This window comes from Xiphias gladius, chromosome 3 (genome assembly GCF_016859285.1).
Source record: "Xiphias gladius isolate SHS-SW01 ecotype Sanya breed wild chromosome 3, ASM1685928v1, whole genome shotgun sequence".
Lineage (NCBI taxonomy): Eukaryota > Metazoa > Chordata > Actinopteri > Istiophoriformes > Xiphiidae > Xiphias > Xiphias gladius.
The window spans coordinates 14970544-15042632 of NC_053402.1; the positions used below are offsets into that span (position 1 = coordinate 14970544).

At 42.5% G+C, this 72089-nt stretch overlaps 1 long non-coding RNA gene across 1 annotated transcript; it reads left to right on the forward strand.

The window, feature by feature from the left end:
- The first annotated feature begins 2321 nt into the window (after positions 1 to 2321).
- On the forward strand, positions 2322 to 53765 carry LOC120787827. The gene is made up of 4 exons (XR_005707096.1): positions 2322 to 2950; positions 36680 to 36743; positions 50153 to 50217; positions 52259 to 53765. It is a non-coding gene; the product is annotated as an uncharacterized LOC120787827 (long non-coding RNA).
- Positions 53766 to 72089: the final 18324 nt, after the last annotated feature.

Below are 72089 nucleotides of genomic sequence, written 5' to 3' on the forward strand. Positions count from 1 at the left end.
AGTAAATATTAGATTTGTTTCGCCACTACCAGGTGATCACTGTGCCACTTATATGGGTTCTTTGCACGGAGAAGATTTCCATGTATCGCAAATTTTACAGTTGCGTGGTGATGCGGATGTACTCTAGACAATTTGTTTATGCTGCTTGAAAATATCTGAAGCTTCTCTTCAGTCAGTCAGCCTTGTTTCCCCTGGATTCTCTGATGCATTCCTCCTTTTCCTTCCCATCTGTGTGAGCAGCGTTCAGAATGGTTTTGTGCTCTCTGGATATGATTATCCCTGTCACACCAATCTGGAAAACATTTGTGTGCACATTAGCACATACCTACATACACACACTCAACCATGTCTCCACTCACACGCACTGGCGTAGGTGGAGACATGCTGGAGGAGGATGCACATAAGGGGGGGGGGCACGCTCGCACACACACACACACACACAAACACACACACACTTGCAGGCACTTGCATACACACTTAGGCAAGCCTGCAGACACACTTGAATTATGCACACACACACACACACACAAGGAAAAATAATGCAGTTTAATTTCCTTTGGCTCTTTTGTGAGGCTGACTCATTGCTGAGATAAAAGGAGGAACTGCTGGCTCTATTGTTCAAATTCATCACACAGTTTTAGATAAGTGATAATAACCTCTTAATTACCTCCACGATATAATTCCCACTATTAATACTTTAATTCAGCCTTGATTACTGAATAATGAGCTATGTGAGAACTTTTTTGTGAGAAGAGGTCAGCACAGTGAACCAGAATAAAAATGTGTAACCTTCCTTTACTTTCTTTCTTTTTTTCTTAAAAGGAAAAAAAAAAACCCTTCACACAGCAGCGGTGGCTTAGGAATGTGAGACAGGAATGCTGTTGAGTTACTATAAAGGGGGTTTGATCACTGAAAACAATGTCTTTGTGTTTTCATCCCCAGCGCTAGTCACGCAATGCTGTGTGCACAAATCTCCAGCAACTTTTCAACCCCGCCACACAAGAAAGCCATCAAGTACCTGCAATTGACAGAATCGCGTGCAATTCAGGTACTCCTGGATTGTACTGGAGCACGGCCAAATGGGGGGTAGAGGAAAAGGTGGAGTGGAGCCTCACCTGCCTAAACGCACTGTGTCTTGTGTTGAGAGACCAGTCATAGCCGTGTGGTTGAGGGTAAAACCAGTTTAATTCAGTTGATCCAACATTGTATGCTGACATGCATCGGATTATCCAAATTCCTACATAGATGTAACATATAAGATGATAAACTATAGTTTTATGTAAATTCTTTGAGGGAAATAGGTTTTCTGAATAGACTAGATTACTTATTTTTTGTCAATGACTTGTTTAGGAGTTTACCCACATTATCTCAGCTTTGTGATCACTTAAATACCATATTGCATATAGCACATACAATGGTTTTATTATAGAGAAATTAATAATGATTTACGGAATCAGTATACTTGTTCTAAATTATAATTAAATGCAGATATTCTCCTAGAGTCAAATCCATAAATTATGGCAAACATTAAGAGGGTTTTTTTGTTGTTGTCCTGATTTACATTTAATGATCAAAACCCCAATTTAACTTCACTTTCATCCAGCCATCTTCATATATACTGAAGTTCAGTTATGTTCTAATTCTAGTCCTCACTTCTAGTCTGCGCTCCGTTCCGTGGGGTCCGGTCCTTGTTTTGCGGTTTAAGGGACGCTATGATCCCTGAAATACAAGCAAGCCTGGAGGTGGTTAGGACATGAAAGTGAGGTAAGAAAGACAAGAGATTCATTCATGGGAAGGTGATTCAAGGCACCGACATCCCTGTATCTCTGCGCAGCGACAGATGATCATTATTACTCACTCACGCTGCTCACACAGGGCTCACACGCAACCTGGGATCAAGCTGACAGATGATGAGTGAGGGAAACAAGATTAGGACAGCCCGAATTCATTACACAATAACAACGATAATAGTAGCATAACAACAACAATATGATGATGAAAATAAGAATAATAAATGCAGTTTTTCAGATTAACATTGCCTTAATCTAAGTAGGCAAAATGAATTATACAGTACTTTCAGTTTTACTGTAATGCCATTGTATTATGTTAAAATATCATTCCATATAATGCTCAGCTTTTCGTTTTCTTCTCTGTTTGTGATTTCTAAAGTGTGCAGCCTCATGTCCTCCCACGGCTCTAAAATGTTGAGCCGCGACTTGGCCATAAACTCCATGTACCGTCATGCCCCGCGCGTCTACGTCGACGGAGCCGCAGCAATGAGCTGCACTGCTCCGCTCCAACTATGGCTCAGTGCTGCTCGGGCTCTCCGCGGGAGCGCGTCGTGTCCGCGACGGAGGAGCCGCTTGGAGCCTGAGGCAGGGGCCATCACTCCGCCGGACCACGAAGCTGAACCCGTTGCTGTTAAATCCTCAAGGGAAATAACCACGCTGATCGATCTGCTGGATTGGCCAGACCACGGATCGTTGTCCGGACGCATTAACGGGATTTAATGCTAACACTACAGCACTGACACGCGTGTGGAGCTATTATTATTATTAGTATTATTATTAGTATTGGTAAAACCTGAGCACGATGGCAGCAGCTGGTGAATTCAAGAGTCCAGCTGCAGATCGCCCGGTGGCACATAAGGAAATACTGTCTCTTTCCCGGGATGGACCGGTTTCTATTACTCCTGCTGCCAGAGTCCTGCTGCTGGACAAGCTGTTCGTCGGACAGACGCGTCCCTCGGGATACTCCACGCGTGTTCAAGGGCAGCCGGTGCTCTAGGTGGCCGGTATCGTGATATGCTTTTGGAAAATTTGTTGTGGTGGATTTTTTTTTTTTTTTTTGGAGCAGGGGAAGCAATATCCTGGAATATATTTTTGTTAGCGATGCTCGGCAGACGTCCAGCAATTTGGATAACGAGAGCACGCCTCAGCTCATCCAGCAGGTATGTGAGAAAAGCAAAAGTGCCTACCTCTACTTCTTGGCAGAAAGGTTAAGGGCTAGACTCAGGTTGTGTTAGAAATGCATGTTGTCATTCCTTTTCTTTTGGCGGCGTGTGTGTGTGTGTGTGTGTGTTTGTGTGTGTGTGTGTGTGTGTGTGAGTGAGATTGGGGGGGGGGGGGTTACCAAGATGTGCAGTTTAGTCAAGTGCGTCTAGGAACCAGCAGTTTTTCAAAGGGGTCCCAACGAGGAATAACTTAATTTCACCAGCTGTTATTTAACAAAAATACAATAAAATGTTTACCAGTGGCTGTTTGGACCAAAGGTTCTGTCATTATCTCCCTACACACCCATTTGGCCTCTAACTTCACCACCAAAATGCATGGAACACTCAAACTTCTCCCATGGGATTCCTTGGGAAAACTCTTATCAAGCTGTGGTCTATTTCTAATTTGTGTCTGTGGAGATGTGTGTGTGTGTGTGTGTGTGTGTGTTTTGATATGAAACGGCTCGTCAGATTCCCGCTCTGCTCCACGCATTTAGGTCCACCTGTTCATTCCTCTGTTATTGTCTGGGTTCATTAGGTGCACATCTCTCACCCTCCAAACCGACTCCGACCGACTTAGCTTGTATTTCACGAGACGTGACTCGAACACTGTCACTGTCGAAATCCACCCATTTTGACATTTCCCTCAGTATAACCTGTCCATACACCTGCAGCGCCAGGTGTCCACAGACCATCCCCGGAGCCGCGAACTGTCATAAGATGCGAAAGACCAGGTGCAGCAAAATAAATGAACAGTGTGGATGCAGGGTCCATAGAAAGCAACAGGTAGTCCTCCCACCTCTGCTACAGTGAATCCATTCAGGTGAGGGTAAATCTGTTGGAGCTCCATACCTTTTCCCACAGGGAGGCCCGTCTTTAGAGCAAGCTGCTGTTACCTGACGTATGGCACATAGAAGCGATCTAAATCTGTGCTGCGGTGGATACAACAGAAGACCTGGATTTTGGCTTAGACGCTTCACTTGAGTGCAACCTACAGGTGCATGTGACCACATTCATTGGCGAACCATACGTGGTCAGGGTCATGTCAGAGAAGCGTTTGTACCTGTTCTCCAACTTGCCATTTTAATAAGCTCACTGTGACATCATGGAATTTTATTCATAGTGTGTGTGTGTGTGTGTGTTCACGCTAGGGAAGCTTCCACCTTTTCCGAGCACCTTCCTCTTCCTTCAGTCAACCCCATCCACTTCCTTAACAAATAAAGAATTCCACCTATTGTCCGGGCAGGGGACAGAGCCCCACTATATGTCTGTATACAGCGCAGAGCACAAACCAAGCACCCCCCCCCACCCCCCCCATTAAAAATCTTCTCCAAACAAGCCCCTCTTTCTCCACTGAAGAGGGACCCTCTGTCTAATGCCAAGTGACTCTCATGGCCAGCATTGACGGTGGGACACTTGCTTCACAAAAGGAGCTGAAGTGTCAAATAAACTCGGTCAGAGCCCCCGACACACAAGAATTCCTTTATCTGGCACCCTGGGAGGCAGACAAAGACAGACTTTGTGTCAGTGAGCAGGCCTTGACTAAACACTGAGGCTTTTTTTTTTTTTTTTTTTTTAAACTCCTCTTCTCACAACTTCTGCCTCTTCTTCCTCCTCCTCCTTTTGTCATTTGAACGGCAGAGCGGGAGCATGTCTGTTGACGTGACCCCACTCACCCAGCATCTGTCCTGCACATGGCCAACATCACCCCTGTGTTGTGTCAGCTCCACACAAACGCAGATCCACCCTTGAACGCCCACTTGCATACACCCACGACTGTCTGTTAGACATCAAAGGAGCCATAACATTTCGGTAGACGCAATTTCTTTCCGATACTTTTGTTTATGTCTTTCTGTCAATAGCTGAGAATAGTAAAGCAGGAATTTGCTTTCTCACAGGGCTGAATGTGCTGGCTGTGCTGTCATACGATATGCTTGCGGTGAACCGCAGTAGAGAGCCATATACACACCAGGTCAGACCCACTTAAAAACCCTGTATTTACTCCACTCAACATTTCCGAGGAACTTTCGGAAATTTTTTGAGCCCAGAATTAGCTGTATTATTATGCGTTTAATACTGATGCTAAATTCAGACCTTAAGTTTTGTCAGTCACAAGTTGCAGATGTTTAGTAGTTAATTAAATCCAGATTCCATTGCCTTATAATGTCACCTGGACAAATAAGGTAACACACACACACACACTTCAGATTAAACAGACTCACACTTGTTCCACACTAGAGGTGCAATTCAGTGATTCTATAGAGCTTTATAGTCTGGCCCTCGAACTTAAAATCTAATCTGTATGAAATGGACCCACAACAGTGTTGAGACAGCGTTGAAGCAGCACCACGGAGACAGTTTTGTGGCCCAGAGCTTGGAGCGGGCCAGCCCCAGTGATAGACGTGTGCATCAGGCCCCCAGGCATGCTAACACTGGCTTGCCCAGAAAGCAATAGTCCCCAGCATAGTGGTTAAGGTAAACAGATCAAGTTGCTGTGGTCGAGCGTGTTAATGGTGTGTTTATGAGCTTAAGTTGAGTGGTGATTTATCATGTCTAAACTCAGGGCTCACCTCTGGTCCTTGGCCTTGCCTCTGGTGTGTGTGTGTGTGTATGTGTGTGTGTGTGTGTGTGTGTGTGTGTGTGTGTGTGTGTGTGTGTGTGTGTGTGTGACATTGCACACAGGTGACAACACTGACTGAGCAGCGTTGACCTCCTGGTGAACTGTGTCTCAATGTCATGACTGTTTCCGGCCACTGAAGGGAAATGAAAAAGCAATAGAAACATTTATTACACATTACATATTACACCCTGTTTCTTTAGCAAATGTGCCCTCAGCATTACCTCATCAGGTCTGCAGGGCACAAAGCTCAAATCACAGCAAAATATCCTTCCATCATTAGTGTCAGATAACCTTTTAATGAGCTCCATGAGAAAAATCAGGTTGTGTGAAAAGCTGTTGTGTATCTTTTCATATAGAGCACTGTTTACACTCAGCTTGTGTGTGTGTGTGTGTGTGTGTGTGTGTGTGTGTGTGTGTGTGTGTGTGTGTGTGTGTGTTTAGAATGGGCTCTAAAGTTTGTCTGAACAGGAGAACTGTCATTTATTAGTAGTGTAGGAACAATGGGGAGCTTGTCTCCAGGGTGGTGGGGGCCAGAGGGGGGCCAGAGGGGGCCGGTGGAGCCAGGGGAGGGTGGCCTGAGATTGGGCAGCAGCCTCTGACCAAGAACAAGCCCCTGTCTGATGGAGAGAACTGCTGACCCTTCCTGAGTAAAATGGCACCTTTGTTTCGAGGTGTATGTGTTTGTGCCTATGTGTTTATGTGTGTGAGAGGGAGAAGGAGAGAGGTTTTGAAAAGCTGTGTAAAGTGTTTTTTTTTTTTTCTTTTCTCAGCACTTTGGTGATTTTCCCTTCATTTGTGATTTTCTCTTAGCTACAAGTTTTCTCATAGATTCTCACAGTATTCAGCTGTGAGGAAAATATGCAAGACGTGGGGCCAAATTTAGTTGTTCCCTGTCACAAAAGCTAGTTAATGACATATCATTTCCAGAGTGGTCATCCCCTCGAGCATCTGCCCAAAATTGGAAATGTTACAGATAAAATGCCCAGTGTTTTGACGGTCAGTTTTCATGCAGTCATTTCTACATCATTCACTCACAAAACGTCTTTGCCCAGAGGTGTACATCTCCCATCAAAGTATGAGCAAGTGCTTTTGTTAATATAAACACATTAGCGTGTTTGTGACACTACACAACACTATAGTCTTCAGTGATGCCTTGACACTGGGCCACCTCTTCAGACTAATTAGCTATTTTGTGTTTTCCTCTGGCCTGTTGCCACAGTCTGTGTGGTGCTTTCTTTCTATAGGCCCATGAACAACTGTCCCCCTCTCGTATGATGCTCACGAGGGAGAGAAATTGAATGGAGGAGAGAGGAGGAATGAAAGCTGGTGGGTAATGGCAGCAGATTGCTGATTTCCGACAGGGAAACCGCAGCTTAGGGGCTGGTGTGTGGAGGTGGGGGGTAGGGGGTGGGCTGGTGTTAGCCTGCTTTGGGAGTTATCAGGAAGTGGGAGGTTGAGGGAGACAGACAGCCAGTGCTTGAGTGAGAGTGTGGCATGGTGCTTTAGAGGAAGTGCTGAACATGAGTGGGGATTCTTCAGAGTGATGCCTCTTTGGTCCGACACTCAAAGTTTATCGTCTTTGATAAACCTCCCTCTGCACCTGGTGCTCAGACCTTTTCAACTTACCTGAACTGCCACGGGGTCCCCCACTCCTGATGGGGTGATAAAATTACGCCACACTTCCTCTGACTTTCGTTTAAATCCTGCTATCCTTTCTGTCCTTGACCTCCTGCGTGAGCACAGCCACGCTGAACTATCAGAGAATGGTGAAAGCATGATGGGTGGAGGACCGGCTCTTTCCCTCAACATGCCCCCGACACAGAGAGAGTAAACAGCGAAGACACACAGTGTAGCACAGGGGCATCTCTGTCGGCCCGGACACAGATAGACAGCACTCTATTCAGGCCCCGCCACAGGAAGGCTGCATGCACCACCCACTTCACTACAAGGACACTATGGATCTGCGCTACAGTAGTGAATAAGAGATGCTAAGTATAGTCGGAAACTCCGCTGGTTAGACTGGAACACATGCAGGCGAGGAAGCTGCTGTGAGGGTTTGCAGGGTAGAAGTGTACTCTGTAGAGCAGGGTTGTCGTCACATGCACAAGACAGAGAGAGTGCACGAGATGTGTGTTAATTTTAACAGTCCCTCCCTGTTTTGAGAGTGTAATTTTACCTGCTGAAAAATTTTAAGTTCATATGCAGTTTGTGTGCATATGAAGTAGACAGGTGTCTAGTCTGGGGTCTTTAGGTGCCCTCTTGACCTTTCCTGCACACACAGAAATCAAAATCATCTGCAGTACTTCAAATACCAGACATTCCTCCCTCTGTTTTCTCTCCAACTGGCCTCACTTGTTCTTTTCATGCTTTCGTTTTGGAGGGAAAATTCCTCCCTTTGTGTTCCGCTCTCACAAATGTCACATTCCTCCGAACCTGTGACCTCATTGGGCTTTTACTCTGCTGGGTGTGGGTCACCATGGCAGCGTCACTGTGTTTCAGCCAGTGACACCTACACAAGTAAGCTGTCCTCATTCAGGAGTTGGATCTTTATTTTTTTTTTTTCACTCGATCCACTCTTTCAGTCCTCTTCTCTTTTATTTCATCCTCAGTGGGGAGGATAAAGGAGACATTTTCAGTGTGAAGAGGAGCGTGAAATTTCCTGTGTGACCTGCCCGGGACACGGCAGACCACCAGGCTCCTCAGTCGCCCGTGTATGTGTGTGTTCAATCCTGCGCTTGTGTCAGGAATCCTTGTGACGCTGACTACTTTTAGTGCATGTCTATTTTTATTTGGTCTGTTTAAAGGAGATATAATGAGGCCGAGTTACACTCTTTTCCACGTAAAAAGTCCAATTAAGGTGAATTGTCAAGAGTCCTGACATTTAGAAGGTGCACACAAAATATCATGTCACATGAAAGCTAAAGGCTGGGCGATTGGGAGGCAGATACTCCTATGTCTAAGGCTGTCCCAGTAGGCCTGTGTGCTTGGAGGTCAAGCTACCACAGTGAGCCCTAAGCTTCTGACAGACATGCTGTGGAAGTGGAAGAAGGGGCTGTCAGTGTCCCCGGCCAGAAGCTCAGATAAGCATACGGTGCCAAAGTGCTGTAATGACAGCTAAAACAACTGGAGGCTGTCCAGACGTGAGGCTGTCATCACGGGGCATCACTCATTTAACAGGCTGTGGAAAAGAGACAGACATCATTGTTTCTTAATGGGCTGTTGTTGATTGGATTTTTTTTTTTTGTCACCTTTGAGAGGATTAAAATATCTGTCGGGCTGATGGGCTGCAAAAAAGGAGATTTTATGACAAAAAAAAAATACTTTGTCATACTTTGTCTCTATAAAATCAAAACTTTGCTTAAAATGATATTGCAAAACCATGGCAATGATGTAGTGCAATCTGAGGTTGATTTTGAAAATGCCTAAGCGCATTTCTTAAACTCTGCTGCACCCTTGTGGACAGTGTACACAACAACAGGATGTTGGTTTACTGGGTTGTAGTTCCTTCTTTAGCCACATAAGATTTTTTTCAGTGTGCGTCCCTGTGGTTAAAAAAAGAAAAGAAAAAAAGACAAAATTACTGGTGATAAAGTCTGGTATGCTCCTATACCTGATCATCCATCCAGAAAATAAAAGCTGTTCAAAAATATTCTACTCTTAAAGAAAATTTACATTATGATTTTCCTATAATATTGAATATTAAATTCAATGTACAAACAGAAATAACTGTATCTAAGCTGCTACTCCAGGTGTTTGGTATGTTTTTTACATTTCTGTACAGTCAAATCAATTACACCATATTCAGATTCAGAACACAGGCCACAACATTAAAATCTGAATTTTCAATTTGCATGTGAAAAAAACTGCTACTATAACTACTACTATAATAACTATAATCTTTATTTATATTCACCAATGTGTCATTTGCCATTTCTATATAAACATTTACCAACTAACACAAATTTTAAGATAAATCAGAATACTACTGTATGTTTCTCCAATGTGTATGAATCCTCCAGCCATCGTGAGGATCTCTGGAAACAGTGTACACTTCTCGGTTACACATGTAACTCGTACTGTGTATCCAAATTCCAAGAATCCAACCTTGAATATAAATATGAACTACAAATTTTAATCTGAAAAAAAATGATACAGTTAAGTCTGACAAATGTCTTGCAAAAGGTTACAAAAAATATTTCGGCTCTAAACAGGTTTCACAGTTTATGAGGAACAGGATGAATCAGGCTGACGAATGTATTTAATGCATTTCCAATTATACTGAAAATGGAAAGTAAGCAACTTGACTAAAACACAAGCAGGAGGTTAAAACAGGTTCAGAAATACAAATGATATTTATACCCCTGCAGTAAATCTTCTGGCTAGATTTATGTATTGGGTTTTAAAGTGGATTTTTAACTTAAAAACCAGTGGGTCATTAGATTAGTTTAAACAATACCCTTAACATTGTTTTTGATTGATTGATTGATTGATTGATTGATTGATTGATAGATAGTACCTTCAAGCAACAAAAGCATGTCCTTTCTTCCTGTCACCACTAGAGGTCAGAGTTTGACCCTTGTCCTGAGACATACTGGAAAACTCCACTGTTTGCTCACTTACTGCAGCCCTCAAACTAACCCAATACAATATAGGGGGTCTGGTAGTCATATCTTACGTCATTTCCTCAGTTGCATGAAAGGTAAGTTGTGTTATTTCACCAGCATTACAGTGGACAAAGTGAGAGCTCTGCATTTTGTGGAAAACCTTCTGAGATCAGACCATTTTAATGTAGAATATTAATATAATTAATATATAATATTAATATATTCACCCTCCGGCTTTTTTTCTGTTCTTAGCCTGACTACATATTACATAAGAGCTTCATTCTTTTCTTGTGCGCAATATTGCAATTGGCTATGTAAACCACTAGGTGTCTCTCTTGCATAAGCCTACGTGAATGGGTGAATGGGTGAACGTCCTCTACAGTTTAGCACAGAGCTTTTGAGTTTTACACTTTTGTTTTCTCAGATTTCCACAGTGATGGTATTTGCAAATGTTTAACTGTTAAGATCCATTAGTGAAAGAAGTTTGTAGAATCTGCTACAAGAGAAATCTCTGCTTTGCTAAAATCTGCCTCACAAATTAAATCATAGACTTGTTTGTGAGTGTGTTTTATATTTAAATTAGTACGTAAAATCAAACTGCTATAACACTTAAAGTGCATACAATACATTTCTAGTAGATTCTTTGCTGGAGAAAATATTAGTCTCAAGTTACACCACTAGATGGCAATGTGGTAACGTGAAAAACAGCTTTCCTGACTAAAGTAAAAGCTACTTTGCATGTCAGTAACCCTGTGATCTGTGGAGTAATGGATGTAGACTGGCATTATTATCTTCTTATTGCCCCTTCTAACTCATCTCCCTTTGAAGATCAAAGTAGCCGTGTCCCTCTGTGTGTACCGACAGTGATAAACCCGGAGTGAACTTCAATAAAGCCAACTGTTCACTTTGTACATCTGTCGCTCCTAACCCTTTGCTGGCCTTACAGGTTGGATTGCCGTTGAACCAAGAGAGTCAACTGTTGTGCAGCATTTCATATGGATTGCTCAAAGTAAGCCTGCACAAGAGCTTTCAGAATAATTTCAGCAAAGTTGGGGATATAATTCTAAATGCATGGTGGTGTAGTTGAGCAAGGAAAAAAAACAAAAAAAAAAACGCCTACAGAAGAGCTAAATAGCGATGTGGAAACGACCATCAGCAACCAGTCGGTTTTTTGGTTGTTTGAATCATGATACAGAAACTTGGCAAGTACTTTAGCATTTTTGTTGGCTTCGCTCCTCCTCTGTGTTTCTCAGACATTGGTGACCACAGAGAATGAATGAGAGGATTACACAGGTGACATGGTTATGGAACAGGTGGGGCAGTTTATGATTGGTGGAAAGCAATGGCACGAGTATGATGCCACTTGCAGTTCCGTCCCAACAGGTGTCCTGTAGATGGGGGTTTTAGTGCTTGTTCAGGGATATGTTGGGCACATTATGACCCAAGTGGTAGGTCACAATAATTGTTGTTTATTGTTCCATGCATGTGATTGAACTTATTAAACTTACAAAAATAAAAAAGTTTTCTCTGCCTTCAGATCTGTATTTGACCTCCTAGCCACTGTTGAAATATGACAGTTTTATTTCATCCGCTCCTGATTTTGAATGAATTTCCTTTTGCATATTGAACAGTTTCTTTTAAGATCTGTGTGGCTCATTTTGGAAGGCTCAGTCTTCCGTTTCCGCTCAGTGTGTACACTACATTGTTGAACGCTGACCAGGTTGCCTTCAACAAATCAGATTTCAGAGTATGTAGTTATTCAGGTTCCTGACAGTTGAGGATTATAGGAAAGAGTCTCATGGGAAAAAGTTGTAATCATAAGTGAATCTTTTATCTGTGTGTTGTGTAACCTTGTGCACATGCAGTGTGTTTGATATAAGTAGTGTCTCCGTACATAAAGTTCATTCATCATACTATATGTTATGTGTGCACATGTGTAGTAAGGCATCTTGAGGTATAGGTTAGGAGCATTGTGAGCATCACACACAAACTGTACTGATGCACAAATGCTCTTAACACAAATGCTCTGTACTTTACACACAGAGCCACACCTCTTGCACTGGTAAAGGTGTACGTCAAGTTGTCCACAATCTACAGCTAATCAGATTTCTCCTTTTGGGTTTGTCACTAAAGGGACTTTAGCCACCTTGAAGAGCTTTTCCACGAAGTTGTGCACAAACACACAGAAAGGCCTGGACACACATTCTTCTGCATAACCTTTGTAATATTTCAAACACTCTGTGCAGTTCCTCCAGATCACTCTTATCTACTCCTTGTTTTCTTTTCTCCTACCAAAACCAAAATCAAATTCCAACCTGTGGGCTTTTCAGAACTGTTGGCCACTATTTGCTTCTGCTCCTGTTCTTTTTTTTTTTTTTTTTTTTTTTTAATTTCTTTTCTATTTATTCTCAGTGAAAGCGTAAGCTTGCACCGCACAGAGTTTAGTTTCAGGTCTTTGTGGAGAGCTTGTTGACATTAGCCCCTGCATCAGATCGCATTCAGTTTTAAAGTGGCAAATGCTAACCTGCAACAGAAGTGAATGGTTTGCAGCACTTCTCCCAGCTGCTTATCTTTGCCATTTCTTCTAAGTTCTCCAAACTTACTCAATCTCTTCATAATGATCGATCATCTAAATCCTTCAGCAACTTCTGATAACAGCTACCGCGGACTAGCTGAGAACCTGACCAGACGTGTCCAAGGCAGGCAGGCAGGTACTGTAGGAGCTCTCTTGCCTTTCGGGAAGAGATCCATGTTTTTCTCCATGGTGCTTATTGCAGACAATATGTTGAGGCATGGCAGAGCGGGTAAAGTTAGCAAGCCAAGGTGGAGCTTGGCTAGAGATATGAAGGAGGAAGTCTAGAGTGTTTATCTGTCTAGTCGATGGCTGAAATAAACCTTCGTCTACTGTTCAAGTTAATAATTGACTCTGGAGTTTACTGTCTTTCTGTACTTTGCGGGCAGGCAAAGCTTTAGGAAAACCTTTGTGCATTAGTTGCATTTTTCACATTTAAACCTCATAATCCATTTTCTGGCTATTGCATTGACCACATTTTGCAGCTATGCAATAAAGCATTACATGGTGATCCTTTCTCTGTAACTCTGTCTTAGTGCTCTTTGTCTTTTGCTCCCTGTGCTTGATGTTAATGGGGTGTTGTTAGTGGCAGGAGCTCCTTTACAGGCCTTCTTAGTGTACCTTGCACCCCCACACTGAACACTTTTTCACCCTCCAGGGGTAATATCGGTAAAATACCCCAATTAAGAACCAGGGGAAACCCTAGTGCAATGAAAATGAATACCTATGTCTTCCCCTTATGCTGCTACCCCCAAATGGTGCTGCAGCTCTCAATCTGCAGCAGCCTAAATGAGGTGGCATGTGTGTTGGGGCATGTACGGGCGGGGGACTGGAGCTCGACTTGTAGCACAGCTGGAGTACACACACAAACACATGTGCATGCACACATAAACGCCAACTTATACACACAAAGAAGACATTAGCAGTGGTGCATGGGCTGGTTTTGGTGCGGTGTAAGGAGGGGAGGTCTGTGTGAGGTGGGTACGTATGTTTGTGTGTGTTCCTCTGTTCGTTTACAAAGCCTGCACTCCTCCACTGTAAACTCTGCCAACCTAGCCTCTTCCAGACATCTGTCTCTCTCTCTCTTACACACACAGACAGACACACACACACACACACACACACACACCTACGCCACCTTCTCAGTTAATCCCCAAATCCATACAAGCTGCAACTTGAAATCCAAGTGCTGTGTCCCAAAATCTGTGCTAATGAAAATGGATAATCTACCTCCAAATATAATTACAACTGTGACATCTCTAAAATCAGGATACACTGTACTAATTGTGTATTATGTATTATGTTCTCTGTCTGACCTGTAAAGACAGGGAGGTATGTAGAAGTATTGATGGCAAAGTAGCTGTTTACTGTTACTCGGACGTTTGACGGAGAGCCCGGTGGCCTTGAGGAGAGGGCAAAAGTCACTCAGGTGAGGTTGGACTTTTCAACTGCTCCCAGAACTGTGGCGCCATGCATCAGACCAACTGGTCTGTGCTATGAGGACTGAGTCCAGTCGGACAACGGAGGAGAGGCAGGGAGCAGATTGAGAAGAGGTTTTGGAAAATGTGAGTAAGGTGGTCAGGGACCTGGTGGTTACTGATGGCATGCTTTCCTCCTGCCAGCTGCCAGCTTATCGACTTTAACGATGTGAGTGAGCGATGGCCAGTCCCTCTTCCCCCTGGGTCTCTGTGTCCTTCATGCCCGCCAGGGCAGCAAGAATGGCAGCGGTGCACCAATAAAGCCTCACATGGTACTGATTGAGAGGTATTAAAGCTCTGTTGCCCTTGCTTGCGTTCACTCATTCAGTGCAAAGATGAAAGAACAAACAGCCCAGCATGTTTGATAATCTTTAAGGCCTCAAATGTCTTGCAAATTGCCTCGGTGTAATAATATAAACACTATCCAGTGGTTAAACTGCTTTTCCAATCAAGAGTTTAATTCAAAAATGACTTTTTCTTCATGTTTTTGTCTTGTTTTTGTTGGTAAAACCTTGGCTATGGGGCACTGCAGGGCAAAATCATTTGCTAGTCCCCTCCCTACTGTAATTTTCATCCCACCTTCCCTATCACCTCCTTTCCTCCCCTGTCCTCGGCTCCTTGACTGAGCTGTTTTGGAAGGAGCTCCAGGGGCAGCATTCATTTAAGAGTCACATATAAACAGGCATTAAAAGGCAGCATGGTCTTAATTAGCTGAAGCTGCTCATGCATTTGGTGTGATTGTGTAATGTTTATACTTAAGTGTGTGTGTGTGTGTGTGTGTGTGTGTGTGTGTGTGTGTGTGTGTGTGTGTGTGTGTGTGTGTGACGTGTGTGCGTGTACATGCTGTGTCAGGCAACTGTGCTAATCACCTCGCCTGAGTTTTATTGCCCTGTGCAATGTTGTATCGGGGACCGAAGTGAGACAAGCAGAGGACATCACACCGGGGCAGAAGACCGAGCAGACGCCCGCTACGGTGACTTTAATGACTGATTACTGTCACTGTCACCAGGAAAAATTGCAAAAGCTTGCACCTCCTCTTACTTTGTGCAGAGTTGCGCCTAACCAAACATCACAAAAAATGTTAGAAGCGAGAAGTAAGTGACACTGATTTGCCTTTCTTTACAAAGAAACATCTTACAGATTTCCAGTCTCCCATAGGGGTTCGGTTGAATGGGTAAGTTGGTTTTCATACTGGATAGTTGTTTTGTTCTGGTTTTTGCGAAAGACAACAGAAAACACATGAGCTGGCAGGGTTTGTGAGGCAGTGTGCTGTAGTCTAGTATAAGCTGTGGTCTTCGAGTCCAAACTGTTTGTGTGTGTGTGTGCCAGCACCAATGATCTACTCATCAAGCCTTCTTTGTCCTGACCACAGTTTCTTAAGTCTACGTCGAGGATCCTGCAGTGATTATGAAATCAAAATAACTGTCTAGCCCCTCCTCTGTCAAACTACCTGCCCTTTTTGCTGTACAGTAACGCAATGATATTTGGCCAAGTCATAAAGGAGCTACAAGAGCCATAAAAACACCTTACGATGTCTGGGTTTCTGTAGCCAGGCTATTAAGCTCTAAAGCCCTGTTGTAAAAAACTAGATCGAACCGATATAGTTGACGAGAGTGCAGCAAAGATTAAAAGGGCCTTGCTCAGCCATACTTTCATAGACCTACAGAGGGCTTGGTTTCTACCGGTAAGCACACAAGAAAATTCTTTGAATTCCCCGGCCTCACACCCTCACTCTACTTTTGCCGCCCTGCAGCCAATACCCCTGGCTAGAAGGGCTTGTTTGTCGCACGTTTGACGTCACTGAGAGTTCAATTAGCTCCTCAAATGAGGGAGTTGTTGCTTTGCCCCTTCCAGTTTAAAAAGATATTTTACTTTATAGTTTGTACATTGGACCGAATCTGTAGATAAGAAAGAGGAGTATGTGGGAATGGGCATAGTAAATCTTGCACACACTCACACACATATTCAGCCATTGCTGTGTAGGTGGGCCAGATCACACAACCATAGTGGAAGTCAACCACGTGTAAGTTTGGACACACAGCTTTCTACCCTTTTCCTTTGTCCCGCACCTCCTCTATCTATCTTTCTATAATTGTGTCTCAGACCCAGACATGTCCATAAATAAACGGGGTCTCCTTCTCCTCAACCAGACCCAAGCCATGTTTATGTTCAGGCCTGTGTTGGGGGGCCATCTGGACCACTGGGCCTGCCTCACTGCTCTCCGAGCTCAGGTGGAATCAAGATGTGCCACCAAACACCAGCATCTGCTTAATGGACTAGAATGGGCTGAAAACATAACCAGTGGGTCACTGGAGACATATTTCCTAAAACTTTTGTTGAAGATTAAACAATCCCTGACTTGAGTCCCACACATTTTTGTTTTAACACTTTGCAGTCTTAGCATATCACTTAGAAACAAAACAGTCTAGAGGGAAAAAAAAGATCCAAATCTAGTTGTGCTTTTAGAGTCATTGTAATTTTATAGTTATTTACTCTGTATCCGGACCCATAGTGCATTAATACTTGGTTAAATGTGCTATTATTGTTGTATTGTATTATGTTCTTCCCCCTATCTCCAAAATGAATAAATGCACACGGTGCCTAAACATATTTTCATTAGTAATCCCACCAGAGTACAAACTGTACTTTTCGATCAGGGCGCTATTCCAGTTCCTACTTTACTTTTACACAAGCTGTAAAGAAAGTGAGAGAAATTTTTCATGACAGACACTGGAGGAGATTTTTGGTTTATTTACATTATCTGGATGTGGTCTCCTGGTCTTCATTTCATTTGGTCCAGGAGCTGGGCTATTAAAACTAATGAACACTTATTACCCCGAGTTGGATCCTGAGCTCCTTGCTAAACATCCCCTCTGTAGCTGTTTGTTTTACTTGTACCTGATTATTCAAACACAGCAGTAAAACATGTGCCTGAGCCTCTGCCTCTGGTCTTTACAGGTTGCCTCATAAACAGTCTGATCTATGATACATGATTGGACATGAGAGCCACAGTTTTTATATGAGCAAACACGGGTGGTCTTCAGTTTTCTTCACTAATCATCTTGGCCTGAATCCAGCATTTTTTATAGCATTTATTGTACAATGTGATATCCTATGTTTTGAATCATTAGGATACTATGTCATTATTAGAGAACAAAACTGTTTTCGTGTTGAGCACATTGCAGTTTTCATTGACTCAACTGTCTTTGTCCAATTCTGTGTCCCACATCTTGTTGAGGGGAGTGACAGATTTTCTTGGTTTGCTCTAATCAGGACATCTGCCTTGCAAATGTGAGAGCACATGGAGCCTAGGATTCCTCAGCTGAAACAGAATTTGATGTACTGCAATGTTTGATACTGCTGACAATTAGAATATTTTATTGCAGATTTTAAAAAATGCATTTAGAATTGTGCTACATTGATTCCGTCCAAGAATAATGCTTCTATGCCTCTTTTGAATAAACTTACATTCGGACAATTTCTTTAAGTTTTAGAGAGTTGCGTTGCTTCTAGTTTACGTCGTAGAATCCCGCAGTTTCACTTCCTGGCCTTTTTATTTTGGTTTCAACACCACCAGGATTTGCTGGCTTCATGGCTTTATAATTGTTTGCTGATCACCAGGTGTCACGTTGAAGATTATAGTGACAACTAACAGATGCACTAGTGTCTACATAAAGTGTGTGAGTGCAGATGTCGACATGCTCGTGTGTGTTTGTGTACGTGAAATCTTCAGTGTGTCACTGCAGATAGACAGTGGCAGGAGAGAGCGTCAGTGAGTGACACATGAAAGTGTGTATTTCTCTCCCCTCACTGAGACCTTTGTGCTGCATATATCAGCTTGAACAGCTCAGGTATTGTTGAAGGAAGGAAAGAGCCCTTTCTTCTGACTCCTCTCCCGACCCTTGTGGTTTTTAATATGATACCTGCATACGGCAAGCGTGGTCAAATAAACAGCGTGTAAAGTTTCCGCATGTCTGTACCAATCTGTCAAAAAGAGATGGAGCTCGACTTTCACCCTCCTGCCCCAGTGCTTCGCCCCCACAAAACCCCTCCCACTACCACTGCAGCCCTCGTCATCCCCAGCTGGAATTTCCCTGGAGTCAGTCTTGGCCATTTTGACTTGTTTTAACCTAATTAAATATTTTCAGAAGGCATGCCACTTAATGGCGCCTTTGTTTGTCAAATACAAGATAAAAGAAATGTGTACCTTTTGTGAGAGAGACACACACAGAGCATGGAATCAGAGACAAGGAGAAGAGAGAGTGAGCTTAGACAGAATGGAGCAAAAAGCCTGAAAATGAGAGGCAAATTGAGGCAAGGACAGACTGATGAAAAAAAAAAAATCTCATGTCTACTTTTCTGCCAGTTACATTACCTCCGCTCCCCTGAGGAGGAAGCATATCAGCCCTTTTTCATTGAAACCCTATATGGTGAAATTAAAAGGTAGGGCTTCATGGGCTGCTATGTCTAGGTCAAAGCAGTGGTTCTAACACTCTTGTATTACATTTCACTTAACATGCTATCATTGTAAAAATCTGTAATTAGATATAGAACACAAGGCACCACACCTATAAATCTAGCACGATTATAAAGGCCTGTGTTGGCTTGATACTCGGACTCCACCTACGTCAGTGGCACAGCTGGCACTCTAAATGACTGTGTGTGTGTGTGTGTGCGCGCGCTCGTGCGCTCACAGGTTATAGACTATATCAGCCCCTGTTGTACTTCGTCATTCTAAAGCTTTGCCCTAAAGAGTTTGGAGATCTCACAACAGCACGAAACCTTCTTTTACGACGCTGCTTTCCTTGTTTGTACTTAAAATCATAGAATATACTGGCAACTCAGCAAACAATGGAAAGAACAGATTAGAGCATTACAGCATTACGTGACGACAACATATTTAGCACACGAATGGGCCCTGGGCAGCTGTGTAAAGCAACATAAAGAGAGCAGAAGAGATGTGGGCCAAGCATTGTGAGAGAACACGGAAGACTGACCTATGGAAAGAGTTTCAGGTCCTCAGAGTGTCTTAACTGTAGCTACTGGTGGAGGGAATACTGAATCCTCACTGCAGGGGCCTTCCTCTGTTCTCTCCTGGAGAGAGGGTGCCTCCGAAGTGCCTGACAGTGCTCGTTTTTCTTGGATGCCTTACAAAGTCTTTCCTCCTTCTCCCCACACATCTGAAGATGTATTTTTATTATCACAGAACAGATGACAGGGTAATCCTTTGGTGTCTTGCCACCCCCCAACTGACTGTTTACTTCCTCTTTTTGTTTTGCTTTCTCTCTCTTTCTTTACCCCCTCTTATCAGCTAATCCCTCCCTGTATAGAACGGTCAATTAAGAAGCTTAGCTGATAGAAAATGAGACCATTTTGGATGCATGGAATGTGTGAAAATGCTATGAAAAGGGGGGTTGTTACTGGCCCTCCAACCAAAGAATAGAGGAAAATCGAGCCTTTTGGTGGGATTCATTTACCAAACGATAGTGTGTGTCGCCTCTGAGAGGGTAGATGTAGACTGTTGAAAAGCAGCACAAAAATCGAGTCAAGAAATCTCACATCCCCGGCTGGTTTTGTTACACAAGTGGTTTAGATCAGGGTTTTCAGACGTCACGATCACACTTTTGTAACTCTTGTGTTGCTGAACTTAGCATTCCTGACCTTCGTCTTGGGTGCAGAAAGAAATGGCACGGCAGCATCTTGCACGGCAAACACACACATGCAAAGTTTCTGATCTGCTTACTAAGATTAGACACAAATGACCTGGCTTATGATGCTGCAAAATGGTGTGATTAAGATCCATAGAATTATGGTTTTAAAGCTTTTAGCATTTACTTTTTTCTCCCTCAGGAAAACATATTTCACAAGGCTAGTTTAACTAGTAGAGGCCCTGAGTTTTCATTTTATACTGTGTGTTTACTTTCACTATCATACAAGTATACAAAGCTTTATCTAACATTCATAAGTGATAACTAGCAATGATTTTTGTCGGATCTCTTCTTATCCTTCTCAAACAAAGGAATTCACGCTCAGCACACACTTTTTCAGCAGTACACGCACATGTAATCCGTCTTAAATTGAATGAGTGGCAGGCCATTTTTGCTGTGAAGTTTGAGATTCAGCTGGGGGTGAAAGAAACACTTTTGTGTACAAAACATAAACTAGAGGTGCTTTGGAACAGACGCCGTGCTGTGCTGCTGGGAGAGGAGAGAAGAGGTGAGGGAGAGGGAAGAGGGGGTAATTGCCACATTAAGGGGAAGGAATTCAAAATATATTTAATCTCCCAATCCCTCTCACCCCCCAAGAGGTTTGCAGTGAGCATGCTCCGTCTTGTTATAACACAAGGAGAGTACAGAGAGAGTGAAACAGAGACGGGGAAGAAAGAGGGTGAGATCCTGATTGAGGTAACTGACTGGCTCCCAACCAGAATGAACTTGCGTGGGAAGGTTCACACAGAAGGGGCAACTTTGCATGCAAAAAGCTTTGTAGCCCTCTCTGAGTTGGTTGTACAGTGTTTGGGTATATGTGAAGTAGCACTGATAACCTTTGCTGCCAAAGCCACATTTGCATTTACTCCTCTCTGCTGGTACCTTTCCCGCTGTACCTCGCTCTGTAGCTGAATAGTGTCATCCAGGCCAAGGAGCATGTTCTCAACCTAGCCAGACACACAACACCAGCTAATGGCACTGACTGGATCGTCAAGAAAAAGGAAGGAGAAGTGGAGGGAACACCTCAGCTGCTGAGGTGTTTGGTTGGACTTAGAACTTGCAAAATTCCAGGGGCACAGACAGAGGGTGATTGAAAATCAGAGATTTAGCTAACCGAGGGCTTTCCTAAGCACAAACTCTCCCTTGTGATGTTTTTCGGTCCCATTTTTCCATCAACTAGAGACTTGCTGAATAAGCAGTTGCTATCTTGGAAGTCACTTCATCCTGTCCTATTTCTGAAAATAACTTTAGGTGAGTGGATCACCCAAAGCCGTAGTGGGGCTGTGTCAGCTCGTTAGGTGTAGAGGCAGGGTTAAAGGCCTGCTGGATTCTACTGTATGTCATCGTGTGGTTTGGGCTCTCACTAGGACATATGGTGTGGTGTATTTTTATAATGTAATCATTCCTCCTCCTGCAACAACACTGTTAAAACTTTCTGCATGCTGGGGCAAGAATTCAGTCAAGAGCCCTGCTGACCCAGACACAGCAGAGCATAAACAATGGAGCTAGGGCCTTGGCAACACACACGGCACACATGGACACACAACAGCACACACAGTGCCACACGGAACTTTGGTCATTACCCGAAAGCTGTTTATTTCCTTTCAAAATGCGCAACATTTTCCCTGGAATTCGTAGACCAAATAGATGTCCTGTGCATCTCTCAGTTTTTTAAATGATTAGTTCAAACTTGGGTCAAAGATGCATACATGTGGGCCCTTTGAAGTGGTTTTATTAGTGTGGTGTGTTTACTTGGCCATATGTAACCTGTGGTTTTCTGAGGTGAGTCATCTTCCGCTGTAAAAGGACAATGAGGTTAGGTGGAGTTCTTTCTTCCAGAAGCAGCTTAAATGACATTGATTTACCTTTCAGGTAGTAAAGGTAATAAAGACGGTTGCTCCAGCCTACAATTATGGCCTCTCCCTATTTGCCACCCATGTATATCCTTTCTTTCTACACTTACCAGCTGTAAATATCTATCTACTGTATGTAGTTGAAAACCAGATTAATATCTCCTCCTGGGTTTAAAGATATTGTTTGTTTATGGTGTAGCTGCCGATAAAATGATACTTTTTCCCAAATGAAAAAAAGGGGGAAGAAACACTCCCCATCTCTTGCATGTTCCCCTAGGAGTGATCTTATTTAATTATCAACCCCTTCTGGTTGAAAAACACTTCCTTTAGAAATGTCACCTAACCTGCCACTGTGGCACAGGAGGATTTTCAGCATGATTGAATGGGATTGTCTCTACTCACTGGGGAAACACCAGCCTGGGTTCCCCCGGTCCTGACAGGCTGATTCTTTGTGATGGGGTGCCCTGTGCGTGAACATGCTAACCCCTCAGCTGCAGGGTGAACACTGACCTGCGTTGATGGGGACGACGGGCACACAGATCACGTTTCCAGCAGAAGCAGGAAGTGAGAATTGGAGGGTTCCTGCTACCAGGCCCCTTCTTTCCTCCCGGTCCTACACGGAGCCAAACTCAAACCATGTGTGTTCTCACCCTGTGTACGTCCACACACAGCCAGCCTTGCTGCCTGGCTGGCTAGTTGACAAGTGCTGTGGTCTTCTTGTGATCTCAGGAAACATTCAGCCCCTCCTTCTCACCATTGTTATTTGAATCCCTTCTCTGTGTAACTCCACTGGGGTCTCTTGGGGAAAGTGGTAAGTGATTCCTCTCTGTGTCCGGTCTCTAAAGACACACCCCTCCCTTTTTGAGCTTTCATTCAAGGTTAGACACACGATGGATGTGATTGGGGAAGTACAGTAGTCTGTCCCCAGGGCAAAAGGTCATTTCCTGATACTCAAACTGCCACGGGTTAACTAGGACCAGATTAAGAAAAATGGCTTAAATACACAGTGACAAAGGAGGGACTAAGCCACTGATAGTTACATAGTTACTCAGTAATTACATAAACTGATCGGGACTTGTGACTAGTATTAAGCCAGTGGGAAAAATCCTCATTACAAAAATGTATTTATTTCATGATTTATTAGGGGTTTTTTTTATGATAGAGGCTTTTTTGATGCCTGTACAATTCTCTTTCATGTTGGAAAAAGAGCCTTTAGCTCTCGGAACATCTCCTGCCTCCATTTTAGAAACAAGTTATTCCCTTCATATGCACTTATGTGAGTAACAATGGTGAAGAATGCAGTATAAAAAACATGTCACAGACCTAGCCTCAGTCATCTGTTTCAGCACAAACACACTGTATCTTTGCCAGATGGTGATTGTTTGTGCATTGAAGGCCTTTCTGAGCATTGCAATATAAAGCTTATGTCTACCTGATTGTGCACGGTGTCATCAAAGTCAGAATATTTTAGTCATTGGCGGCATGTTCTGGCATGGGAATAACCCTAAGATGAGGTATTTATGTTGATGGAAAACGAGGGTGTATGAGGCTGATTAGGTGAAATACCTGTCTCTGCTCTCAATCCTTCCACTTCAAAACGGCTGTTTACAGAAAACATAGAGTGATGAAGGGATAATCTGTGAAAAATATATGTGCCACTTCTTTCTTTCTCTCACTCTTTCTCTCTCTCACAGGCTTTTCTTGCACTGACATTGTCAAGACAGAAAAAGCTGATTTAACCCCAGCATGGGAGAGAGTGCACATGCAAAATAGAGTTTCAGATTATTCCTACATGGCTCCTGTGTTGGCATTCCTGCTGCTGCTGTCGGGCCTTTTGTTAAAGGCCTTGCTCCTGCCTCGTTCCTCTCTTCTGTCTCATGAAAGTCAACTCCCTAGCCACCTCCCGCCACTCATTTTTTTCTAATGAGACACATTGTACGGACACCTGTGGGCTGCGATTTCCATTGGGGGTGGAGGGTGGAGTGGCAGCATTGCCAGCTTTTAATCGAGACGCGTTGACTAATCGCCCAAGGATTAGGCTCTTAGACAAGGCCTCTTTCATTCTGACACTCCATATACTGCAAAGACTCTGCATGGTGATGGAGAGGGCGGGGGAAAGTAAATTTTTTAAGGTCTGGGGGGGGAGTACAGATGGCAAACCTTACCTGAATGTGCTTTGTTTGATCATGCCTGAGCCCTCTGCATGTACACGCACACACACACACACACACACACACACACAGCACACACAGAAATATCCTGAGGCTGAATCTTTCCCTGGTTCTCTCACTGGAGACGGCTCTTCATTTTTCTCACAGCAATCACATTCTGAGTCTCTAACAGCAGGGGGGCCAAGGGACACAGCTGCCCTTGTGCTATGTTGTACAATAAAAAAAGAAATAACATTGCGGAGTGATGAAATGATTTTGAACAATAAAACAATTGTATCATCCCACTTCATGCCTCCTAAACACCCTGCTCACCATGCTGAATGAAGATGACACGTTTTTTGGGAACCTTGCCCTTCCTTCAGCCCACAAACAAACACACACATACACTCGTGCACGGACGTGCTCTGACTGGGATTGAGTTTAGTGTGCCGTGAATGGTTTGTATATGTGTGCTTGGGAGTGGGCTGTGGACCTGTATATTGTTGTATGTAAATGAAGCGGAGAGACACCGTCGGGCTCTGTGCTGTAGCTGGGAGCTGATGTTGCCCAGACCCCTCTGCTGTGTATTGTAGGGTTTGATGAGGTCATTCATAATACAGAGTACATACACACACGTAGGCAACACACGCACACACAATTGTAGGTACACAAATAAGGTGAGAGAAAAAGAAGGAAGTCATGCGTTGTATAAGGCCAGTTTTAGTTAAGTGCTACCTATATATTCTGACTCTACATCTATTAGGCCGAATATTTGACTCATCAGTAATTATTTTTAATCAATGTATTAAGGCATATGTTTTTTATGGCAATTGACTATTGTTGTAAGACAGTAGTACCCTATGTGTATTTTTAATGGCCGGTATGAATGATTGTTTCAGTGTACCTACGGGTATCTGACTGTTGTTTTAAAAGAGTACGCCACCGATTAAGCGTCGCTTTTCTACAACACTGTCAGACTCAGGATGGACAGTTAAAAAAAGGGTCAAAATCAATGCAGCTGAAGCAGAGATATGGTCTTTTTCCACGCACTCTTCTTCCTTGTCAAAACTAGAGGGGTCTAGCAAGCTAACTTCTTTCTAACGTCACACTCCCAGATTTTTTTAATTCTCAAACTTGTTGTTTTCAGCCCCAACCGACATTTATTATTTATCAGACTCCCTCTGAGGTTAGAGTTCCCCTTTAAGACATGAAAAAAAGTGTGAAACTATCTTTTAAGAGAGAAAGAAATGAAGGCGAGGATCCATCAGAAAAGCAGAATTCAATTTCCAATGACAATTATGTTTGATCTGTTCTCTTGGCTCATTTGCTGCCATAAATCCCAACGTGCTTGGCAGATTACTGCTTCCAGCCACTCTATATTTTATACACATATATGGCCTTTAAAAAGCATACCACATTTTGTCATTTTTAAGAAAGGTCTTTCATGTTCAAGGACATTGCAAGAGAATGTATTGATTTTGTAGATAATCTGCTTTTGGGGTCTGGGAATTGAAGCTGCTAAGGTGTGACATGCTGTTTTTCTGGATTCTCCATTTGCACACTTTGCTTCTAAAGCCTACGAGTTTCAGGTTTCACACACTTATCGGAGCAACCTGCTACACACTAAGCTTTCTTTGAATAGAATATGGTACAAAGCAAGCATAGGCCCAAGACAACCTTGTAACATGACAAAGGAGGGCAAACACCACAATGATTCCTGTCTTTTCAAAGGCTTCTGTTGGGGTAGCATGTTCTAGAAGTCTTCCGTTGTTACCATGATTAACTCTGCCTCAAGTGTCTGTTTGCACTGAGCGGCCTTAAACCAGCAGGCTGGGATCTTCAGAAGTTTTTCCTGTGTCCGATTTGTCACGGTGACAGCTTTTGTAAAGGTCACGCATGTGCGGCAGGCAGGCCGGGCTCAGGTGTGCAACGTCAGCCGCATGTTTGCTTAGTGGTCTTATGTGTTCTCTCAACCGTGTACACTCTCAAGTAGCCCTGGCTAAAGCAAACATGGATGAAAAAACATATGTGAGGAAGCCATGATGGTCAAATATCAGGCACATAGAATCATAATCTGCTACTTGAAGGCAGATTAGAAAGTTAATTTTCTTTTGTTGAATTTTACCGTTCAACATCTCAGGATCCATTTCTCTTTACTGTGTTTGCTCTTGAATACATACTGCAACTGTTGTTTGTGTAGGAACAGGAGTAGCCTGGAAGAGGCTGCCAATCTGGCTCTGCAGTTTGTTTGCTGTTTCATTCAGCTGGTGTGGAAAATGATAACAAAGGAAATAAATCAAATAGCACTAAAGCATTTGCGGTTGGGGAGATAGAAAAGTGAGACATACTTTACAGAGAATGGAAGGGGCAAGGTGGAAGCTGAGGCTGCAGGATATGAAGAGGTGTGTGTGTGTGTGTGTGTGTGTGTGTGTGTGTGTGTGTGTGTGTGTGTGTGTGTGTGTGTGTGTGTGTGTGTGTTAAAAGGCTGTGTTTACGAAGTACAACGCTGGGAACTAGGTGTTTGGCCCTCCAGGTGTGTGTGCCGGTGGTTGTCGGGGCTTGTGAGGCCCGCTGCGGAGGTGGCTACGTGACAGCGGTAATGATAGGTTGTGGCGGGTAAAGACATGAGTGCGTGTGCGTGTGTGTGTGTGTGTGTGTGTGTGTGTGTGTGTGTGGTGTTCGGTGTGTATTGCCGCAGGCAAGTGTTAGCTTGGTTCCTGATGACATACACATTCACACATACAAAAGCCCGTGCACACAATCAACAATGTACCTTATACTAGACTTAACATCCCACGCAGAGCGAGCAATTAGACACATGACATCAGGACGAGTGAGCACTTGCCAAGTGAGGAGGGCCAAGTTCGACAAGTCTGGGGTCAGATAATCCTCAACCAGCCAGCTCTGTCTAAAATGCAGGTGCTTAAATCAGGTGACAGAGGGGTCAAGTTCAGGTTGAGCTGTAATCTAGCAGAAAGGGTCAAGTGCCTCTGCCTGTCTGATTGCCTCTGACCTGTTGGCTAAACAAGGTGATCTGTGTTTTTAGCTCTTCAGGGTGCATTTACACCAAGTATGGATGATTCAGTCAGTCTCTGGAGTATTTACTTGTTTGTTGTATTTGTGCAGATCCGAATGATTTCATCATGTTCATATGTGCACTAAGATGTCAAAAAAAGTGCACCACTGTTTTCTTCTAGACAATCTGTGCCATGTACAGTCGGATTGACACTAAAAACACACCAACCTCGGAAAACATTTAGCTGTGGAAGATCATTTTTAAGATGACAAAGAACCTAGTTAGGTCTCTAAACTTCCAGAAAGGCTACCAACATTCTGTCCAATAAACAAGTAACTTCATAAAACCTTTTGTTTCAAGCCCTGGTTCACTTATAATTGGCAGTGTAAACCTAAACAAACGAAATAAAAATATGCTGCAAAATAAACATTTCGTCTATGGTTTGGGCCAAAGAAAAGCTGTGTGATTAAGCCCTCCTATAAACAATTTAAATTTGAAATTTGTCTCCAAAGATTTCCCTTTCACATCCCAAGGTGTTTTGAGACATGCTACATAGCTAATCAGGTTTTGTGGACCTCAGTTCAGACACTGAAGGCACATGATCTCAGCTCCGCAGATGTTTAAATTAGTCTCTTGTTTTATGACAGGCACATACCTGGAGCTCATTAAATGGGATCTTCAATGCATTATCCTCTCCTGTCATTTACGGTTATGTGTAAAGATAATAGTGCTGCTTGACAAAGATGCTCATTGTTGTGGCTTGCAGTGAGGCCTTGCATCTTGGGGAAACAGAACTGGCTGCGGCTAGCTGCCCCACACAATTAAACTCTCAGGAGGAGCTTTTTGGAGCCAGGGCCTTCCACAATGGTCTAACCATTCCGGCCGCATCCGTTTGCTCAGTTATGCACTTCTCTGTTCTGTGATACCACAATTTGTGGAAACGCAAAAGCACACAGACAGACAGAAAGAAGAGAGAGAGAGGGCAGGAGAGACAACAGGCAAGCCATTGTATTGTCTTACATAGAATGGACTCAGAACTACTCATGTCTGCATGTCTGATCTTAAGTATGAGTTGTGTTTTTGTTTAAGACGGTTGAGTTGCTGCTGCTTCATGTCAAGATGACTCTTTAACATGTCAGCTACCATGTATCCTCTTAAAAGTAAGACATATAGGGGTAATGACACAGCAGATAAATGACTTCTAGACAGCACCCAGTCCTCCTGAAAGTGGCAACTTGCCACATACCATGCTCATGAGCAAAGTAATAAAAATGTACTCCTTGACAGATGAACAGTGGGCAGCCACTAGTTTGGCTTGGTAGCTTTTGTCGACAAAGATCAGACGCTATTGTCAGGTGCATCTGTATAAGTCCTTGTGAGATTATTTTTCTATTAGATTTTATATTCTGAATTGGACTCTTGAAGGGGCTGAGTTCAAAGAAGTGAAGAGGATATTTCCTGCTGTCTCAGGGCTTAGTGTTAGTTCAAAGCTGTCCAACTGTTGACAGCAGCTGGTCTTCTCAGTAGCTCAGACTTTGTCCTTCGGTATAAAGACGCTACTACTCAACTGCTTCGGTCAGTCCCCAACAATACAACACTATACGTCCCCCCATGCACTGTAGTAGATTTAGATTTATGATTTAGACAGTATTAAGCTGTCTGGAAAGATATCAAATCTACCTTCTTCCATCTCTGACTCTTGTTGTTTCTCTTCAGTTAATTTCTTTTCCAGTCCCAGAGACGGCAGTGCCCAGAGGCAGTGTCAGTGCTTATATTTGTGATTTTGTTGGCAGACGAACAATAGTTTAGTTTAGGCAGTGCATTCCTGATTATTGACACACTGGTATGGAGAAGGATTGAGTGAGTGAGTGCTTTGGCTTTCTAATTCTTAAGCATTGGCTCGTGAGCAACACCTGGGTGTATCCATGACAACAATGAACAGTGATTTCGCCACCAACCGGTTTGACAGAGAGTCCGTGGTGCTTGTACAAGGAGGGTCACTTAAGACTGAATACATTTTTGCTTGACATTGCTGAATGTGGCACAGAGTGAGTCCTTGCAAAGGTTTCCTGCTACTACAAGAATTTAACTTTCCCTGCTCTTGAATGAAACTCATTCAATGTGTTTTTTTTTTTTTTCAGAAGTCTCTATCCAGCATGTTCAGTAGAAATTGTTTTATAGGGTGGAGATGGTGGTTTATGGTTTCTGCAAGAGGAGCTGGTCCCATTCTGACAGCCCTGATTATCTGTGACCAGCTAGCCCACACGTGGTCCGTGGTAAGATGGCCCGATAGCTGGGACTGAGGCAGCATTGTTACACAAGCAGCTTGCTGAGGGTCTCCTTATGACCTGCTCCTCAATCTTATCAGCAGGAGCCCACAGGACCCATATCAACCATCCTGGAAAAGACTTCCATTGAGCTCCTGGCCTCTAGGGTCTACCGTGGTTATATTTTGATTCTTGAGAACCTCTTACTTGGTTTCACAAATAAGAATTAAAAATATAAAACTACATATTATCTTGCATAAGTTATCATTTGAACACACCCCATGTAAATTTGTTTCATAACGTTACTGGCCCTCTTAGATGTAACAACTGAAATGAAACCCGGTACTGGAGGTCATACAAAGTGTCATAAATAAATAATGTTCAAGGCACATTTAAGTTCGGATGTCATGAGTAGTAATTTTGTATCTCAGCTTTAGAATGATAGAGACAGGTTTCAGTAGTTTTTGACGTGACATAAATTATGTTTGTTTTAATTTTAAAGAACGGTCCTGGTATAAGTTCAGTCTTGGCAATTTTCCAGAAATATTCTGGCAAAGAACACCCGAGTTTAATTGACTAGTACAGTCTTTCAAGTGTGATAGCATTGCATTAACATACATTTTGATAAGCAGTTAACTGTGTTTTTATTGTACTGTCTTTTAAATGCCATGTTGTACATGTATGTGGGAAACATAGTGCTCTCAAGCTCTCCAGGAGAAGCTGCAGTAGTGTCATGTTCAGCATTTCTGCTCAGTCTTTAAGCTCCCTTAAAGGCAGGTCTCTGCATTGTTCAAATTACTTATACTGGAATTGAGAAGCTGATTCATTCATGTAGCTTCTGTATCCTCCTCCTTAAACTGTGTTTCTAACGAGCACTGATAAGTACGGTATTTAGGGCTTTTGACCACCGTGGTGTGTGCTGTTAAAGGGTGGTATTGGTTTGCCAGCCAGATGGCTGACAAATATTCCGAGGGGAAAAATTGATCAGTTTGGAGCCCATCTGAGTCACTTAATGTGTCCAGCTGACTCACTGTTACCTCACCTGGTTTGTATTGTAAAATAATGATTTCCAGTGGGTTTTTTTAAACAGATTAGAAATTTCCTGTACTTTTACATCTACCTTTTAAACTAGTTTGGTACCTTTTTCCTAAAGACTATCCAGCCATGAGAAAGGAGGCCTTTACCCAGAAATGTTTCACAAGAGCCTCCATGTGTCTAACTGTATAATCATGTACATCAATAAACATGATTGCTTTTTTTTATACCTTTTGAAATGAAAAAAGGAAAACCTGTGCAGGTATTAAAATGTCAAGTAATTACATGCATGTCGATAATCGTCTTCAGTAAAATAAGTTGCACCTTTTGTCTACCTGCTTATCAAGCTCTGAGTGGAAAGCAGGTAAAAGCCATGAACTGTTCTTGTCAGTCTGTCACAGGACACCAACGATGAAATAACAAAAAAATTCTGAACTAAATAGAGATAGACAACGGATTAAAACAGTGCAAAGGTCATCTGATATTAAGCATGGGTGGGTGCTAAAAATAGCATAGAATTTGTGAGAGAAAAACAGACACGAAATGTTCTTCCTGATAGCTGAGATGTCCATATAGAGATATATATCGTGGCCTGAAATGAGGGCTGAGCGGAGTGTAGTGCAACCAGACCTAGCCTTTTCAGGAGCACTTCAATGAGTGATTTTGACTTGCACCGTCACTTTGTTGACACTTTCAGGTTTGTCATGGGGCATGTCATCATGGTTCGCAATCACAGTGCCCATTCGTTGACAGCAACCTATTAAGTTGCTGTCAATGACTGGGCACCATGATGACATGCCACGCACAATGCAATTGGCTTGCACTGTATCATTGACAAATTATCACCTGCTTGCTCGTCTGGAATGGTTTTGGACCACTCAAGCAGAAATGCGCACTTTGTCTTTTTGCATTATAGTGTTACAGTATCAGTAGATGACATATATGAAGTGTTTAGTCATTACTTAACTGTGACATTACTAACTATACATGGCACATTTTCTCTGGGAATCCAAAAAACATTTGTGTTCTGTGACAATGTTTATCTTAGTCTTTCTTTCATCCTGGGTGTGTAATTAATGTCTTAGCCTTGTCATGCTGATGAGGAAGTTATGTATGTTTGTTTTTTTCTGATTGCTCATCGCTGGGTGGGTACTTGGGCACTGGCCCTTTTGGAAACAAAATTCCCCTGCCAGTAACGAAAAGTGTTACGGGCTTTAACCATGGTTTTCTGTTGTAAGGCAGCGTGGGAAGTTTGGTGAACTTCCTGACCCCACGCACCACCAGAGCACATTGACCCTCACCACGTGACAAAGGAATGTTCTCCATCTTTTGTTTTAAGATCCATGGCACTCATGAAGTTGAGAGCAATTTTGCATACTATAGAATAATCACTAGCTTGGCATTTTGCCTCCCCATTCTCTCTGTGTTATTCCTAAACAGGATTTGCAGGCAGCTCTCTACTGCATCTTTTAAATCACTTCAAGCGCTACTGAAGCTTTTTTCACCCAAAGCGGGCACCAATCTAATGGCATCATTTGGGTCTGCACACATCGAGGGAATCGAGCCCTTTTTTTTCTATGCTTAAGGTTTTGTGAAGAGTGGAAAACAAAAGACCGGCCCAGCGAAGCGCATCTCGGCTGGCGGGCTGAATAGAGGGGCCCCTTTCATGGCTGTTTATGAGCACCCCTCTTCAAAAACACACATACAAATCACATCCAGTTCTCCCAATGGCTCCCCTGATACAAGGATGATGGCAGGGAGGGGAGGGAAGGGGGCTCCAATCTTGTGGTGCCTCTCTGCCCTTTTCATGTGTTCCAGTTGATGGATTTCCGCCCAGTGTCACCCCAACTCTACTATCGGTTCCATCAGTTTGTTTTTGTGGGTTTAATCATGTTACATAAGAGCAATACCAGCATCTCTTCAGAAAACATAATTAAAATGGTCAATATAACAGATGCTGGACAGAAGGCAGAAAAAAAGGTACCATTATTAAACTGTCTGTTGCCCTTGGTATTTCAGAATGTAATACACAATTTATGGGGGAAATAATCTATCATCACACACTGAGGCATTGTGACTATCATGACAGGGTGTGCCAAAATTATAAATCACTACAGCTGCAATTTGCGATTATTTTTATGATCTCTCTGCATATTTAAAGGACTAATTCATTATCAAAACAGTTTGTAATTAATTTTCTATCAATCAATTATACAACTAATTGTTTCAGCTCTATAAAACCCAAAGAGTTGCATCAAATTTCACACAATTTGGATATAATCAAGACGGTCCAGAAGAGATACTATGTTCCTGCTTACCACCTACTGTGGGTATCTCTCTATTAGTGTGCACATGTATCTATTTACTGGAAAAAAAAAGATGGTCTTTGGCTCTTCCAAACTTGTGGATGCATGCCTCTTTCTGTAGGTCAGACATGAAGTTCAGAGAGCTGACAACATTTTAACAAATTGCAAGTCATCCCACCATGAAATAGATCTTCTTGTAACTACCTATTCCCCTCTCTGTCATATCTTGTTCAACAGGTAGGGTTTGATGGACAGGAGGAATGCAGGCAGAGGGATTTGTTTTGGAATGGCAGTCCATTCTTTGGGTGTTCTTAAGCAAACAGAGCGACGCTATGTCCTGTTTTTTACAGGTTTCACACGTCACTGTTCAAACTCTCAAACAGGCTGGTAGCCAAGAGTACGTGGAAGAGAGCAAACAGTGCTCTAATACTTCACCACTATGACCTTCTGCTAACTTGATACACACACACCTTTTACTAATGAAGTCAAGCCACACAGTGCGGAAGGATTTGTGAAATGTTCGTTTTAATCTTGGATTTTTGTGGTTTATTGGTTGTGCAACTGAATAAAATGGAGCAACAAAGACACACATGAAGTTGACGCAAAACAAATCTAAGTTTTTTTCCATATCAAAGCACTTTAGCCCTTGAGGGTAAATAATGTGAGCATGTGAATCCACCTGATATTACCGACACTGTCCGGCTTTATTAGTTTCTCAAAAAATCAAAAATAAGAATCTTTTGATTGTAGTTAATGTTTGACTTTCCACTGTCCGCACGTCAGGAAATAGCATCGTTTTTTAATGCATCATGGGTCTCATAAACATTGGTGGTGGGTGCTAAATGTCATGCTTAAGTAGCATATGAGTGCAGCATGTAAGGCTCCGTGTGCCGGCCCAATTGAGTGCTACTTTAATGTGTATGGGTCAAATGTACGGAAAAATGGTGGGATTTCTGTGGGAAAGTTTGAAAGCTCATAAAATGATGGATTTTCAAGTGCTCCCTAAATTCCAACAAAACATATTGAAACTGTACAATGTCTAGTTTTATTAATGGCATGGAAAAATATAGAGGAAACATGCAGTGCTCCCTGGTTGGTGCAGAGAACTTTGTGTCTCAGGCTGATTTAGTTTATGTAAGCATGTGTAAAGTAGTTAGGTGCATATCTGTCTGGACTTGTGTGTGACTGCAGTGTGGCTTTACAGTACTGCCAAGCTCCCTTCCATGTTGTCCTTTTAGACAAATATAAAGGAACAAAACACCCAACTGCTTGTGCAGATCCCTCTGTGATCCTTTCTTTACTGCTCTTTTTCCCCCCGATTGTTTTAAATCAGTCTCTCATGTACAAGGCATTTCTTTGTGGTTGTGTAACATGATTTGAGGCAAACAGAGAGCAAGAATAAGACAGAGGGAAGGAAGGAAAGAAAGGAAGAGAGAGATGGAGAGAGGTTTGTCTTGCTGGGTTTCAAGTCCTACTGTGCGCTCATATTTCTCGGCCCGCTTCACAGTTGTGGGTAGCTGGCTTATCGTTGGCCTCCTCAGCTCTTTCCGTCATGCGTGGCCTACTTTATTCTCTCTTGTGTACTGTAAACCACCCCTAATAACCCTGCACACGATTAAAGCAAACATCTTAATAGTGGCCTGCCTCATTATCAGCTCACACCGGGAAAATGAGTGGTTCAACCTCATCTCTGTAATGTGGCTCACAAATAAGCCAGAGAACAAGACAACCTGCATATTTATATCTCTGAAAAAAATGAACAAACGTAAGCCTTGTCTGATTTTCTAATCTTGAAAATTGAAAGAATTGACAAGATTTTTGGCATTTAACATAAAGTAATTGTTTCTGATGAATCTCCCACCAGTATAATTTTCTGCAGTTTATGCAGAGACAGTCAGCAACAACTGAATGTAGGGTGTTGCTCTAGAGGGTGCTGTTTGCTGAGGAGAAGTTCTTCCCTACTTGTCTCGCTCTTTCCCTAAATCTTAACCTTTTTGCTCTCTAACAAACATAAAGCCTTAAAAACATCCTGTCAATGTAAACAAAAGCTAAATGTTTTTGTACAGCTCTTTGATTCATTGCGATCAGCAGATACATTTTATATATATATATATATATATATATATATATATATATATATATATAAATGTGTATATTTAAAAATGGTGTATCAGATCAACTCTCGAAGGAATGTGAGACAAAAATATAATAAACAAGATGGCAATTTCTCGAAGGAAGGATTTTACAGTCTCTGAAAGAATGTGTGGTATTTAGCCGCAAGGCTTCTTCGATATGACATTAGGCCATTGTAATCCCCCTCTCTGTGTGTGTGTGTCCTCCTCACCTGTGCCTCCAACTTCACACACACACACACACACACACACACACACACACACACACGGACACCGACACATACGAACGCCTGCAGATGTTTACACAAGTCTCACGCAGCCAACAAGAATAGATGATGAGCTGTCAGTCAAACCTCCACCGGCAGAGCGGAGATGGGGAAGAATGTGTCGGTGGCCATGTCATGGTTACACCTGTGTTGTCTATGGTTTCCTGCGGCGTTATTGCAGGGTGTAATCCCTAACATCGCCTGTGTTTATGCATGTGTTTTAGTTACAGGCCTGATACTCGCATGCTTTAGAGCTTAGATGGGTCTTCTGCTTCACTTACTCCTCAGCCTGGCCCAGGGGTATCCTCCCCAGCCTGCCACACACGGCCTTATCCGCGGCATGTATGGATAGAGTAAACAAACACAGTAGCTTCACACATGTGTCATACATCCTTTATTCACTTTATGTACACACTGTCAAGTATGAATGTGTTGGAACTGAAGTGAAAGGCTTTAGTTTCGTGTCTTTAAATTTCATAACATTAAACTAAAGGTGGTGTTCTGTTTAAGTTTGTTATGTAAAAGGTAACTTATGGTCAAACTCTGTTCTAAAATTAGAATGTAAAAAAACATATTTTTCTGTTGATTTGGATTTGAGTTGCCATAATAGGATCATTTATAGGGAACATTAAATTGCGGTTGCTTCCTTATGTACTCTGAGTATTTGAGGAGGTCTTTTTTTGTTGTTTTATATGGTTAGCATTTCGTCATGAGTGACGCCGGCTGCACCACTGAGGTCATGAATGGGGAGGAGAAAGTTCCAGCGCCAGTGACTGAACTCACTTTTTATTTTAGTAAATAGGCTAAATTTAGAGCTCAGCCACGGCCAGAATTTTGTCCCAAACTTCCTTGATGAGACACCTTTCGAGAAGTGACTCTTAACATCTGGTATTTTTATCATAATCTTACCTCTTTCCTTGTTTTTGTACTTTCTCTCCTCCCTTTTTCTTACAGACACACTATCGATGATGCGGTCCTGTTTTTCATTTGTAAGATTTGTCGAGTGGCTTATTATAGAGAGTACCCCAATTCCCACTAAAGGAAGAACATGCTTCAGCAGTGTTTATGAAAACACTGGTCTGACGTGAGTAGCAGCGGAGAACCAGTAACAGGTCCTCTCCGCTAACACACCCTCCTTACACCGCTGCCCAGTGAAAGATCTGTTGTAATGGTGGCATTTCAACCCGTCAAAGTTAGATGGCCAATTGGAAAATGGGATTTGGTTTGCCATTCTGGGGAGCAGACCAAGCCGTGACAGTGCATAAAGTTACATATGACAACTTGTGCTGACTGAGACAAAACCCAACACTACGTAAAGTCTAGCCTAATATAAGTAAAGTATTGAAGCCTTGTGGTTCTTCCTCTGCATGATGTGACATTGATGAGATCCACCCGTCGGTCGTCTGTTATTTCTGTCTCTGACCCATTATTGTCAAACGGTGCTCTGCTCCACTGTAAAGTGGTCAGTGTTTTGGATCCTGGTCCTGTGGGTTGAGGCTTTGAACAATTTTCCATTCGTACCTCATATTACATGCTGCAACACGGTTTCACCTAAATGAACCCAGCTGAAAAAACAGAGATTGAATAGTTAAGATGATATAGCAATGGAATACTATGTAATCAGTGTGTGAAGTGACATTTGCCTACTTTTGATTTTTTTTTTTTTTTCTCTCCCCCCAGATTGAAGGAATCCAAATTCCTAGAACAAGATGTCAACCTCTAATTGCTTCCCAGGGATCGTCTGGTGAGTATATATGTTTCTAAAGACACTGCAAATATTCTCAGTTTGCCTGTAGTGTTTCAGTATTAAAGTTTTCTCCTACAAACCTCTGATATGTACAAGATGTTGTGAACCACTGGACGAGCCAAGTTTAATAAGGTCATGTTATGTCCTTATCTCTGAGCTTTTTTGTTCAGTAGTGTTTTTCTTTGCAGCTCTTGTGGCTCACCCAGATGTGCTATACGTTCTATCTATCAAAACAAGTGGATCTGTGCCAGAGAATTACAGCGTTACTGTGGCTCAGGCTTATAAAAATGATGCAACTCCTATTTTACTGTTGGCACAAATTGTAGCCAAATGTTGTGGACTATTTAGCTTAACATGAAGAATTTAAACAGAATTTACTGGGTGATGGTTTTTTGTGGTGGACTTAAGAGATTGTTCTCATCCTCAAAATGGCATCTTAACACAAGTCATTTAATTACACTGCTTTACAAAGCCACAACCATCGATACTGTTTTGTGACTGTGCTGGAGCCCGTGGTACTCAATGTACTTAGCCACTCTCATACATCCAATCACTCCTCCTCCGTCACAACTAGTGCCCCCTATCCCTGACTCCCGCTTTCGGCTGGTTCAACCTCTACCAACCAGTGTGTGCCTGTCAGCGTGTCACCCCAGGGCGATGCCCCTCTCTCAGACCCTTGGGGCCCTTTTGACTCCGCAGCACTCTGTGTTTGCCCAATCATTTGGGAGCCGGATACGGGGATGAATTGTTAACTACAGCAGGTCAGCCTGTGCCCCACAAACCCCAGCCCTCTCTGCTCTCCCCTGACCTGCTGTTGACTCATCTCCATGGCAATGGGGTAGGAATTTGTTTTTTCTCATGTGTCCGCTGCCAGCCAGCTCTCTGCCGCCCTCTGCCACCGCCTCCCCCTCTTCTCTTCATCTTCTCCGCCTCCTAGCGTCCAATCAAAGGGCAGCTGGAGGGAGTCACATGGTCAGGAAGTGCCAAGGGGGCGTCCCACTGAGTGGAGCGGTGCTCTCACTGAGGCTTTGCTTTTCTCTGCTGGGAATAAAGGCCTTTTGGGGAAAATGTATGTGATTTGTTTGGTAGGAAAGTCATCAATGATTTCCTGACACACTCAAGCACATAGTCATTTTTTCACATCGTTGCACACAGTCAGAAATGCACAGGCACACACATAGACACAAGTTTTGGGGAGGCTACATTGTGTTTGTCGGCCCCAGACCTACAGGTTGTTTATAATATGAAACTTATTATAAAACATATTCTGTATAAACTGCTTAAGTCCAACTCCTGCAGCCAATGTGATGGCCTTAGTTAAAATCATTTCATATCTGTTTATTTTTGCTTTTTCACTGATTATGAGAAACCCTAAACAGAGCTGGCCGATCTTTTATTGATAGTTGTGTACCGGTCTACTTCCACGCTTCACATACCACATCAATTCAGCACAAAGAGACACAGATCTCTTGCATTCTTCTTGGTGGTTTTTGTTATGAAAAATGCTACGTGTCTCTCTGAGATGCATTTTTTCTTGTTTTTCTGAGCAAATCTGTTCCTATCTTTATTCTAACACCAGTTTTGTGCAATCTAATTTCCATCATTGTTTCAACATAGCAACAAGCTCAGGTGTGTGCATGTGTGAGTGTGTTTGTGTGTTTGCCTCCACATTTGTTATTAGCTCAGAGCAGGTGAGTGTTTGCCTACCTGTCTCCCTTTATGAGGTGAGTGTTTGCCCAAGGAATGCAGTGCGTCCGATTTGTCATTGACTCTTATTGTTCAGCTCATCCAACTGGTGCCTTGAGGTTTAATTATGCTGTGCCCTGGCAAGTGAGAAATATGTGCCTTTCTGACTTTTTTCGTCTTTTGCTCAGTGTATTTGCACATGTTGTTTGATGAGAATGTGACTCGGTGGAAAAGGTATGAAGGATGGTAAATGCATTCAGAGTGAGTATGAGAGGAGTCCAGACCTGCATCGAGAAAAGTGGAAAGTGAATTATTAAAAACATCATGATTAAGTTGAATGTCATCCATTTAGGAGAATTTACAAAAGTTTTTGATAGAAGCCAGAGTCTGAGCATGGCTTCTGCTCCCCATCTGTAACTACATGGAAAGCTCTTGTTTTGGACCTGGGTCACTTGAGATAGAAAATTACACAAGTCGTCGTTCTTCAGTTATGCATTATGCAATCTTAAGTGAAAAAAAAAAAAAGAAATTGATGTGATTGAGTTGAATTACTTCTAACCATACACATCCTGTAGATACACATGAACTCCGATGAGCAAAGCTGGCTGCCTTGCTTTGTGGTAATGAGGAAACCTCAGCGAACTAATCCCTCCCACTGCACTTCAGTGGTTAACAGAGCCATTACAAATCGCACATGCAACTTTTCATTCTTGGATTTTTCCAAAAAGTTCAAACTTTAATATTTAATATCTTACATAGCAAGATTTTTGTTTGCCTTTAAGTCATCATTTGTTTAAGTATGCGGATTTCTGTGGGTATCTGTGTAAAAAGGTACATATAGGCACATGTGTGAATGTATATCTGAATTTGCGTGCATGTGTGCCTGTGTGTGTTTGTGCGCCTGTCATCCTGTGCCACCATCTGGGTGGTCCTTACGGCTGGTTTGATGGTAATCCCCCTGTCCCATAAATCAATGTCCGGGCTCAGGCCAGGAGCTGATGCTGTGTGACCACTGGAGCAAGGGGCTTGAGGCACTAAGCCGAGACCCCAGCCGATGGCCTGCCCTAGCCTGGCCACACGTCAGCTCTCCACACCACCTTTAAAATAACTCGTCATGCATGGCTTACTTCGGGAAACGGCCTCAGCTTCAGGTACATAGGAGCCACCAACAGTATAAGCCACACGTAGTTTCATGTTTTATAACCTGAACCTTTTCAGTTTCCAGGTTTTCAAACCTTTTTCACTGTGGATCATTTTCTTTTTGCAATTTTCAAATATTATATAAATGTATGTATTTGCTAATAAAACAGTTTTCTTTTGTTCTGACTAGTGGCTAACAACCTGAAGTGACTTCTGATAGCCTTCCAGAGAGTTGCTCTGAGTTCAGATGTTTCTGTCTGATTGAAAGTGCTAAGATTAAAGCCATATCTTAGTCTTTGTAGGGACTATACCTCTCTCGGAGAATGAGGAGGGAGGATGAAGGCCTGTCCGAGCTGTCTGGCTTGCATACAGCTCTCCACTGAGCTTTTATCTAGGGAGATTGGTTGCAGCTCTGTCCAGACCCGGCTCCCAGGGAGTGCACAGTACTGAGACCTGTGGCATTAATAAAGATAATGCTGTTTGGAATAATAACAGTCAATTCTGCCCGATAGAGGAGAGAGACAACAGACACAAGTGTAGTGGAATACAAAAGAAGCCAAGATGAAAGGCTGAAAGGTAGGCCTGTGCACCTCTCTGACTCTCTTGCTGGAACTGATGGAACCTATATCAACATGCTCACACACAAACAGTATTGAGTGGGACTCTGCTGATTTTGACCCTCGAGTGACATGACGCAGAAATGCAATTTGTTCTTTTGTCTGCCAGGATCACAGAGGGAGAACAGTGACTTGTCTTTCTTTTTATTCTTAATAATCTTTTTTTTCTCTTGCTGCCCTCCTTTATATTCTCTCTATTCTATCCCCCATTGCCTTCAGTGAGTGCAATTCAGTTTGATAAGCAGGTGGTCTTTTTTGAATCTCACAGTGCTTTTGGCTCCCACCTCTGGCGTGTGGGGCTTTCAGTTGGAGTCAGTCATGTAGGCCAGGATTAGAAGGGTGGAGGAGAAAGAGGAGGAGGTCCAGTAAGAGTCTATGTATTGGCGACCTCAACACCCTGCAGTCAGAACCATGCAGAGTGCAGATTGAAAGAGTTATTTTGTTTCTAAAGCTCTCAGCTGCACCCCAGATGGCTTTTGTGCTCGCCAGGGACATGCTTAGGGACAGGGTTAAAGCAACAGAGTCCTTCAGGCTTGGTGAGTCTCTGTGCTCAGCAGGTAAAGCACTGTGGGCCAGACAGACTGAGAAGGCAAAACGTTGCCGTCTCGGCACTTTCCCACCTTGATTCTGAACAGCGGACCGAAACAAAATAGGTGGATTGGAGCAAAGGGAAGACTTTTTTTCTCAGCATACTCACGAGCCCACACGCCCATATAGAGAGTAAGATTAAGGCCTCCAAACATCCACCTAAATTAAGACTTAGTGGAGCATTTCATCTGATGTCACATCGGACAAAAGAGAAGAGATGGGGGGAAACATGCTGTGTCTCCATTTCCAGGGGAAACCCTTTCTCCTCTTTTGCACTATTTCCTTGTTCCAGAAAACTGCACCAAACAAAATACAACGTGCTTTCACTGCCTTACCTTTGATCTGAATTTCCTCACACACTACTACTTAAACAACCCTGTTACTAATACCAGTTACTTAACGGAAGTTATGGACAAATACTTTATCTTTCCAACCTTCCTCTGCAATAATATCAAGGGTTATGCCTAGACAAGCAATCAGTATTTGTCAATAAAGCTAAAGAGGTGTGCTGCTCTGCTGTCTTTCTTATGTTGACTTGTTGTGTCACAAAATCCCTTTTGCCCTTGAGCATGAGGACTGTGTAGCCTGGTCCCTGACCCTTAATTTGCTACTTGCAAGTCTGTTGTCAGGTGACTGTCTGTTTTCCTGGTTTGTCATATTAGTTGATAATATTACCAATTTGTGTCAAATTGGAAAATTCTAGTTATAGCCAACAGATAAATCTACAAATACAAATTTGCTTTCATTATTTTTTTGCCATTAATTACTTAGTGCATAAAATGTCAGAAAGTAGTAATAGTAGTCTTAGTAGTAGTCTTCAGAGGACCCTAAACCCAAATATATTTAAATAAAAGGATAAAAAACACAAAAAAGCAGCAAATACTCAAATCTGAGAGACTGGGAAAAGTGAGAGTTAATTTTCTGTCAATAAACCAACTGATTAAATTGACTAGTAGTTACAGCACTAGATTAATCACTCTTCTAAACCACTGCCTATGATATATTAAATTGCATGTTACCATGTAATAAATACAAGGTAAACTTTAAATTCAAAGAATGAGATGCCCTCTGAAGTGTAGTCTCCTAAATCAAGGCACCTCATTGTGTCTTATCACTTATTTAATCTGCATGTTGGCATTGCATAAATAAGATGAGATGGCTATATGTTCTGTCAAAATGTACGTAAACTTGCTTGAACCTATGCAGACAGTGTGCTGTTTAACTCAGCCTCAGTGTCAACTGAAAATAATGTAGGAGTAGCCCGATATGTGTCAGTCACTAGAGACTGGTTAAGGCAAAAATCAAATCGTCATCCCACAGAAAAAGGATCACAAGAAGGCAGTGTCAAAGTGAATAATGGAGTGGTAACAAAATGGTCATTTAAGTCAGAATATTAGGCTATGGTTTTTGAGGTCCGAGTTGTAAATCAAAGTGGGAGGAGTGATTTGGTTGGACTGCTCTCTTTGCCATTCTGGGTTTGTCCCCCGAGTGTTTGTCATGGAGGTTTCACAAGTGGCCGCTTCTACTTGCACTGATAAACAGCAGAGATTGGATCCAGGCCCTGCTGGGCTCTAGCTGTAGCCCGGGGACTTGTAACCACACAGAACGGGAATGTTAGTCATTTGTTCATTATCAGTAATATTTGCCTGCTCCTAATCCCTGGCTGGATTAGCTATGATGTGTTCCTCATCCCAACTTTTTCCGCCACTGCAGTCCCTGACATTCACATTAGGAATTTTGTGTGTTTTGTTAATGTGTGTATGGGCAATATGTGCACACACACGTGCATGCAGTTGCATGCTTCTGGGCTTGCGCAGCAATGCCTTAAATGTGTGTTCAAGTGTGTATGCCATATCACGTGTCGCTGAAAGATGTTTTTAATCAAGGTAGTTTTATTAGATATTCCCTCTAGCTCCATCCCATGTCATGCTGTGATCTGTGTCAATAGGAAAACTCTTTTACTTTGGCAGATACTTTATCCCAGGGCCAGGGCATCGTGCGCTGTGGCCATGTTTGTATCTAACAATTCAGAGCTCTAGAAAGTTTTTTTTTTTTTTTTTTTTTCAAACGGGAAATCTCAGAGTCTTGTCGGAATGAATTAATCAAACAATGCTGAATGTCAGTGTAGCGTCATCGGAATCGGAAATTATTGATGTCATGAAGAAGGAGAAAGTGGTCAGAGTGGTGCTTATGTGTCTGTCCCATCTGTCATGAAACTATTGGCCAAGAGTCACCTGGATCAGAGAGGGAACAGCATTTACTCAGCAGAGCTAACTTGTTCAGTATGACCTTTAAAGAGCTGATCCCAAACACTACATAAATCTGTTTCCAGTTTAAAAACACACGCATGCATATGCCCATTAAAATGCCATGTTCTTTCACCCTCACAGTGTTCTTGTGGGTGAGAAAGTCCTGCAAATCTGTGCAAATACTAAGGCCCTGCACACAATCCCTGCTCCCCAATTCCTCCCCCAAACACGTATAGAAGCAGATACGATTGACTTAAACTTGTCATGGTGAGAATCCCATCTCACTGATGGGAGCGTACTGGTGCGTCCTGGACTTGATATGGGCAAAGACAAATCAAGTTCCAGGTCACTTAGGGCACAGTTTGTAAGTCAAGATGCAATAAATGGCACAGCAGTTGAACATTTTCATTTCAAACCTGTGTTGATAGTTTTACATCGTTAAGACCAAGTCCTCTCCATAGGCCCAGCAGTTAAATATTTGAAGCGTATAGGTATGCAAGGCCTATAGAACGCTGTCTATCTATTTTTTTATTTCGTGTTCTTTATCAGGTCACAACTTGAGACTTGACTGCTTTGGCTTTCAAGTCTCAAAGCAAGTCAGGTTTTAGAGCAGTCAAGTCCAAGTCGTGGTTTGAAATTTTTAACCTCAGTCCGATTTTTGAGAATCAGCTTGACTTATGCTCAGTAAACCCTAGAACACTAGATGACTATTAATCCCTCAAACTACTCAGTAGAAATGCTAATGTTGGGTGAGACTGACAGGGTTACTGTTCGACCCTCCCTCTACATCCTTTCCTAACCTGCACAGAAAGTTTTACTCACTGCACATGGAAGCTCTCCAGCTGAAACGGTCACAGCTGAGCTTCATGGGGTGTTGGTTAATTGGCAGTTGTTGGTAAAAGCAGATATGCTCCACTATGCATATCTTCTTCAATGTCCCTTGCACTATTTGCCTTTATAAAGTGTCCTCTAATTGGCTGCACAGTCACAGTCTCCTGCTTTAACTGTCCCCTGTGGTACCTGATTGTGGCCTATTTGACCCTGAGGCCCTGGGGTGAAAACCTCATACTTGGCAGCCAAAACCATCAACCATTACCCACTTTTTTCTGCTTTCATTTTCAGTCTAACATTGCTTTCATCTCTTTATTTCTCTGTCTCTGTTTCTGTTAATATGAGTTTTGAAGGTGATCTCTTTTCTCATAGGGACAGAATTGGGCCTCTGAAAAGCAAAATCTGCTCAGTTTCAACACCTTTTCATAATCCTTACCTACCCTGTGTTTGTGTGAGTGTCTGCCAGCCTTAGTCAGGCAGTTCTGTCAACATGGTTATATGCCTGCTTCCTCAGCCTCAAAGAAAGGCCTCAAATTCAGGCTCAAGAGGACTAGCTCATCTGATAGATCTGGCCACGGCCTCTCTCTACACACCAGCCACTTCCAACTGGGCTGCATCAGCAGTACTGAAAGACCTGAGAGCACTGTGATCCCACCATGGGGTGTATGGCTGTGGCTCTGGCTGCAATACACTTAAATCCCCTTCCCTTTTAAGTACAATGGGAAACATGTGCTTACTCTGTGTAGGGCACAGGCCCACCATGGGAGAGGCTGTTTACCTTCACTCTAAAACTAACATTTCACAGCTCCTGTGACCACTATTGGTCACTATTTCGACTGGGTTAAAAAGGTGATAGAAGACTACTTGGTGACATTTTTGTTTTAGACACGATGAATCATCACCGCCGTTGCTGTTAAATAGAACTGTCTCCTCACTTCTCACCTTGTAAAATTTAACACACAAATTAGGTTTTTTCCACAGTGTGTTCACCAGGGGAGGAGGTTTGAGCTGTCTAATTTGTCTTATTCAAGAGCTGCTTGATGTAATTTTATTATCCTCTTAAATTTCCATTCCAAAAGGGAGTTTTGGGTCAGCATGTGACACTGATGATTTCACCTCTCTACGTCTTGGTGAGAGAATTAAGCAAAACTGGGAGCTGTGCCATGTCAAAGCTATATCCTGAACCAACATAATCCCCCATGTAGGGTTTTTCCAGATGTGTGGAGGATATCTCATCGCTACAGATTTTCAACACCCACAACAGAAGGTCACGGTGCTTGTCACTAAACTTCTGTCCCAGTTTCAGCAATAAGACAGTTGTTTCTGTGCAGCCACGGAACTACAACAGAGAGATGCAGTGGTGTAAAACGGGAACCATGCGGCCATATGCCAATCTGGTGGACAGGAAATGCACTCCAGATGAAGACACTACATTGTGGTCTATTCTACCGGTGTTTGTGTGTGTCTGTTGTCAGGAATGTGTGCTGTAAGACTGACCAAATGTCTTCTGAGTTAAATCACAGCTTTTCCATTTCCACTAACATATTAGCTTTGCAAGTTTTTGATTGATTCATTTATCTATGACTTGATAATCAGTTTTGGAAATGTACTGTAAATGTCAAGATTATGAGAAATACTATCATACTATCATTATCTGTTGGATAAAAAAGTTGTTGTCCCCCATATACTTTTCAAACCTCAGATGTTTGGGTCTCCTTGAAGGCATCAAAAAAGCGATACCACACAGCAATGTAACTTTAACAAAATGTTACATGCATGTTTAAAATCCGTCTGCAAGTTTTTTTTTCTATACTGAAATGAATGGAAAACCAATGGCTATCTGGAGAGTTCCAAATCTGAAGACTTGTTATGCTTTGGAAAATGGTTGCTAGTAACGTCAGTAAATACACATACATACTGTATTTATATTTCTTGGGCCAAAGCATATAAAACCACCAGTAAAATAATTTAGTGCACACAGTTGCTGTAGAAGTAACCCTACATCACTCTACATTGAGCACAAATTGAAGCTTTGGTGACCAACTCCCAACTCCCGGCTGGTGGCACTGTAAATCAGATCCTGGCCTCCGCAGGTGTAGCAGGTGATCTGAGGGATGAGTGAGCTCTTCCTCACGTAACAGTAGCCTCAGACAGCTTCCCCTGTTGCCCTCCCGAAATCTGCCCTTTCCTGTCGTCTTATCTGAGCATCCAGTGCAATCTAACCCAGGGCACAGTCCCTCTGCTCCTCCATCCCCCTTGCTGCTGGTCTTCTCAGATGTCACTGTGAAGAGAGAATGACCCACTTGAGTTGAACTTGATTTGGGCTGACTGACAGAGTCCTGACTCCCCTTTGCGGCCACAACTATCTCAGCTTCCTGCTATTCACAACTTCCCACCCTCTGACTTCCATGGCATCAAGGGCAAAGGGAGCACAGACAATACGCTACACAGGATTTTGTTGATTATAATGAAAACCGAGACAGCTTTGATTGTTTTTCCAGACTCAATAGAGAAGTATTCAAAATTTCCCTAAAAAAAACAAATGAGATTTGGTTGTTGCTTGGGCCAGAGGGACATGCTGTTATAGTTGAAAGTCTATCTGATTAACAGAGTGGTGACTTAATGTACATCCAGCAGGGATAGAGACTCTTACTTCCTCCAACTTTGTGGTTATGATTAAGATGACCAGTCCACCAGCAGCCAGCCAACTACCCTATTTTGCACCAGTGCTTAGAAAAAAAGACCAAGAGCAGAAAACTGGGACATCTTATCACTTGATCTAAAATTTGCAAAGATGTCAAAAGTGTTCAGCACCATAGAAGAAAACAGTATGAAGTATTTACATACCATGTTTTATCCTTACTACTGTGTTTATTCAACCATTCATGTACTTATTTATCTGCTAACCCAGTTAATCAATGGGATAATTAAGCTGGTTAAAAAAAAAAAATTATCAACCCACGCTGACTCTAACTTAAGCAGAAGAAACTAGTTTTCTAGATTTCCTTGCTTTAATACATCAGTGCTTGATAACTTGAATAGGACTTGAATCATTTGCAAATCATCTATTATTTGCATTCCTGCCAAACACACTATAAACATGTTTCCACATGTGCTCATTCCATAGCAGAGCTGCCAAACAGCAGTCGAGTGCTGCTGAAAGGAGGCTTATCACAGCCCTCTATGATTTTCTCTGACAAAGAAATTGTTTTGTTTTGTTCTTATTCAAAGGAATCTCCGACCTTAGCTGCACTCATTTTAGTATACTGTATATAGTCCATACATGCTGTATATTTACTGTATCCTTCAAGTTTATATGCATATTTTGAGCCAGTATTTCTGGGCCTGGCTGAGACTAGCAGGTTGCGTACATTAACAAAGACGAGAAGGGTTGTGGGGCAAAATCTGATTAAGCTGTGTGTGTGTATAAGTGTGTGTGTGTATAAGTGTGTGTGAGTGTGCGTGCGTGCGTGCGTGCGTGCGTGTGTGTGTGTGTGTGTGTGTGTGTGTGTGTGTGTGTGTGTGTGTGTGTGTGAGAGAGCTTTAAATGTGTGTGCGGACTTGCAAACCTCAGTTTGGAAATGTAATCTGATTTGCAGAAAGGAACGGGTCGTTTCACATGACTGGTTTAAAGGACCACTGGCGCAAGGTTGTGCCAGTGTCCTGAGTGTGTGTGTGTGTTTGTTTGTGCCTGTGTGTATGTGTGTGTGTGCGTGTGTGTGTGTGTGTGTGTGTGTGAGAGAGAGAAAGAGAGAGAGCAAGCTTGCATGCTTTTGTGTATACACCTACAAGCGTTTATTTGTTTTCACAGTGTGCACTGCAGAAATATGAGCATTCGTTAGTGTAGGCTCCTAAACAGTAGAAATAGAAAAGTGTTAGAGTTTACTATGTGGTTGAAGAAACCAAAATGCTGCATTTATTCTATTGTTCTTGGTTTGAAATAAGATTTGTTTGGGAAAGGTTACATGAAAGTAAGGCCACTGCTAATTAAGAGTCGATTACGCAGCTGGAAAAAAGTACAGCTCTGCTTCGGACTCTGGTGCAGGTTTTGTTTGCAACTTTTTGTTTAAACATCTCATATAATCAGAGCTTTATTTTTAACTAATGGACCATCAGAAATTATATCAAATAAACTGAAATCATCTTATAGCCTCAGCCCTCTGTAGACGACTGCTAGGATCAAATCCCCGGAAAGCTTTGCCTCTGAATCCTCCCTGTTTTTATAACATTGTTTGTTGATGTTTTTTCGGGGTGGAGATTCTCAGTTGTTTTTTCAAAGCTGGATTTGGTCTATCATGTGATTTTCATTGGAGAGTGGCCAGAGGAGACAACCACAGTAAGAGAAAGTGAGTGCGCACGAACGTGTGTTCGTGTGTCAGTTGGCCTAGTTAATAAATGCAGGTTGTTTTCCATCTCGGGGTCGTCAGTTGTGGTCATGACTCACAAAAGTGGAAGAGAAGAGGTGATGTGTGCAGCCATGTGTGTCAGTGGTCGGTGTGTCTGTGTTTATGCTTGTTTACATGTACAGTAAGTATGTACAAAACTTGTGAGTTGTGTATATGATCTCTCACTGCTCATGTCTGTCTTTTCTGAGAGGTACGTGTGTGTGTGTGTGTGTGTGTGTGTGTGTGTGTGTGTGTGTGTGTGTGTGTGTGTGTGTGTGTGTGTGTGTGTGTGTGTGTGTGTGTGGTGTTTGGCTGTGTGTTTTCTCTTCAATGTGTGGAGAGCTCATAAGCAGGACGATGCAGCGGGCAAGAAGCTCTGATCCCATCAGGCGTGTCAGCGGGGGCCGTTTTTCATAAGGTAGTAATCTCGTCACACAAAGGGGTGTCCAATATTAGAGAGAGCCCCTACCCCTGAGCTAATCAAGACCTGACCAACCCTTCTCCTGGCTCGCCAACCCTGTAAACATTACCTCATCTGGGGGCTTAGCTTAGCCGCATGCAGCTCCAGCCTGCTGGTGTACATGATAACTCACTTAGCTCAGTATGATAGCTAGAAAAAATGGAAATATAAGAAGGGATATAAAAGAAATGGGACCAGCACACAACTACCTATGGTGCCGGGTGCCAGGGAAAGGTATTTTAAAAGGAGAGGAAAGAGAGAATTATTTTACCATGTCCTCCAGAAACTCTGGGAAGCGATTTGCCGGTATTCAGTTTCTCTCCCCGCCGTCCTGTTATTGCTGTTTTCCCCTCAACTCTTGGAGCCTTCAACCTGAAAGGAGGTTCTTAAGTTCAGGCTTTGTATCACTCGGAAACAGTGCATTTGTTTCCAAGGTAACAGGTCTGGGACAGTGAAACTCAGAAGCAGAGAGCACCTTTGTCTGTGAATGGATGAAGAGGGACCCAAGCTGCCATTGGTCCAGAGAGCACAGTTTCAGTCTTAAACATGTTTGTATGAAGAAACCTGCAAGTTTCTTGGTCCAATATTCTACCTGAACTTGTTGACCTTATAAAATAAAACCAGCACACCAAGTAAAATTTAAATGGTACAGTGGAAAAGCCACTTCGACCGCTTCCATTCTCCTGAAGTGCCAGGTACTGCAGAGCTCCACTGAAACCTTAGATTTACATAAAACAGAGTTAGGGTGATCTATGTCGCCACTCCAGGTTTGACTTTTTAAATGTTCTGTGAAGATACCGGAGGAGGTCTGAGTCATGTGGTCATTATAAAACCAGTTGTGGTTGAGCAAGAGCCTTAAAAATAATGCCACAAGGAGGTAGTAAGGGCCGCTGAGTGGTAACCTAAGCCTGAGCAAGAGGACTTTTTTTGCAGCAAACATTTTTTGTCACTTTTTGCATTTGTGCAGTTATTGTACACATGAATCATGATTAAGTAACTTAGAAAAAATTACCTGTTAAAAATACCATCACTCATTGGTTAATCAATCAATATTTTTGAGTAGTTTTAGTTTTATTTGAATAATGTTTAGAGGTATGAAGATGTAAAATATCCGTTACTTTACAACATTTTTTTTTTAATTTACAGGGCTGTGAAAATAAATAAATTCAAAATGTTTTTTGCCTATTTTTTGTTTTGTTTTCTTATCACATTTTGCTGATAAATAATAAAGGTTTGAAACCACTGCACTATTACCTCATCTTACCTATGAAAACAGAAAGGAACTGTTTTCTCTTTTGTTTTACTGTAGAGAAATAAATATTTGTTGGAGTGTTAATGCAAGTTTAGGCAGAGCTGGACTAAATAAAATTTGATTGCTCAGTTTTTTCGTCGAGTTTTATGTTTACACTTCATTGAATAATTTCATTTCCCTGTCATTTATCTTTTTCAGACGATCTAAGGTGAGCACCAAGAAGAGGCTGACTAATGGAAATGTGATCTCAAGAGATTCAACGGGTAGGGATGACTCTGTTTTTTGTTTGATCTTCATTCAGTGAAATATATGATCGCTCACAGTGCAGGCTTATTATGAACAATGACAGTTGCTGTAAACAACCAGAGTTTGGTTGTTTCACTGATCAAGCAGAGGTAGCAGAGGTAGTTCACATGTATAAGATATATGATCAGGGTGGTAGCACTGGCTTTATGCCTGTGTTCCTGCTTTTTTTTTATTGTGTAACTCAAATCATGACAGCATGGTAAAGAATGCAGTGGCACAGAGATATCACTTCAAACACGGCTTCTCTCAGGAGCCTCAGATCCTTTCAGTGGAACTGAATGAAGATATGCTTTGATGGCCCACCACAGAGTCGGTGGCCTTCAAAGAAACCTGTTGATGGGTTTGTGCGGGGCAGCCAGCAGGCTGAATGAGTGGTACTGTATACGTGCGCCTCTCAGGGTAGCCGTGGGTGTTCTCGGGGAGGTCAAACATGCTTGACCCCATCATGAGTAGTCTTTTTCTATAGATTTTAAGCTTGCATTATCTTCTTTTTTTCTTCCATCTGGTTCTCTCAGTAAATGAAGCGGGACTGTGTGTGTGTGGATAGCAGGGAGCCAGCAGACAGGTACAGTAGATCTGCTGATGAGGGAGGGAGATAGGGGACGGCCGCAGTCGCAACCCCAGGCACAGACAGGCATACGCGGGCAGGCTGAGGCTCAGAGGCAGGTTGGGACCTGGTTCTGTATGCTGATGCCGCTCCACTGGCTCTGCTCCAAAGTGAGGCATAGGAGAGAAACGTGGGAAAGGAAAAACCAGAATGGAGGGCAAAGAAGAGATAGAGAAAATCAGTTAAAAAGGAAGATTGTTGAGAGGTGAAGCTGAAAAAGCATTCAGCCAAAAACAAGGGTAGATAATAACGGTGTTGACAAAAAGTGAGAGAGTGGTTGTAGCTTAAGCCAGGGGAAGCAAGCTGGAAAGAGAAGGTGATGTGTGAGGCCCGGGGGAAGGAGAGAGAGAAGTGCAGGGGGAGGGAGATGAAGAAAGAGTACAAGAGAGTTAGGCCATATCCTGTAGACTGGTGGAACGTGACTCCTTGCAGGTAAACCAGCTCAGAGGTGCAGACAGCCAGAAAGAAGATGAGAAACACTGATGGATGACTACTTATCCTTTCACATGTTGTTCCTTCCCCGGGCAAAGAACAGGCAGGATGGGCCGGTCCCACCACTCTGCTGCCATGACAACTGCAGGGCTGAGTGGATGGTGTGTGGGGACAGACAACTTTATGTCATTACGTGGGAGGTTGTATGCGCAAGCACAGTTAAAGCGGAGCAGGGGTTGGCAAGGGGCCATCTACCTGCATTACCTCACCTTGGGATGTTCTGACAGTGTTGTGAAAAAGCAGATGTTTTCCACTGATCAACACTGCTCTCAGAAGACAACAACATATCCGTCCAGCTGTTGTTCTAGATATAAATCAGTTTTTCCATCTTCTTCCTGATCTGTTCACACATTCATATTCTACACAAAGGTGATATTTAGTTTTTTTGTTTGTTTGTTTGTTTGTTTTGCTTTGTTTTTTTGCCTAAATGATACCGGGGTGACATCTTAATTCTGGTATTGGACATAAAAATAGCCAGTTCCAGCTGCATAATGAGCAGGCCTGGTGATTCGTATCCACACTGCTGGAAGCAAAACACACAGCCTGGATTTTGCCACCACTTCTAATGTGATCATTTCAGCTGAGGGTGAGGCTTTGGGTGGTTCATCTGCAACTTATTTATGCCAGTTTGAATCCTCAAGCCTTTTTGCTTGGAAAGTTTGTGATTGTAGCCAAATCTGTTTTGCTAAAGGAATCGGCAGAGCGGATGTTTGTGTTGATCGGTGTTCTATGAATCTCTGGTTACTTGAAGTAACAGTTACCTTTAATATCAAGAAAACAATATTGCCAGAAAAACTTCTAATTTTCTTTAGAACGGGTACAAGAAAGATTCGTCAAAGTTCAAGCTTCAAGTGGTTTTTGGCCTCAGTCAATCATAAGTTTCTGTCTTATGTTTCTAGGACCACACTAAATCCTAGTTTGGACTGTGGACCAGCCTCCCCCTACAGCAGATCTTTGCTCCTGGCGTGGCTGCCGACAGCACGAGCTCCATCACTGACAATCTCGCGCTCAGGATCCGGCGCCAGCAGCTCGGACTTGGAGAAGCTGAAGAAGCTGTGACACGAGCTCAGCAGGACAGCTGAGTGTATTCTGCTGCTCAGACATTATGGAATAGATCAGTCAACCCTGTCTGGAGAGTTGCTTAATGGGAAAGTCAACTCGATGAATGTGCATTTACCATAGTTACCACAATGGATCTACATGTTATTTGACTTTTTCTTTATTGAACCTGGATTAATATTTTCTGTATTTACATCTGCTTTTGATATCGAGCGTTTATTCACACTGTTTCTCATACACTGTACTGTAGTTGTGACATTTACTGTATTATTCTGGGACAAGTATCAACAAGTGCTGGAACTGTAAATGAAAAAAAAATGATCTGATGTTATTTTTTTATTTTTAAGACTATTTTTACAAACTGAAGGCAGCGCTTACACCAGCGCAGGCAAATATCAGGTTCACCTAGTGAAGAGCACATTAAATGTCTCCTGCGGTGTAAAACAAATTAATACACATGTAGTCAAGATTCCTCAGAAGTATTAACTCAGTGACTGAGTTAATGTGCCTTAGTCATCTGACATCTTCTAATGGCAATTACACTGGATTTCACTGTGACACATTTATATACTGTTTTAAAATTGGTTAATAATCCTGTCAAGCTACTTATTCTCATGATGATTTATAGCCCCATAACTTTTGTTGTGTCCATGAAACCCTATTAGCAAAAATTAAAATTGTATCCAAGCTGCTGTTTATTTTGTCATTGAAGGTGCAGATGTATGAGAATAATAACTATAATAATAACTAATAACTAATAAGATGATTTCATAATGTTTGTTATGTGTCTGCAAACATGTGTCTGCTGTTATTGTTTGTCAAGCTGGCTTCGTGACTAGTCAGACCATTGTTTGCCAATCTGTTACTGCTGAGGAGTTATATCCCTCTTTATTTTTTTCCTTTAGTGTTCAGACAATGAAATGTAGAATAAAAGTGAATTTTAAAGTTGAATTGAACAAGTGTGACATTTACATGTTGATAAGCCTAATTGTTTTTGGAAATCTTAGGGTTCTACTTAACAGTGTGAATAACAGATCGATTTTGAAGTGAATTTACCTTCATCGCAAGGCTGTTTTCCTGAAAAAGATGACATCATGGAAAATATGTTTGCATGCTGAGTTTAGTTTCTGTAAACCTTGTATGTATGATGTTGACGGAGAAGTGTTTAATGTCACAGTTGAGGTCAACAGTGGTCAAACTGCAGGGAGTTTTTATGATTTGTTCCCCGTCTTCTGTGGAAAGACGTTCCAGCATACACTACACAAATGCATTTATTGTTTTCAGTTAGTTTGAGTGAGTGCAACAATTTGGCAGTGACTTCCCATTCAGCTGTCTTTCACTGTCAATTTCAGCTGTGATTCAATAAGGTTTGGTTGGGGGGGGGGGCTGCAGGGGGATGGGACATTGGTGTGAGAGTGCGGGGTAGCAAAGTTGCTAAGGGGGTAATTATTCCTCAAGGGGTTGCTTATTGTTGTCTTTCTCTCTGTGATAAAACAAAGCCGGCCGCTCTAGTCTCCTTTGCAGTATGCTCAGGCTTTTATTCTGGCGCTTGACAATGTCCTGACAAGTTGTTCAAAGCATCATCGGGATCATATTAAGAATCAAATTTGTGGGGGACGAGGTCAGCGCCATCTGAAGAAGAAAAGGGTTTTGAAGGCCCCAGCGCTGATGTTTTCCAAGTTGAGCTTCATGACATCCTTATAGCCTTGCTTACGGTCAACAACATTAGCATGTCGACAATGCACTTCCCTGCTTGCCTGCTCCCCCCTTTTTATTCCCCTCGCTTTTTTCACACACATACACAGCTCAGGGGAAAAATGACCTCTCTGCAGCTCTCAATTCACTGCACTTCTATAGCTCTGAATGGACCAGCTCAACAAAAGGTGACATAATTTTCTCAGGGTTTGATTGGCCCCCTCCATGCTCCAGGATGACATCATGCATCCCCCCCTTAACACATCACACTCAGCACCACCACACAACCCCCCCCATGCTCCATGTTCTTGGATGCTGGGTTGCTAAGACAACAGAGTTAGGCCCAGGCCGTGGGGCAGGACTTGGCAGTATATCTCAGCTTGGCTGTCCATAATGAGCTCAGGCAGCGTTGCTCTTGTGTTTCTGGTAAACAGTCTTGGGAAATGATAGGGGGAGATGGAAAGAAGGGGAGGGATGAGGAACACTGTCTTGGACACAATGGCGGGTTCCCTCTTGGTTCCCTCTTTCTTCTATAGGGAGTGTTGATGTAACACTCTGCAACTGGAAAAGTATTTCAGAAAGTAGTGTCAAGCCACAAACTTTTAATGTCAAGTTTTGTTTGGGCCGCTTAGCTCTCACTTGAAGCTCTGCCAAGTTTTGGTTCAAGTTTCATTGTGTCTCACTTGCCTGAGTTTCAAGGAGGGAGTGTGTGTGTCCATGGAATGGAAGATGTGGGTGCATTTGAGGAGGGATGTGGGGTAATGCAGAGCCCACAAGCCATGATTAATTTCTATAATTAATGTAGGCATTGTGGCAGTGCAGAGGATTCATGCCTGTTTAACCTGTCCTCAGCTGAGTTTTATTTTCAGCTTTATTTGTACAATTCCTTTTTTAGTGTACTCTGATTTTTTGAAATTTAGTTTAGTTTTTTTTTAACTTTCCAAGTTTGAAAATAAAAAGCCAAACAGATTTATGACACGTTGTCACAAATAAACCCATTTTCCCTCTTTTCTTACCCACAATTTGAAAAAGGGCAGTAATTGAGGTGTTCCTGTATTCATCAGTTTATGACGTCAAGTAACAAATCCTGGGTTCTCCCACAGTATCAGAGCCAGAAGAGCTGCTATTGGCTGCTTAGCTCAGTTTGGTACAACTTGTGACCCTGACTAATACTGTAAATGCCACTTTTCATGTTGGTGTGCATCCAGGACTATTACAGGCCCTGTATACCAGAGAATCACACACATACAAATGGCCGTTTCCCCTTGGAATTGTCATTTATGAGGATAATTTGAAGTGAGGTTGACGTGCAGCCCAGAGCCAAACCTTGTTGGTTCCAAACACTCCTGCACCATAGACGCCTTTAAGCACACTCCAAACCATTTCCTCAAATTGGGGCTGCATCTGAAGAAAAAATGACAGAATTACCACTCGAGCTTGGAAAACGATACTTAAAGAATAGCGCATGATGATGGTAGTGCTTGTACTGGTAGATATTGGTTTTAATGAACAAAAGAAGATAGCATTCTACTTTGCTCTTCACATACAGCTTTCTGTCTTTATCTTGTGCATCATGCCAAGTCTCTTACCCACTTTAAAGTGCTCCTCTCTGCAGTCTTCATGCTTTCTCTGTGGTGTGATGTGATTAACTGTGGTGTGCCGGGGTTGGCCCCTCCTTGGACTTCCTTGGAAGAAAGCAGGGCCTTAGTGGGTTTTCGATCTTGGATGAGCGCTGACGGGGTATCGGTTACCTCTGGCATGCTGAGGGTGCGTGGGCTCCCAGTGACCATGACGTCGATCCACTCAGCTCTGCTTGCACTGGAGAAATGGTGGAAATCCACTATTTTCCCTTTTATCTGTATTTTCCACAATTGTTCTTTAAAGAGGTAACCTATTTTCCAACAGGATTTCACTTCCTAAATGTCTCATGAGATTTACCTTGAGTTTATAATGACCATATTTTTCCCAAGTAAGAACTTTATTAATACATCAAGAGCAAATTGATATTGACATTAAGGTTATGTACTTCCCAAAAATCATAAAACACGCAGCAGTGTTTCTGGTTTATTCAGGGTGACAGCCTTGACTGGCAAGATGACATAGATGAGGCAGTTGCATGGCAAACCATCCCTCAGTCTGGGCAAGCACCCTCTTTCACCCTCTCCATCCATCGCATCGCTCCTCCTCTCTTAATCCCCATTGAGAAGGAGAAGGGGAGACTCGGGAAGCAGGAGAGCATGAGGAGGTGGAGGAGGAGGGGAGCGGCAGAACAGGCCAAAGGCTCCACTGACATCCATGGGAATCTGCAGATCCATTCAGTGGTAATTATCAGCATCAATGCAGAGAGGCAGTGGCAAGGCGAGGGGCGGGGGCAAGGGGGTGTGGGAGAGTTTTCGGGGGTGGGGTTGGGCGGGATGGAGAGGAGGAGGAGGAGGTGGGTCAGGCCAAGATGGAAATCATGGCGCACCAGAAGAGCCAAGAGGTTGTAATGAGAGCAGGTGGGAGAGATGTGGTGAGGTGGAGAGGGTTGTGGGTTTGCTTTAAATTATGGTAAAGATGATGCGAGCTTGACCTTATGAAGAAATACATTTTGATTCAGAGTAGCATTTCCCTTTCCTTTATGTACGGTCTCCAGAGGCATGATTACAAGAAAATACATATTTATAGATAGAGGAACTACACAATACATCATCGCAAGTTAGGCCAGTAATCATGAACATTTTTATCTTTGATAAAGTCATTTGTCATTTGGATTTTATGTTGTAGGTCATACGATGACTTTTTTTAAAATTCTTTTTAATGAATTACAGTCAGTGCAGATTAGCAGCAAGTTCACATCCTCATACTCTAAGATTTCAGTTTATTTTACAGCATTGTTGTTGAATTGAACTATATCATAATTTTGCATATGGACGTGTGAGCCAGTAAAAGAATTCATGATCCTGTCTGTCTGCGCAAAATGAACGACATGGCAGACGTTCTCAAGTCCAGGATGCAAGCCTTCTGTCCCCTCTGCATCATACATCACTCTGACAGGCCATTTCACTCCTTGATTCAGAATTTCAGCTGAGATACCACCTCAAACACTCTGGGTTGTCCCCGCTCAGTGAGAATGTCAATCCCAGGCCACTGAACACCACGTTTGAACTTTTGCTGACTGGCCATAGAGCCAGATCTGTCCAGTGGGGGAAATTTTGCGAAAAGATCTTCATTTTCTCCCTTCATTCACTTGAAATCTGATAATTTTCCAGCAGCACGGCATCTTTAATGCCCTGACCTTTACGGATTGGCAAAGAGGAAGAATCAGTTTTAAATGGAAGACACAAAATTTTTCAAAAGTGCGTTTTCCCCAAAGAGTTGCTTATTTCTTCTCTTTGTGAAAGAAAGGTCAAGTCAAAGGTCAGGTCAGTACTTGTCCTCTTCGTTAGAAAGCCTTGTGGAGTTTACCTTGGGAAACACAGTTAGACAGAGATGTCTCATTATGCCTCTGGTGAATTTAGACAGAGGGTGTCAGCCTGTCAGCTGCACGGATAAATAATGTCTTCATGCTGTCACAAAGAAATGTCGCAGTAAGTTGGCTGAGTTATTAGTGCACCATACTTACAGCATTACAAGCTCTGTAAATAAAATTGTGTACTAACTTCTACTACTTGCTAAAACTTCTTTGTTTTAAAAATAACAATAACATAAAACATCTCAGGTCAATACTGTAAAGCAGATAATTATAACAATTTCCCTAAAAAGCAGAAGTGAAAATTATATGCTGACATGTGAAATGTCCAAAAACAACATACTGTACAGATATGTAAATTCATGACATCTAAAACACTGCCTGTTTCACAATGTGATAATTTCACTTTTTCCTCAAATCTATTTCAATCATTCTGCATATTCTCCTCGATTTTACTGACTTTACTTTTCCTGTATCTTTATCTCTGGTTATTCATGTCTGCGTCCTTGGACACTGAAAAAAGAAAAACAACTTTCTTTTGAATCCCCATTAAAAGTAAAAACAGTTGATGGCTGCTGTTGAAAAAGCAGGTAAAGCACCTTGTCTGTTTTTGCAACCATGCATAGCATAGACCCATTAAGCATATCCAAAGAAATATCAATGCTGCCTCAAGTCATTGCTAGGTATATTTGAAGTCGTTTTTTGGCTGGACCGCAACAGAGAGGCTAGGCCTGGAAACACGAGTTACCTTGACTGAGTGAATTCCTTGACTTACTGACTGAGTGATTAAGTTAGACCATTGTCAGCTGGCTGACTGTTGGAGTTTCCCCATTGGCTGTTGCTCTTTCAAAATGAATTGGCGCACACAGTTTCTATTGTGTCATCAGGGGTTTGTTTACAGGCAGTGATGCCAACTTACTGCCTTTGTGGCTAGGTTTACCAACTTTTCAGAGCCCTTTAGTAACTTTTTTGCATGAAAGCACCCAGCGACAAACCTAGTGACTTTTTGGACAAACATTAGCAATTTTCCGTAGACAATAGTCGCCATTATTGCCCAGCAAGTGCGAGGTTGAGCTTTCCCTCTGCGGGCACACCTCTCTATGCATCTCATTCAGTTGACTGCAAGGCAGCTGACACAGACGTGAATGAGCTCCTAAAGTTGCCTTTTGTAGTTATAAGGTGTGATTACATTGTATTCAGTATCAGAAGCTCATTATTTAGTTCTATCAGTTCTGACAGTTTACTGCATACCACACTGTAAGAATCCTCTGGTCAGGGAATGGATTGACCCCTTGACCCAAACACACAAAGTTCCTTTTTACACGGAGCACTTGAATTTCGTTTCCTGATGTGCAGAGCTGGCAGAGGGGTGAAGAACAACTAGAACTCACAAAACCATCTATCACAATGATAGGACAAACAAGATGGTGGTGGCGTGTCACTTATGTAGCAGCATTGTTTGCAGCGTGGACGTTTCCCCCATGTCCTCCTGCACATAGTCTGAACCCATTCTTCCAGAGATTTGAACAGAGAGTACCTAAAACATCCTGTAGTTATTGCTCACACAGAGACACACACAGACATGTATCTCAGACAGCCAGCCCCAGTTTCAGATAAGACCTGTCATTCCAGGGTCTGGGCTGGTCGATGGCTATCAGCTGTCAGTGTAGTTAGGTCTTGTTTACACACACAGTGAGGCCCCCAGCACGCAGCCAAGGACATAACACATAGAGCAAATCGACACCATCTACTCCTTTCCCACCTTCTGTCACTGACCATGGCATGCGTTTAATCAACCAGAGTTCATAAAAAACGGTGAGAAGTGAGCTACAGGCCAAATTAAAAATTCTGACTTCAAAACAATAAACTGCTACCACTTGTCAGATTTCATATGTAGGCTTTTAATACCAAACGAGGTAGTGGTTAAATCCATTGTGCATCCAGTAGGCATTAATCTGAGCAATCTAAAACAAAATTAGGCCCCTGCTTTTTATCATAAAAGAAAATGAGCAAAAAACTGCAGACTCAGGGTTTTTCGTCACTTGTGTTTGTATTTCAAAGGGAGCTTTGTCTTCCTGTTCATCCCGCTTGAAATGTAGCCCAGAAAGTTGACGGTGTGTGATCTTATCAGTGAGCACCAGAATGTTCTAGTCCTAGCCAGAAATTTAAAAATGTTTCCTACTTTTTTGAAAGCGCCGGAGTCAACACCTTTCATAATTCTTTACAGCATATCATGTTTAATCTATTTTGGTTGCATTTCACGTTGTGTCTTGAGTAAGATGAGCAAAAGATTGCATTAATTACCACACTGAAACATTATCTCCTTTTTCAATAAACAGTAATAGAACCATTTTAAGATAATCAGAATCTTTTATAGATTATAGATCTTTTTAAATACACGCCAGAGAAAGTATTTCAATGTTTTGACTTTTCTCATTTTCTACTTCTGAGTTAAACATAATTTGATATGACGATGTGTAAAATACAGTGGCCACAGATAGTGGCTCAATGTACATGATTATTATAACCAGGGGATATTACATCTGTGATGTCTGTCTTTTTATCATTAAAGGTGCTCTTTGGAGTTTTCTTGTAAACAAAATTTCTGTTTACGTTGCTCAATAGCACTAATAGTGGTCAAAACCTCTCTTCAAATGAGGGAAAATGAGAAAATTTTTCAAAAAGTTAAGTTCAGATCAGTATATAGTGGAAATAAAAGACTGATTTATGGTGAAGATGGCCCAGAATCATCACACAGAAGTAAGCAGTGAGGATTTTACAATTCTTCAACTGTGACTCTTAATGAAATAATGAAATGATGAAATGATAAATGATGATACTGATTTCAGCTTCTGTCAAATTATGAATTATTTCATGGACATTTTCAAAGCATCTGTACAGTATTTCTAGAAGCTCTGTACATTTTAACAGTGCAGAAACAGAAGTGTCTGGACACGACTCAGCAAGTCCATTTGCTAAAATAACAGAACTGAGCTGAGCTGCTCCCTAGAGTTTACTTTCACTGTGCTCAGAAACAAACATGAACTCACTCATTTTAAGGGAATTATATTTGGATGTAGAAAAAGCATTGCACTGGCCTTTGTCCAGTCAGTGAAAGTTGTGGAGTGAAGTGCACCAGTCAGTGGCAACATACAACACATAATACAACATGATCAGGCAAAGTGGAGCTCCGAAAACCCCCTTTTCAGTCCAAAAGGCCAGGCACGATGAATATGGATGCTTTGTGTGACATGCTCATATGCTGAGGCACATTTTGATTTTCTGGGGCGAGTATGAACACACATCAATCGCTGAAAGTGAGTGGTGTTTTAGGGTGGGTGCCCGATGTGACTAAGTTAAGACTGCAAAATTTTCCAGCGACTGGCTCCATGTGTCGTCTCTCTGGGGACGTGTTTGTGTGGGAGAGCAGGATCAGGCTTTGTGTGCCTCCCAGCCTCCTCTGGAAATCTGGCTGTGACAAAATGCGGCCTAGTAATTTGTTGTTCCTGTATATTGTTGAGCTTGAGAAAATGCAGGAACTTCTAATTGTGCCTTTGTTGCTTTGTTTGTATGCTTCTGTCAGGTGTGTTTCAGTATAACGTCTTAGCAAATGCCTTCGTGATGTGATTCAGCTCTTTCCATGAATGTACATGTGAAAAGTTTCATTGTGCTCACTGGTGGTTAAAAAGCATTCCCATGTTAAATCCTCCTGAGAACAGCCATTAGCAAATAGTCCCATCTCCACCTGAACCAGTTTGAATGACATTGTTATTTTTGCAGGTGAGTGTAATTTGGCCCCTGTTGAGATCAGGCCCAGTTTCTCATGAGATATAATGCAAACATCATCTGGTCTAACTAGAAATCAAAATTAGTGTAAGGGTGTACTCTAACTGGAGTTCTTTCATTTTCTACTTCTCTGTCCTGTGAGAAAGCAGCATACTTAAAATCGAATTAGCCTTTTTTCATCCACAGCTACACAACCTTTGTTCACACCTTTAAGATTTGAGTTAGGAGACCTAACTCCGGAGAACTAATTCAAATCCTATCTGATCACACTACTGTACGCATACTTGACATACACTGAGAATCAAACCATTAAATGCACCTTAGTCAAAGTCAAGCTGCCTGCTTCCTGTTTTGATACAATCTTCTCACATTTCACCCCTGTGCATTCATTTAAAGCACCTGGGAACTTCCCTGAGAGAGGGAAAGCAAGAGAGGGAGTTATTCACAATAATGGAAAGAGGGAAGTGACAGTGACTTTGTGGTGTAGACTGGGGAAACAGTCATCTTAGCCACCAAAAGAATCCCTCCAGCAGAGCAATGTACTAGGTTCTTGTTTATGTGTTTACAATCGGGGCATGTTGGAGTCACTCAGTGTCACTCGAGGCTGATGGACATGGGTGTGAAGCTGTGGCTTCAGAGCTGGAGCCAAGTTTTGCATATCACATGATGAGAGCTCTTCTGATGGCCATAATGACAGTGGCGGTGGTGGGGTTACTGAGAGGTAACGACCAGCTGTGAGCCACAGTTTATTGCCACTGGGGGGACCAATTAACTGTGACACCACAATGTTTTTTCAGGTTCACATTCAGAACTTTTTCAGAAATTGGTGTCGGTTAAAGCCATTTAAAGGCATTATTTGGAGCTGTTTTATAAAACTACCTAAAATGTTAAAACTTTGCTGTTGTGGGAGAAATAGCTTAAAATTAACATAGAAAGACCTTAGTATCATTGATAACAAACAGAGTGTGAGATGGATGAATGGGAGCGAAAGAGTGTCTTGGGACTGGAGCACATCCTGTCAGCTGAGCTCCCTTTCTACCTCTCCCTCCTTCCTTCCCTCGGTTGCTCCTCTTAACAGCTGTTGCTCCCACTGCCTGCAGGGTGATGTGTGGGTTGAAGGGGACTCTCCTCTGGGTCTACATCTGAATCAGAGCTTGGCCTGGAGTGGTGCTCTGGGGTTACCTGACCTTTTGGCCCCTGGGTTGACCTCTCGACTTAATTTCTCCCCAGGGTCAAACGCATAGCCATACTGAACACATTAACCCACCGACCCCCTCTGTCCTGCTTATTGATACACAGGACACTTCATCGTCACTCAGTGGTAACAAAAGCTATTATCATATGCCTCAAGACACTCATTTGCAAATAGTATGAAACTTAAAATGTGAGGTGGGATGAAGCATTTGAGGTGACCAGGAAATGGCCCTGCATGCGGGAGAAAATTTGGAACATGCCAATGCTGAGTGGAGAGGGGCACTTTAGGACACAGTCATGCCAACAGCAGGCTCAAAGTCTGTTCAGTCAGACTTAGCCATAACTGTTCAGCAGCTCCAGATCGAAGTTTAAAGCTGAAGCCTGCAGGCTGCAGGGCTGCCAGGCTGGTCAGGTGGAAAGCTCGGGGATGGGTGACTGCCACGGGGTAGCACCACTCCTCCCTCAGTCCCTGATCTGCCCAGCGTGCACAGGGCTTAGGGCAAAAGCCGGGGATTATCTCCACTGCACTTCCAACCCTACCACCCACTGCCTCCTCGCAGCGCAACGCCATGCAGTACTTCACCTCCTCTCTCCCTATCTTCGACCCTGCACCCTCATAACACAGGACAAGACACACACATGCACACACATATTTATCTAAAGAAATGACAGTTTTCTTGAAACATGTCAACATATTGTGTGCAACTCAATCACTGCTTTTGCACCATTTTACATACATTTTACATACAAACTGAGCGCAATGCCCCCCCCCCCCACACACACACACACAAACACTCACACACACACACACTGATTATCTAATTACCAAGCAGCCTTCATGGCCAAACATTTTCTCTGAAATGAATTGATGTTTGCCAAAGGTGCATGGATAGAGGTGTTTTATAGTTGTGTTTGTAACGCTTGTACAATACTTGTTTTTCATGTTCTGTCTAGTTCTTCCTTCGTTACTCAACCACACAGTCACTCATCACCCACTAATCAACTCAGGAAGAGTTTGTAATGAGATATACACCTGGCCAATGTGATAAAATGTATATGTATATATGTATGTATGTATGTGTATATATATATATATATATATATATATATATATATATATATACAAAATTAGTTAATCTGCATTTACTTCTGAAGATATTCTAAATTCTGTACTTAAAATTCAGGGATGCCAATAATTTCAACCAGGACTATATATATACACTGAAGTCCAAAATTTTGAGACTAATTTACCATAAAACAGTCTCATTACAGCTGTATCAATGGACAGAATAAAGGTAATTTATTTTGAGTCATTTATTTAGGTGCTATTTCACTTTTAAATGAACAGAATATAAAAATAACCTTACCTGAAACAAGTTCTGTATGTGCCTGCATGTGCAAACATTTCGTTAATGTTGGTGTTATCTTAAGATCACTCAAATAAGTTATTTTGAGATTAGCAGTGTAGCCTTTTAATGTGGATTGCATGATTATTGTTTGTAAAGGGTTAAGGATGGATCCTTGCTGTCAAAGAGATGACAGAGGGCACCAAAGGCCTCTACCCCGCTCTCTGTAGGGTTCCTCTCCACAGGATGTGGCATTAAAAGGGAGCTTATGTTTCATTTCCCCATAACTCAGGTCCTACTGTGTGCACTACATCTCTCCTGATTTTTTAACTCTGTATCTCTGCTTCTCCTTCTGTGTCACACAAATAACAGAGTCCTAAAACTCTCACGCCCTAATGAGCTGCCTCTCACTCATGATGTCATGTATGAGTGCTGACAAGAATCTTGTCTCTCTGTGGGTTTGAAAAGCAAACAGTAGCCGAATAAGATGATTGCGGATAGAGACACTACAAAAAAAAAAAAAAAAAAATCTGCGTTCACAATCGGATGACATCAGTTAGCCTGTGGCTGACCCTGCCATGTCACAACAAAAGGCTGGAGAGATACAATCCCCAACAGATTCATCAAACATTTAAGATGAAGTGATAGAGCTCTGGTTAGGAGAAAAAGGCATAAAAAGATGAGGGGAATTACCTCATTATGTTGGAGTAGAGATGTGGCTCTTGCAATGATTCAATTATATTCTTTTTTAGGGGTGTGGGGGTATATTTCTGTGTTTGTTTTTGAGGGCTTGCAGCGCTGATCTGTGTCTGCCTCCAATACAGGCCAAAAGCTGTAGCGTTGCAGCTGTGGGGTGGGATCGACTTGGCAAAGCGACATAATTTTTGTCTTAAAGTTGAGATCATAGAGATGTATACAATTCCTTGTGCATTTCCTCGCATGGTGTTGCTGATGTAAAGTGATATCAAAAAGATCCCCGTCATATCGGAAGACAAATTCAAAACAGCTTTGTACTGTCTCCTCTGCTCAGGCTTAGACAAGCTAAAATGGCCTCCAAGAAAGTGGATGTGTGGGGACATGTTCTCACAATGCTGCCTGCTGCAGGCTTTGGCTCAGACTCCGGGGGAGAGGTGGCAATGTGAGTGTGTACATACATGCTTGTGTATTTGAATGGGGGATGGGGGGGGGCGGCAAGAAGCACAGGCGAAAAATCATGGGCCCGATGCCAGGTGAGATAATGACACTGCCGAACAGGATTTTGGGTAATGGGGGCGATAGTAGCTGTGGAAACAATGATGTCATCACGGCATTTTGGCTGCTATCTAGACCCACTGGTTTCATAGAAGGTGGTAGCGAAGCTAAAGTAGATAAGGGTTGGAAGATGCTCAAGAGGTTGTAGATGAGGTGTAGGGGAGTTTATATGAGTGTATACACACAGGAAGGGCCGTGATGGATGTGATATGGAAGGGATTACCTGTTATTTAGTTTTTTCTTCAAATGCACTTGCGCATTATGCATATGTCATATCTATATGCACTGCATGGTGGCAGAGCTTAGTGTACTATATAGGAGATTTATCATAGTACATCCTGTCCTCCTTCTCCTCCTCCTGTTCTCTCTCCTGCCCCCATAGCCTGGCCCCTGTAAAACCATTTTGCCGGCACGTAGCCACTGCAGCCCTCCCTTCACCTACCTGTGTCTGGAACCGCATTGCCTTCACACACTGCTGGCAAATGGCCATGAAACCAATGTGCAGACCACATTTGCCTGCAGGGCCAAATACCCACACCTGACAGACACAAAGTCCACGTCTTTCAACAGCATACGGCATGTTGAATCTGTTTACCGATGTTACATTTTTGAGGTTTTGACAGTAAAATTATGTAGCCAGCATTCAGAGCAAACAACTCAAAGGAAAGGTGGATTAGTTCTGCCTTTTAATTTTTTATCAACCAGACACATAAAGTACACCTCAAACAGAAACAGGCAGTGTTGTGGGTAGTACAAGAAGTTCAGGGAAAGACCTTAACTCAGGTTCAGCAAGATCAGGATTTACAAAAGACAGCAAATATATCTAGATTTGAAAGGGCCTGCTTGATTTCAGATTTTACATCCTTTCGTCATGTTAATCTTTTTTTGCTGCCCCTCTGGCTGGCAGGGAGCACTGAGCAATCCCCTTTGTTCAAAGCTTATAGAAGATTTAACAAGAGCAAACAAACTCAGTCCATATGACTTAGAAATATGTTTGAGATTCATAGTGCATGATGGAAATCTGTATATATTTATAATGCATGACGAGTCATGCTTGCACAAGGACTAGCCCGATTTAGCCACAGCAATTTTATGATAAAGTTTGGATCTTTGAGTGAGGGCTGCCTGCGGTTTGAGGTGAAACCCAAGGCCTCGCAGTCTAGGTGGGCCTACTGTGTTAGCCTAGCTCTGACAGCACCTGGGACTGGTTAGCATCCTGGCTAGAGTTATATAGAGCTGCTGGACAAAGTTCAGCTCTGTGGGAGAGGAATAAAAGTTACAAAGAAAGAAAGAGCTTTCTAATGTAAGCGTGACGTGAATGCTGCCACATCCCATGAACATTCTCAAAACTACAAATCAATTCACACGTTCACCACCTAATCTCTCTATTTCTCTGAATCAAAGAGAATAGGCATGCATCAAATATCTCCTAAAATGACATTTTAGTTTGCATAGGCAGGTCACCTGTATATACCTTGGCAGAGGGAACAAATAATATAAACAAATTAGCTAGAAGATACAGCATAGCTAATTAACAGGTTAATTTAATAGGGCAAACAATGTTAATGTGTATATATTTACTTTCCATTAGCAATAATTAGAAATGAACAAATCAGATATTACTGTTCTGTCTATTACTTGTAAGCTTGCCAACAAACACACATTAGCACACAGACGTAATCAGTTGTATTGTAGCAGTTACAACTCAGAAAACAGGACAAAAACTGTCTAGTGAATAATGATATCCACCGTAATTTGTCAAGATGGCCTTGTGTAATATTTAGAATTGCAGTTCTTCAGGTTTGCTAAACAGTTTCGAATATCTAAAATGGCTACCAGAGGATGAGTTGTGATTTAAGATTGAAGCACCTTTTTTTCTGCCCAGCACATATCGTATTCATTTCTCAGGCATTTATCCCTCATCTTTTTTTTTTTTTTCCATTTGTATCCCAGCAGGATGTATTCTATTAGCTCTTCAATTTACTACTAAAGGGTACTGTGCTCTAATCCCAAAATGGTCCTCCTTCCCCTTGCTCTCACATACAGCCTTACTTTTCACATTAGTGCAGGGTTAGAGAAGTGGTTCCACCTCCATAGCCAGTTGGCTGTGATCCTTGTTCCAGCTCCAGCTTCTGCACCAGTACAGCAGCATGGCAGCTCAGTCCAAAGGGGTTGCTCAGACTAAGGGTCTGGGTCAGAAAGAGGGGTTTCTCTCTTGTGACGTAGTCATTACACAAGCCAGGGTAAGCCTTCCTTGCTGGATTGATGGGGCGATGTTCTGCCCTGACCAGGGTCGACCTGACTAGACGACCACAAGCACTTGGCTGGCTATGGCTCATTTTTGGGCTACCAGCCCACCTCCATGTTCTGTGCTCCATTTGGGCTTTCTTGATCCGTCCGAAACAAAACCACAAAAGTGGAGGGGCTGATGCAGTGAGGTTGCCGAGCAGCTCTACCCCACCACAGAACGGTGAGGTCATAGACTGCATGCTCCAGCCTAGTTCTTGGCATGATGTATGGGAACTGTCTTTGGATCTCTCTTAGCACCCATACCTCCTATCCCCTCATCTTCTCCATCTCTTTCCTTTCCTCTCCTCTATCACCCAGCTTTTTGAGTGTCAAGGATCTGATGTCCTAGCACCTCATCATCCTTCAACCTCCTGGTCTAGCGGAGAGGTGGGGGAACATATGGTATCTATGTCATGGTCATATATTACTCATCTTTGAATCTCTCAAGATCCCATCCGTGCATGCTGCACCAGCTTTCCCACACAGCACAAGTCATTATTGTCTCTACATCTTGGCATTACAGAATGGTAACATGACGTGATACGTTAGCATAACAGTAATGCTGCCAAATACGCTATATAGTAAGGCAGACGGGATTTTATATTTAGATACTGTTACATGTCACAGGAGGGTATCAGCTATTGAGCCAAACCTATAGTTTTCTCACAAGACATTATATCCCTCAGATTTCTGAAATGTTGTTACACTGTACATCAAGTATTTTTTACATTAAGTTGAGACAGAGATTTATTGTGGATGAGTGGGGTGTCGGTTTACATGTTAAGAGACACAAGGACTTCTCTCAGGCTACAAGTGGAAGCTGATAAGTGGCACTGGGGCAAAATAGAATAGCTGAATCCTGCAAATTGGATATAATGCATGCTGAATCCTGTTTTCTAGTATGTGGTCTGATAATCTTGCCCAGTGCAACAACATGCCAAACAATTGTAAAGAAGAAAGATGAGAACTTTAGATTTCCTTCCATGTCTGCACTGCAGTGACTTGCACACAGAAGACTGTTACACATCCACAGCTCGGTTACAGCCTGGGCAAGCTCCAAGGGCAATTTTGTTGTACTATACAGCTTTGAATGGTAATATCCCTCTTTTGTACAAACTGTACTGCACTTTTACACATGATGAGACATGCATCGCTTGGGAACATATTGCTTGTCGGTCATACATTACCTTGTTCTAACACCTTCACAGACACAAAGGTGCCAGTTTTGTTTCTAAAATGCTCCCTCCTTCCAGGGTTTATTTCTTTATTTTACAGTGGGAGAAAAAAAAAAACCTGACTTCCTGCATCAGAACGTGTCATGTTTCTGTCTCACACAAGCAGCTCCTTGTCTCGCAGTGCAATTTACCTGTCCCATAGCCATGAGGGCTGTTGTTCCCCTTCGCTTCGTCAGAGCACAGAGCACAGTTCACTGGGAGGACAAGCTTATATAGATGTTGTCTAGGTGATACACAACCACTTGACTAAGAGACAGGATTCAAATTATGGCATGTCATGTATGGCTGTAGACAGCAAGAGGGGATGGTGCAGTTCTCTGTGATGCAACATTTCTCCAGGGACTAAATCAAGTGTACGCTGTCTTGAGTTTCCCAAAGTGTTTGAGGATTTGAGATTAGGGTACTCTTGATTAGGGTGCTCATATATGTGTTAAGTCTAAAGTACTCTACAGCCTGCCTTGCCAGGTGCAGTGTCACAGTAATAGGTACGTGAGCCCCACCCTGCTGCCACTGCCTACTGTGTCGAAGGCCCCAGGACGAGGGTAATGAAAGGTGTATGAATATACACTGCTCAAACTTGTTTGGCCTGTCACTGTAGCTGGAGAATATCACTCCAAAGGAAGTGTCAGCAGCTCTGTATCTGATGGCTCTGTGCATGGTGTCTGTGTGTGTGTGTGTGTGTGTGTGTGTGTGTGTGTGTGTGTGTGTGTGTGTGTGTGTGTGTGTGTGTGTGTGTGTGTGTGTGTGTGTGTGTGTGTGTGTGTGTGTGTTTGAACCCTTGCAGGTACCGGCATGCACATGTGTGCGGGTGAGTGAGCAAAGGTGAGCGATTAAGAGAAATAAAGTGCATGTGTGTTGCCCTGCATCTACCCATTGGCGCTGCACAATACATACGGTTCCTCGTCCAGTTTAGTATTATGATAGTCGTTAACAGATTGGATTCAGCAACATTTCCAAGCTCCATCCATGCCTTCAATGCAACAATTTCATTGTGCGTCACTTGAAAAGCCTCTTCCTAAATTCACTATAAATCTGTCATCAGATTGCAGCCGTTCCAATTCTTACCAGCTACTTTATTACCGGGGGCCTTAAAAATTAAGAGGAAAATTAAGGGGGGAAAAGAGAATGAGATGAAAGAACTTGGGTGGGTGTGCCAAAGTTTTATGATATTATCCTGCTTGTAAAAGTGCACTGGTGATGATTTCACATCGGTGGAAAATTATTCATAAATCACGTAGCTGCCCTATGACAAATCTCTCAGAGGTTCCCTTTTGCATGACCAGGACCTGCAAATAGACCAGGATGTCACAACACATTAAAAGAAAACAATGACATGTGGATGAGTGGATGTTTTAAGATGAGTTCAAGTCTTGAAGCTTAATTACTGGAAAAATTCAAATATAGATATCATCACTAAAATCTCATCCTGTCCTAGTGATGCTGAGATTGACGTGCCTACCATGACAGATATTCTGTAAAGACTGTTACCAAGCACATATATGACACGGTAACTTCCTCCAGTGTTGTGATCAGTCAAAGCAGATCCAACAGAGATAAGCCACTTATGGACATGCATTGTCTGTACAGGTTCTGTTTATAGTGAGGTACAGCTCTGCTCTTAATCCCGGCATATTCATCAGTCCCCTAGAAATATAAATGTGTGGGATTGAAAGGAGCAATGTCTATGTGAAGTAAGAAGAATATTATATGTTGAGAAATATAATCTATCCTGAGCCCACTGAGCTTTTCTCCCGCTCTCGATTACATTAGGACGAGGAGTTTGACAAGCTTGTCAACTTAAAGTGGCTGAAATCTTTTCATCTTTCAGTGAGGTGACCTGTCAACACATCTACAGGTGCAATACATCAGCAGTGTTTTTCTCTGCATTGTTGTAACTACAACAAACTTTGGATGAAGTAAAACAACAAACGTAAGCTGGTGGTTTGAACTTGCTTCTTTATTCAGCTCACTGAAAACATTGTTCACCACACACTGAAAAAGAAATCACAGTGTTTTTTTACGTCAGTGGTCGCAATGAAATTCATCTGGGAGTTTTCTCTGTACTGTATCAAAAATATCATGCAAGGGAGAACACCAGGCAAACAATTTGATGGTAGATTAAACATATACCACAACATACGTACACGCCCCATTTATCTATTATGTTACACTCTATACTATATTGTTAAGATATGGCAATTGCACTCTATCCAAGCATGCAGAGCAAACACTAAATAGTTTTCCAATAAATTACAGGGCTCACATGTAGACTGACGTGAATTAGCCCAATCCTTCTGTGAGGTGACAGGTTTAACCTGGTGACAGGGCATTCATCAGAAGTAAAAAAATATATGTGAAGTACCTTACATGTTAAGATTCATGCTAATAAACATAGATTGCTGAATATCTCTGTATTTTTCTGTCCCTGTCATATACATGCAGATAGATATGTACGGAAAAAAATTAATCTCATGCACGCATAAATTAACGTCAGTTTTGATGCCAGAAGTCAAAGGTTCTTGGCCGTGACTGTACTTTGAACCCCTTCAATTTCATTAAATCATTCTTTTCAATCGAGCTCCAAGAGTTATTCTTCAGCCCCATTTGTTTGCCGTTGCGCTGTATCTATGCAAACAGGCCACTAATCAGAAAGTCTGAGTCATCCAGAACACATAAGATGACATCTTGTGCCCAGTAAACTGTGCTGGGTGGGTGAGACACATGAACTGGTATGTGCTACTTTATGCCATACTTACACAAGTATCTTTAGCCACCATTATTTGCCTACATAATTAACATTACAGTGAGGGACAGTGTGACTAGTGGGTTATACCTGCCAGCTTAAGTCTGCACTTTGACAAACGTATACACTCTTTAAGGGTCTCATTGTCTGTTTAACTCTCTGAACCTCTTTTATTCGGATCATCACACATTTTGTGCAAGAGCACCTACAGTGAATAGCTGTGACCGAATTAATAAATGTCCTCTACATTATCGGTTGTATTCGCCTGATATATCTTTGGTACTTTCAGGCACAAACTTTGTTTCGCTGCAGATCTATGGAGAATGATGGAGATGACAGCTTTGTTTGGAGTGGAGTAATGAATCTATATGGTAAATATGAAAGCCTACCTTGAGAGGACATGGTAGTTGCCTGAGGTAGAGTGTGAAAACCGAGGCAGCTCTACCTGCTGCAGCCTGTCTCTCATTCTGAGAACTAATAGCGGTGTGTGTGCCAGTGTGCGTATGCGTGTTGGAGACTGCTGGGCTGCCAAGGGGAGCCTATATGGACAGATCTGAGTACAGTGAAAAGAAAGAAAATGACAATAGGTGTAGGGGAAGTGAGAAGATTGTTCGGTCTGACAAAAGAAATGAGAAGAGGGGTGAAGGGATGCAGTAATCCTAAATGGCAGGGTGGAAATTC